We start from the raw sequence: 72,089 nt of genomic DNA, 5'->3' as shown, positions 1-72,089 counted from the left end.
TTTCTCTAGCATTGGCCCGACACTATCCTAGTTTTTTTCATCTTTAACCCTTCTTGATGTCATTTTTGACATTAGGAATTTCTCTTTTAATTAAGTCTCTTTACTCTTTATATTTTATATTATTAATAGAATATGCTACAATGTAAAGGGATTTTTCCAATTCTACTCCAAAACTTTACCTTTGGTAACTCTTTTTGATGATAGAGTCGACATTGAAAATTACTTAGATTTCAAAAATAATACTTTATATTTTTTAAAATATACTTTCTATTTTACATTAATAAATATGGATAGTGGATAGGGATTTTCCCAATCCTAGTCCAAAATTTAAAAACAAACTTACTTTCCAAACTTTTAGATGCATTGTTTTTAAATAAATCTTTACTTGTAATTTTCACAGCTCAAATGGAGAAAAACCAGTTGCAATTTTATCTAGCCTTCGAGTTCATTAAGATTCGAAATTTTTAATTTCGAAAATTTTTAAAGCAATTCACTTATGCAAATTTTAAATAAAAACCTGTTGGACTTCAAGGTCGTCCTTTTTTTCGTTGGTTAGAAAACGGTGGCTCCCCCTCCTTTTTATAAAAAATAATAACTCAAAAAGGACACCATTGATTCGATGTGTAGTTATGTGACTACTTACATGTTCGAAAAAAAACCTACAATATTTCACTTAAAACTAAAGAATTGTGTGTGGAAATAAAGTTGTTTTAACCACAACTCATCTTTCCAAGCACATGCACATAGAGCTGCATTGAAACATAGGGAATGCTAAGCTTTAACATAGAGCTGCACATAGAGCTGCATTGAAACATAGGGAATGCTAAGCTTAACCTGGAATAGGTACATAATAGAGGACACAGAAAGCATACAGGCCATCATAGAGCCTTGCAAGATTACCATTACCATGATCACTATCATAGATTTGAGCTAACCTATCAATTTAATTGCCATCATAGCTGATCTAGCAGGCTATGGATACAAACAAAAAGAGCTTGTGATGCTCCTGGTAGCCATAATTTAGTTGAGGGTAACCCATTGATTTTGATATTGCTGATGATGATACTATTAATCTCCCCTTTGATTTCTTAATGATGGTGTGATGATGATAAACCTAGGCCCTATTGCCATCATTGTTTCAAGGACCACTCTTTTTCCTTTCAGGATGCTATGTGATTGATGATGACAGTCCCACTGCCACCATCTTGGTTCTCATGACAATGATGACAATGACAACGACGATGGCGATGACAATGACAACGACGATGACGATGACAACGACGATGACGATGACGATGACGATGACGATGACGATGACGATGACAATGACAATGACAATGACAATGACAATGACGATGGTGATTACAGTGACAATAACAACACAATGATAACATGATAATGATGCTCCCACTAATGATGATGACGATGGTGGTGATGATGCTAACCCATAGCCATCATGCAGGTTCTCAGGTTTACCTTTTGAACTCCTCCTTGCAAGGCTCTGTTGGCACTGTTAATTGATTTGGTTCAGTTTTTTTAGAGGTAGTGTCAATACCAGCAGCTCTAACTACTGCAGCAATGTGTTCATCCACCACAAAGCTTGTATCTGGGTACCTGTGGATGCAAGAGAGCCATGGATTGCAGCCAGAGCTGTCACATGGCTCCAAGTCCCTCAACACCCTCCACACCCCACTGTTGCACTTGAACCCGGAGCCCAACGCAATCTGCCACACCTTGTTGCCCTTCTTTAGCCTCCCCTTGGCCTCACTATAGGCCAATGCATACCATATCCCACTGCTGGAAGTGTTGCCAAATCTTTTCAAGGCCATCTTCCCAGGCTCTACATCATACTCAGACAAATGCAGGCCCTTCCCAATTGAGTCTATCACTGCTCTGCCACCCGGATGAATGCAAAAATGGTCTATTGCCTTCCTGAAATTTGGCTCATATGTCTTCACATCCATGTTGAAGCCATTCTTCATTATCAGATTCACAACTACTTTTAGCAATTCACTGAAAGGAAGGATGGATAGGGCCAGCTTTGTTATGTTTGCCCGCAACGCGTTGCCGGCAACCTCAAGAAGGCTGACCTGGAGAGAAACCCCAAGCTTGCCCTCATCATCCTCCATGTGCTGTACACATTGATAAGCCTTCTGATCAGCCCCAAGGTTGGTCCGCAAGCAGTGCAAGAGCTGCATTTTGGCACGGCGTCGACTGCCTGGTTTGTTGGTGAGCAAAACAGCTGAGCACCCACATCTGAAAAGACAATTAGAGACCATCATAGACCGGTCGTTGCCAAAGTACATGTTCATGGTGATGTTCTCTGTGCTCACAACAAGGGCATAAGAGTTTCTATGCACTTTAAGAAGGTCCTTCGCAAGATCGATGGCGATGAGCCCTGCAGAGCACCCCATCCCAGCCAAATTGAAGCTCTTCACATTGCTTCTCATGTCCAGTGCGTTCACCAAGTAGGCTGTGAATGAAGGGGAAGGGTTAAACAAGCTTGAATTAACAATAACTATATCAACATCCTTGGGATCTACTCCGGTTTTCTGCAAGAGGCTCTTTGCTGCCCTTGAAATGAGATCCTCGGTCTCTACTCTGGCATCCTCCATGTTGACATCTTCACCCTTCTCTATCAATCTAGGCGGTGCATACGACTCCTCGCCGATGCCGGACCGGAGATAGACCTTGAATTGGAACTGCAAATTACTCTCTTTCACAGACCTCCATGTCTTCAAGAAGTAGCTGAAATTCTCCACGCTTGCAAAGCTGTTGTCCTCGCCCTTGGTGCAGCAGAAATCAATGAGGTAGCAAGGGGAGGGCCTGAACCTGCGATATATGGCTAGGCACATGACAACCAGAGAGAGAGCAGAGATGATGCAGATGGCCAGCTGATAGTGGCGCCTCAAAACAGACACGGTATGGGAGTTGTGGACGATTGAGACGCAGAGGAATGCCATGCCAATTCTCGTGTGAGGAATGAAGGATCTGTAGGACACCCTCTCATGCTCTTTGAACTGTTCTGAGATGAAGAAGGACCACAGATTCCTTACCGAGAGCAGAGAAGCTATGGAGGAAGAAGACTTCTTGGCCATGATTTCAACGGGGCATATGAGAGGAGAATTAGCGAAGGAATTTCAACGATGATTACACTAATGGCTAGATTGCTAAACACAGCACAGGACGTTGTAGCTAGGGGAGCTGCGTGTGTGTGTGTGTAGCTACCCACCCTGCATGCACTACAGGTTTCAATGGCTAGATTGCAAAGCACAGGCGGGTGTGGAGCGTATGGAGTGTGTTTATATAAAGGGGTGTGTGTGTGTGTGTGTAGGCGGGTGTGGAGTGTATTCCGGAGGCGTATGGAGTGTGTTTATATAAAGGGGTGTGGGTGTGTGTGTGTGTGTGAGTGTGTGAGTGTGTGACAGACCAAGCTAGCCACCCTACATTGTTACTACCCCAGGTGGCCATATGTATGCATGCATACGTTAAATTTTGAATTGTTTTGCATCTCTATATTAGAAAAGAAAATAAATGTGTAATTTCTCATTTGTGAGCAGTGCTGGAAAAAAAAACAGGGTTTTAGTGTAATATCACGAACAAATTTCAAAAAAATACCTGCAAATTTATAGCTTGAAGGTGCTTGTAAAATTTGAGGGAATATAGTAAAAATACTTTCAAAAATAAATAGATAATTCTTTATTATAATTTCTTAATTTTATATATGAAGGTTTTCCAATTTTTAAAAAAATAGTTTTTTTCGAGCACTGTTTGTGAGTAAAAGACATTGATTATTTTCTATCCTCCAATTTAGTATAGTCAACAAGTGAGTGTATTATTTGTATTATATACGGTTTAGTGTCAAGTGAATGGTAAAATTTTTAAAAACGACTTTTAAAATTTAAAGTAGAAGATCGTTAGAACTTGCAAATTTTAAGATATTTTAGTTTAAAAAACTTTCAAATTCTTGATTTTGAGAATTGTTAGGAAAAATGTATGTATGTATATATGTTGATATGCAACATAGGTCTGCGATGGGGGAGTTTCGAGATATTTTTCATTATTGTGGTCATTAGGTGAAGAGTAAATATGGGGTGGGGGGGGGGGGGGGGGGGGGGGGGGGGGAGAGACTGGAGTTGAGGGGCACATGGTTTGTGCAGCGTGAAATTATGGAGACTGAAGGGGGTTGACATCTGTTGACCGGAGAAACAAAATGCTTATATATATAAGGAATTATTCCTTTTATATATATAAGGAATTATTCTGAAAAACAAAATGCTGTCTCACGCAAAAAAAAAAAAAATTTGAGTTCAGAAAATCACCCCCCAAAAAAAAAACTTCTTATTGATGAATTTAGCTTTGATGGCAAAAGGTGTGTTATAAAAATATGAATGCCCTACCTTCCTCACCGTCTCCACAGTGCTGACAAGCCTACCGTCAACAATCGCACGGCGCACCACACAGAGATGGTTGGTTGAAATTTTGATTAGCTACCCCACGCTTCACAACGACTTCTTAATTCTTGAGGAATTATTAATCATTTCGCTACTCGTATCTCTATTCAATTTCTGTTCAATCTGCCTCTAAAATTTTCCTAGATTTTTTTAGCCTAGAGCAACTAGAATTCCGGAGCTTCATTATTAGTGATTTTTAATTTAATGCCAATGAAAAGCAAATCGCAATTGAAGGATTTCTTCAGCACATAAGGATGATCAAAAACGCTTGTGGAAGCTAATCCCGGGTGGCAATATAAATCCGGGCGATTAGCTAATAAAAGTGGCTGATTAGTAGCTACTTGTTAATTTGGGTGATAATCAACACAAATTATTATGAGGAATTGCACTGACGAGGGGGATACAGCATATGCGGTATTGAAGGCTGATTTTGATGGATTTACTGTATACGTAACATCGGTGATGTAGATACGTGTGTGTGTATTTAAGGGGGGGTCGGTCTGCAGCTGCAGGAAGGGAAAACGTGATCCAAGCCCGAGAGAGAGAGAGAGAGAGAGAGAGTCACTCCCTTTGAACGCAAAATGCGATTACCTAGAATTCAAATGCGCGTGAACCTCTAGAGCTCTCTCACACATGCAGAATTCAAAACCGCGTAGAATTCAAAAGCGTGTAGACCTCTCTGACTGTCATGCAAAATGTAATTACTCTAGACTATTCAAAGCACTTAGACTCCAAATTTACCAGGTTGAATTTTTTTTCCGAAGGTACAGGAAATTTTAGAAACACACACAGCCAGCCTCCGTGAGGTGGAGGTGGCCTCGCCCTGGGATGAGGGCTGGCGAACCCATCGTACATGCTTATAATCAGCCCGTCAAGGGTAGGCCCACGAGACTTGAACCCAAGACCTTCGGAGTAGAGACCAACGCTCTACCATATGAGCTAGCACTCGTTGGTGCCGGGTTGATTTTTTTTTTCAAAAAACTGGCTGTTTATATTAAGAAGTTAGAAAGAGACAGGTTACAACATATTGAGAACTCTAATGAGACCAGTCACTATGCACATGACATACAGTTCCGCAAGCCCTGAGCTTGCCTTTGACTTAAGTGAGCAGTTTCTCTAGCTGTGAAACCAGTTTTTCTCTCTTTTCGTAAGTGTGACTTTCAAAAGGCATAGAGTGCTTTGATGAGCAACACATCCTTGGAGATGACGGCCTCTCTCATCTTCCACAATTCCTGAATTTGCTGTGTTATCTGATCCACTTGCTTTCCTTTAGCTTTTTCCTGCAGCAGCCGATGAAGCTTGGAGTCCATGTCTTTCAACCTTCTGTGTATGCATCTTTCACCTACATGAATCAAGTTCTCTTTCGGCCTGAAATTGTTAGTATGCATACTATTAAAAATGGAATCAAGTCTATTTAACCATAAGCACCATAACATTTCGGTTCTCAGGACAGCCCATAGTTCCAAGGTGCACCCCCGCCGATGCCTTCTCCAAGTAACAAGTTTTTCCAGCCAAGGGTGTAGCCATTCCATAGCTGAATGCATTTGACCAATGACTCAAAACATTTCTTTGCAATAGGGCAATGCATGAAAATGTGCAGGTCATCCTCCACCTCCTTGCATCTGTGGCACTTCCCATCCCCTATGTTAAGTCTGAAGGCTTTAAGCTGGGTCCAAATAGCTTTGCACATGACCAACCAAGCTAGGCATACTTTTTTTGGTTCCACATACTTATTCCATAGCTTGTCAAACAGAAAATACCATTGCACTCTGTCCAGAAGGATTCCCCATCTCTTGTTTAGTGTGCAATGGATAGGATCCGTCCTCTATTTGGGGGGAATAGGGAGAAGTCCTTTTTGATTCTTCCATTGGAAAGCTTTGTGCGCTGGCATATCTTTAATCGAAAGCAGCCAAGTGTTCGATTGGTGCCATAATCTGATTCTTATCCCAATAAGGTCTAATTCTGCATATGAGACATTATAATCTCTGATCAGATCAGCTCTGGACATCCAAGCATTGATGTCTCTGTCCCAAATATCCCACCAACAGCATATTCCTTTCCTGTGCATTCTCAAAGCCGCTTCAGCTTGGGCATTATCAATTGGGGGGAGGGGAATGCTTGGCCACCAGATAGAGTCTCTCCCGTGTACCCCCCATGTGTAGCTAGGCTTCTCAGACAGGATAAGGTCAGTCTTGATAGCATTCCAGGCGGACCAAAGCGAATGGACCAATTGGTTGCCAACCGGTTTCACCAAGTATCTGCTCGCCATAATTGTGAGCGGGGGGAGCTTCTTCCACTTGGGGAATTGTTTAAGTTGGAATTGTTCCAGCTTCCTAGTGATCAACCAGGCCCAATCTTCAGAGGGGTAGAGAAAGCTTCTCAGCACCCACTTGGCAGCCATTCTATTAGCCAGATTGGACACGTCTTTGATTCCAAGGCCCCTTTGCCTGTATCCAAACAGCACCATTCCCACCTGACTTTAGGGATTTTCCTAATCCAGGGGTCCCCCCCCCATAGATACTTCCTGCAAAGCCTTATGAACTGCAGTAGATCAGAGTTTGGCAGTCTCCAGCAGAGCAGCAGCTAAGAAAGTAGATGATAGAAGGGATAATGAAGTGGTTAATTACCATCTTTCTACCCCTAAGTTTAGATGTATTTTCTGCCATCTGGTAAGTTTCTCTTCCACCTTGTTTAGCACCCACATCCATCTTTGCTTCATGGTGACCTTGAATCCCATGGGAATGCCCAATAATCTGAAAATTACTCCCTCTTCCATGACTTTGCACAGCCAGCTTGAATCAGCCAATCAGGAGGCTTGTCAATAAGGGACCTAATACCTGTTTTTTTATGGTTAATGATGACTGAGCCAGAAGCCCTGCAGTAAATGTCCAAGAACTCCCAAAAGCACTTTATGCTTATCTCAGTATTGGCAGCCATGGCATTAGTATCATCAGCAAACATTTGGGTGCATAGCTGTTTATTGTTGGGCAGAGAGATACCATTCATTTCCCCTTTGTCTATCCTATCTTTAATCAGCCAGTTTAGACCATCTGCAACAATAGCATAGAGGAGGGGTGCTAGAGGGCAGCCTTGTCTGATAGATTTGGTTAGGGAGAACGCATCAGAGAGCACACCATTGACATTCCCCCTAGCCGTGGCATTCCCAAAAAGAGTACTCACCATCTAGATGAAGTGCTGACCTGCACCCATGTGTTTAAGGGATTCTAGAACATGATGCCAATCGAGCCTATCATAGGCTTTGTCAAAGTAAATTTTGAAGAAGATGTAGTCCTGTTCAGATTCTTCTGCATACTCCATACCCTCCCACAAGGTGATAATGGCATCCAGAATGTACCTTCCTTTGATGAATCCCTTCTGCTCCTGTCTGATCCAATTCTTTAGATGACTAGACAGTCTCAGCGGCGCAAGGGCCTTGGCAAATATTTTGTAGGAGCAGTTTAACATGGTAATCGGTCTCCAATTGCTCAAGTCATTCTTCTCCCCTTTCTTATGGCCTGTAGGAGGGGGGCTGGGGTGGTGGGGCCAATCACTTTGTGTTGGCATAGCTAGACGCTGGTGCATGGCGAATGCCACTGAATCGCGATGGACTCCCGACTAGGGCATGGGGCATGGATGATGGCTAGATGTGGAGTCTAGACACCGCGTGGTGTTGGACTTTGGTTGGTACAACTTACAAGTTACATGCCTCAAGGTCATGACTCACCGCCCTCGTACAATTAGCCAGATTTAATAGAAGAAGAAGAAGTAGAGTTGCAGAAGCACGCCCGCCCCCCAACAAAATCATGGAATCCTTTCTTTTCTTAACTCTTTAGTTTTCTCCTTCTACTTACTTACTAGATCCACGCTAGTGGCCTTGAACCTACAGCTTTGTGCGGCCGAGAGACTACCATATTTCTCTCTTTGGACTCTACACTACTCTACTGCTGCCATGCACACACACACCTATCCGTAGCTACACACTTCCAAGACCACTTGTTTTGCTACCCTCTCGCATATTCGTCCATTGCCAACGTACCATGATGATGTATGTTCGTCTATGCCAATGGTTTTTCAATTTTTTCAATACCTAAGGGTTTTCTATTTACTTATGTGTCAATGTCCATATGCAGGCAGTGTCAAGACTCTAAGTCTTAACTCTCTAGTCTTCACAAACCCTCGAAAGTTAGTCAAAACTCAACGGTGGGTGCCCCACACCTTCTCTCCAAATCATGAGTCGTTAAGCCTCTACTCACGAATCATACTTATCAAGTAAGAGTCTAGTTTTTAGGTTTGTTATAGAAACTCAATAGACATAACTCTTAATGACAAATTAGAAGTTTTTAATTAAAATTTATTGTAATGAGTCAAAGTTACTATCTTTTATTCTAAAACTATTTTAGGCGATATTAAAGAAAGCATGCCTCCTACAAAGAAGCTAAAGCAAAACACTATTCGGAACTTGTTCAAGGGCAATGTCCCTCCTCCTAAAGATAAAACCCTAATTCCTCATGCTAATGTTGAGGAAGAAATTGATTTTGACCTTAATGATGATCTCATAGAAGATATGGAATTGAATGGTGGGGACATGGAGGCTAATGTTGGAAGTAGCTCTAAAAACCCTTTAATGAAAGGGCAAAAGCTAGAAAGTATCGTGATGCATGGGAGAGAAAGTTTCCATGGGTTTGTTACATCCTAAAGGATGATAAACAACTAATGAAAAGTATAGAAGGGCCTTGGGGGATTGGAGATGGGTACACTACTATGCAAAATGATGCAAAAGTATAGAATGAAAGGGCCTTGGGGGATTGGAGATGGGTACACTACTATGCAAAATGATGCTATTGTCGGTCATTTACTTAGTGATGTGCATAAGATTGCTGCAGAAAAGTGGTTATATGAAGTGGAAAAATAAGCAAAGCCTATTCCTGTGCATGTTGTTGAGATAGAAGATGCTAACAAAGCTCGTGTAATCACAACAATGAAGCTTATGTATTTCATTACTCAAAGGGATCTTTCTATTGCCACTTACGAAGACCTACGTGCACTTGCTTTGTTACTTAAAGTTCCAAACATGCCCCAAAATAGAGAATACTCTTCATACATAAGCCATTCTTTTGGCTATGGATTTTGTAATACCTTTGCGACAAATTTGCAGAGGTGCAAACAACGTGTTTGAAGGATAGTCCATACTACTCTATCATGCTTGATGAGAGTACGGATCGGGATTGGAGTTACATTTGAATATTTATGCCACTTACTTAACATGTCAAGGAGTAGGTCTTATGCATTATCAATATCTTGGTCTTTTGAAAGTAGAGAATGAAAAAGGGAGGACAATTTACCATGCATTGAAGGAGTTTTTACTTGCAAGAGAAGAAGATGGTGGGTGTGGCTAACCGATGGAGCTTCTGCTATGGCAAGGAGTGAGATAGGTTTTGTCACCTTGTTAAAGAATGACTTACGTAACTTGATTAGAGTGCATTGTATTTCTCATCAAGAAGATTTGGCCATTTCAGATAGCAAAGGTTTTTCCTAAGCTTCTATTTGTAGAGAAGCTTGCAAATAAGGTGTATTATTGGGTGAACAATTTATCCAAGAGAAATAATGAGTTGATGGAGCTCTTGAACCTTATGAAGATTGATGCACATCTTGTTCTTCAAATCCATAGCATTAGATGGTCATCACATGGCCAAGTGATTCAAAGGCTTGTGGAATTAATGCTCGGTATTCTCTCTCTATGGAAACAAGAGAAGTTTACTCAATGGTACAATAATGCAAGGGTTTTTTGTGTGCAATTTTGTTTACATATGCTTGCTACTGATGTTATTGGTGTGTTAAATGATTTGAGCTTGGAAATGCAAAAGGAAAATGTGGACTTAATGCCTATTGGTAGTGATATTAATGTTGCCACATCAATAAGCTAAAGCGGTCTTTCTTAAGGGAGATATGCTTTGGTGAAGGCACAACTTTTCTCCCAAAGTTCTTGGTTTTTCCACAAATTGCTATGTGGAGATCAATGATAAGGATGGTATATCGTCTCATGACTTATGCTTCCAAAGTATTACAAAAGCAAAGGACTCTACATGGCAGAACCTGGTACAGATGTTCCAGACAAACACAAAGGCAAGGAAACTGTAACTAAAACACTACATATTGTGGAGAAGAAAACCATGTCTATTAATGAGTATGCTTTAAAGATCAAGGGCATTGTTGTATCCCTTAGGTATACTAATGTATCTATGGAAGATGATGATTCAGTGAATCGTCTATCTAAATGGAGCTGGCAAAGAGTACAAGCCATTCAAAACCTCCATTGCAATCAAGGAGAATGTTCCCAACTTTTGGGACTTAGTGACATGTTGATCATAGAAGAAAAATCTCTTGGTGAGTACTCTTCTTCATCAAAAAGCAAGAGCACATCAGAATAGGGATTCTTCTCCAATTTAGGTAGAGACAGAGGTTGAGGACAAGGTGGAAACCAAAATTGTGGACAGCAATAGTCCAATGATTCACATCAGCAAAACAACAATCATACCCAGCTGCTCTAGAAGAGACCAATTCAGAGGCAAGGAGAGCCAGAGGGGCGGAGGTGGTTGGCAAATAAATCAGAGTACAAATAGTATAGAGTGCTATTATTATGTGGAAAACCATGGCACATGGGAAAGGACTACTTTAAAAAGCAAAATGACATTAAAAGTAGAAAGTTGGAGCAAGGCAACTATGCATCATCTCACTACAAGACAATGCTGCCATACACGCGTTTCATACACGCGATAAATTACGAACGCGTGTATGGTCGCGCTTGTATTTGAATAGAATCGGGCGCGTGTATTTTAGCATTTAAGTTCGCGTGTATATTTGCATTTATCAACGCGTGTATAAACGCGTTTATATACACGCAGTAATACACGCATCTATACACGATAATATTCACGAGATAATACTCGCTATTATACACGGATAAATACACGCTGCTATACACGGATTAATACACGCATGGCAGAGAAAAACTGAATTCCTTTACAAAATTAAAAACTATTTTCCTTAAACCATCTCATAGTACATTACAGTATACATCATTACACAATCCCACTACATGCATTTACAACAATGAAATATATTCAAAAATAAATCATGCATATGAGATGATAGAAATGTCATCAATTTAGAACATACAGTGATGGATTGGTTAGGGTTCGATCTCATCTTTAATAAGATCCATCCTTGCCAAACGATCAACATCAATATCCATTTGATCAATTGGTAAGGCTACGATTAAATTTATTCCACTATCGATATTCTGTACTCCATTGATAATGGTATCGATGTCCTGATCATCCTCATCAACATCACCATCATCCTCAATGGTAGGGTCATTCTCATGATCATGAGAAATGGCATGCTCATCCTCATTATCATGATCATCTCTTATTTCTTGATCATCGATCACAACATCTTCAATGGCATGTTCGACATCATCTTCATTGCGGCTTGTTACATCCTCCATATGCTCCATATCAGTGAATGTATTATACATCACTTTGGAACGTGGTGCAATAGGGATGACGTACCACCATTTGATGTCATGCACCATTGGTAGATAGATAACCTACTCAAATACACACAGTACAGTAATTAATTAGCATCTCAAAAGTCAAGGGGTACGCGAGCTTAGATATATATGTACATGAAACACATTAGTAAAAAAATGCATACCTGCTCACATTGTTGTGGCAATACGAGCCTATCTTTCTTTGTTTGCCAGAACTTTGTAGAGTCAATAGTTACATATCCACTTGCATGGCGTTTTATCGTTGCATCAGGCCCTTTTTCCACCACGTTCATTTGCCATTTGACATCCAAAACATACACAAAGAAGCGACGAAAGTCAAGCCTAAATATGTCTTGGATTATGCCACAATAATCATCCATTTTTCCATTAGCTCCCTCAAAGCTACTAATGACACCGCAATCTTGTGTATTTCTCTTTTCATCAATTCTTTGTGTTCGAAAATGCTTGCCTTCACACCATATAGCATTGAACATAGTGCACTGGACCAAAATAGAAGCAATATTTGTGTAAGCAATGTGAATAAATATTAAAAGCAAATCACTTACAACTAATGCAAAACATTAGTTCTATGTACCTTTGACATGCATCCTCGTGCATACTCCCATTCTTCCGTTGTGATATGCAGCCCCTCGTCGCTCTCTGCTCTCTCCATTTCCTCATGCAACCAATCAACATGGATATCATTCGGAAGTGTTGCTAGATGCTTAGGGTACGCCTTCCGAGAGCCATGTTGCCTCCGAAAGAGAGCTCTTTCTGCTTGCCTTTTTGTCTTTGCATCCTCATATCTTGTAACCCATCTGCTCATCACATCACTATTAAGGATACAAGTGAAATTGAGATCATCAATCAATGTTCTGTCAATTACTTTACTCTGTCCTTTTCCTTGAGGCACAATAGAGGTCATCCTCAAGTCCTCTTCATTGCTCCATAGTCGTGGCAAAGAGCTGTCCACCTGACCAAGAAATTCTGAAATATATACAAGAGACTCTTGTATCAACCAACCCTCGGCCATGCTTCCTTCAGGCCTTGCACTTTGCCTCACAAAGTCTTTTAAGGTCTTCATGAAGCGCTCTAGGAAGAACATCCAACGTGCATGCACAGTACCACATAAAGCAATTTTGTCCACTAAATGCACAATGAGATGTAGTTGACTTGTGAGAATGGTTCGCGGAAAAGTCTCCTCTACCAAACAAACCACCTCCACTGCCATAACACGCGCATCATCCAACGTGGCTGATCAATTGCTTTGGAACTAACATATCTGAAAAATAAATAAATAGTACGTTATACCTCATGCACGTTCATTTTGCAAGGTATAATGAAGGGTGATCTGAGCATGGGTTTTACATACCTCACAAGCTCGCCCATCTTATAAATACATTTTTTCAAACTCTTATTCGCACAATGGTCGATGCTGGTAGGTAGTATGAACTGCGCAGACATCATCTCGTCGACGCTTTACGTGCTCTCGTCGCGCGTAGGGTACCATGTTAGGGTGTGGTACTGCATCCTGCTTCAATTTATCAAATTATATGTTACAACTCTATTAATTTAATTTGGATACCATGAGTCATTTGAATACCATCAATTTACATCTACTCACCTCTAAACCTGTTTGATTCCATTCTCCATACATGGAGATGTGATTCAAGGTAATTCGACGTGCTCGTACAATGCATCCTTGACATCGATTACACATACATTTGATCCGTTGTCCCAACCACACATCGCGATTACGATGACGCATTGTCTCATCTTCCCCAGAACTGCTTGAAGAGGTTGATGACATCCTGTGTGCAAATCAGAAAACACAAAATCATTATATGTTTTTAATGAAAGCACAAAATCGCGTGTATTGACGCGGCTATCTCCTAAAAATTGCGTGTATTAACGCGGCTACTTCCTAAAAATCGCGTGTATTCACGCGGCTAATTTCTGGAAAACGCGTGTATAAACGCAGCTAAAATCACATACACGCGAATATACCTGCGTTTATAAACGCGAATATAAACGCGGCGGTATGTTTAAACTAAAAATAGCCCGCCTTCCCCAAATATAGATTTTGAACTAAGAAATCAACTGTGCATGCGTTTTCGCCTCTTCCAACAGCAAGGAGGGAGCAGAGAAAGGAGCACACACACGGGAGAAGGAGGGAGCAGAGAAGGAGCAGAGAAGACTCACTTTTTCAGAGGTGAGTCACTTTGTCCTGTGCCTTGTCTCTTTTGTCAGATTTGTTTACTTTGCTCTTTGCTCTTTGGGTTTGTCTTTTTGCACACGATTGGGTTACTGCATCCTGACAGGGGCGACAATGGCTGGTCCTTTTATAAGGACATTCTGTCTTTGTCGGGGGGTCAGTCTTTTCGAGAAAATTTTTTCGCAGGTCGCGTGTACGAACGCGTGTAGAAGCGCGTGTAACCTGTCTGCAGAGTATGTTGACGCGCATATACACGCGTTTTTGGACGGGTGTATACACGCGTTTTTTTACGGGTGTATACATGCGTTTCTGCAGACACAAAACTGCGGCGTTTCAGATTTCATGATTTGCAGGCAACTGACTTGAATGATGATATTTGTGTGAGTCAAGAGACAGCCCATGATGTACATGAAGATGTTTGTTGTTTGCAGGTTCTTTATGGATATTCCAGGTTCTTCATCCGATCCATTTGTGTACAGCAATTGGTTGATGGAGATGATGAATCACTTTGGGCGCCAACCTGGTCCGGTTGAGCTTACAGAGTATATGTATGCCCATCCCCCTCCTTCCCTGCCTGGTGTCTATACCCCTACCGCGAGTATCCAGGGCACTCCAGTGCCGTCTATTCCTCCGAGTCCGACGAGACGGCATGCAGCTTCTCCTCTTCCACGTCCACCGAGGAGACATACCTCGTCCCAGACACACTCACGTACACCCTCACAGCCACCATCACGTGCTCCCTCAGAGCCACCGTCACGTCAGGGCTCACAGCCACCGTCACGTAGACAATCCCCCAGTCGTGACTCCACCCGCAGCAGTAGGAAGAGTGGGAGTGGAGGATGCGGCGGGTGCTTTGGTGGGGGAGGTGGGGGAAGTGGGGGAGGTAGTAGGGCACGCGGTGAGAGAGGAGATAGAGAGAGAAGAGTTAGAGGAGACAGTTCGGAAGAGGAGGAGATGAGAGAGATAGAGAGAGTAGTCTGCTATGATGTGACGGATAGGGGCGGGATAGTGATGGATGCGAGGGGGAGGGAGGTAATGGAGTACATGCGTGGGGTAGTATCAAACTCATATAGAAATTGTTTTATTAAATTTAAAGATCAAAATAGCCGATTAGTTGGGGAGGTGATAGAGGCTGTACATAGTCGGTACCCCAATCCCCCACATGCTACATTCTCGGATGTATGGGGAAGGACGCGAATAAGGGAGATCTTAAGTAATAAAAGATCTCACCTTAAAAAACTCGTGTATGATGACCGTCTAAATGTAGCTGCGGGTGGCTATCCTGCCGAGAAACCTGCCACTGCGCACAAACGCGAGTGGAAGGAGGCAAAGAAACGAGCAGAGGGTGGCGTGAAGAGCAGGCAGCATGTGGAGGCACGACGGATCCAGATGGAGACCATTGGATCTTCGCATTTCGGATCTGGCGGCGTCGAGTCATGGGAGGCAGAGTTCGTAAGTATCCTGCCACTTTATTTGATTGTTTACTTAATTCATTGATTCTATGATTGTTTTAATCTTACAAATTGTGTTGATTATGATACAGCGACGGGTTACGGGGAGGAAGCCCACAACCCACGATACTGCGTATGCTCGCCGGCATAGCAGACGTGACACGTGGGCCATCTTCAGAGCCGAGGGATGTATTATGGACGCGCAGTTTGAGATGGCCATGAGACCATACGGTCGACAGGTACTTGAAAATTCGTAACAAATGGTTTTGGTTTATTGAATTGCATATATATATACTTATATACTATATATTACTTGAACAGGCACAAGCTGCTGATGATCCACCGGCCGCCGCTCTGCAGAGGGTGGACGTGAGCACTACTCCTCGGACATTCCGACCGATGTGAGCTCATCTGAGCATGGGGGGAGCACCGAGTCATCATCTGGGTCTGAGTAGTACTCAGACTTGTAGTATCACATTCCATATTAAGGATGTGATTGTATATATTTTTTTGTAAACTCAAGAGTAATATTGAATTGATTGATCGATAGTATTACATTCATGTCTGTCTTGAATCGTGTAATGACAATGTATGCATTCATGTCGTTCTTGTCTTAATCTCCCTCGTGCATATGTTCTTCGTGGATGGTCTAATGGGATGGTCTAATGCACCAAAAATCCTAAACCAGAGAGTGCTATTGGGTGCTGGAATGCTGGAACAGTATTCAGGCACCAAATAGCACTCTCTGGATTTTTTTTTGCTCTCTGTTCGCGTGTATAAACGCGTCAGAACTGCTAAAACTTGCGTGTATCTGCGCGGATACCCTGGAAATTACGCGTGTATTAATGCGTATAAACTGGCAATCACGCGTGTATAAGCGCATCTAAATTAAAGAAACGCGTGTATAGACGCAGGTATAAACGCGTCTGGGACATTGGGGAACTGAACAGGATGCGGCTATACACCCGTGTATAAGTGCGTCTAATATAAGAAAAAGCGTGTATAGCTGCGTGTATCAACGCGTCTGTGTAAAAAACGCGGCTACACACCCGTGTATACGCGCGTCTGAGTGGTACTATACACGCGGTTTTACACGCATGTCTCTGGCCGCGATGATACACGCGCTGATACATGGGCCCACTACTTTTTTTCACAAGTCATTTTTAGCGGCTAAGAGCGCGGGTATGAGCCCGATCCCTTGTAGTGTCTCTAGTAAATAGGGTGGTGATGACAAAGTGAGCAGCTATTGGTGGTGATACAGCACATGCTCAATTCCACAATAGGAGATGTATCAGGATCTAAAGATATATGGTATGTGGATTCTAGCGGCTCTAACCACATGTTCGGTCATGGTGAATCGTAACCTGCACACAAAATCTAGGTGTGCATCACTCTCATAACCTAGTGGCTGCATCAGGTACACTTCTTCTTGCAAATCACCATGGAAAAGGACATTCTTTACATCCACCTCATGTAAAGGCCAACCCTTTGCTACTGCAACCATAAAAATGACAACTCTCACAGTTGCCATTCTTGAACCGAGCTAAATGTCTCCTCATAGTCAATGCCATAGGTCTGTGCATAGCCCTTGGCAACCAATCTTGCCTTATACCTTCTCAATGAACCATCTGCGTTATGCTTGACCTTATACACCCATTTACATCCAATCGCCTTCTTTTCCTTAGGCAAAGGCACTAATTGCCATGTTACATTTGCATCCAATGTTGCCATCTCCTCACTCATGGCATTTTCTCATTTTTTTAATTTCCAAGTGCCTGCTCTAAACGAGTGGACTTCGACTTCTGTATTGCTTTAACCATGTAAGCATAATGATGGGTTATATATCCATCATATCTTAACCTATAAGCATAATGATGGGTTGTATATCCATCATATATTTAACTATGTAAGCATAATGATGGGTTGTATATCCATCATATCTCAACATGTCAACCTAACCATGATAGACCTGTATACAGCTAGCTCACTCTCAGGTGTCCTCAAAACAACCCAAGTTCTCCTTACACCAAGAGTAACCATAGGCAGAATGCCAAGCTCCTGATCAAGACTTTGTTCACACCCACTAGAGTCACTATCCATATATGAGTGACTTGCTCACAGAGATCAAGCATAAAAGGTTAATCTACCTTTTCCTTCCCTTTTCCTGATACATGTGTACCTACATCTGTCCTCAACCTTCTTGACCATGGACTAACACTAGATCCACTGCTAGAGGACTCTCCAGGTCCACTAACCACCTATGAGATTGCTGCTCTACATGTGGTGCAACATCAATACTTCTTACATTTGCATCTTTTGTTACCTTCACTATTGATGCATACCAGCTACTCTCAGCAAATCAAAGACATCTCTGCTTACACGCATCTCAAGAGTGGTAGGTTATAACATCTATAACATTTTTGCTCCAAAGTATAATCACTGAAGATGCATTTCTTTGCCTTTGGATTCAATTTTGTTCTCACTTCATCAAAAACATGCACATATGTAATACACCCAAGCACTTTCAGGTGAGACACATCTAATTTTATGCATGTAAGCTTCTGTTCGAGCATCATACCACGAACAGCTATAGTGGGGATCACATTCATAATGTACACAGCAATTGCTACTTCTTTTGCCCAAAAATAATATGGCATGTTTGTTTCAGACATCAAGGCACGTGCCACTTCTGCAATGTGCCTATTTTTTCTTTTTACATCACCATTCTGTTTACCTACATGTAAGTTGTCTTTTGATTCCCTACTTTCTCAAGAAATCACTAAATTCATTGGAGAAATACTCTCCCCCACCATCTAATCTCAGGCATTTTATTTCTATGCTATTTTCCTTCTCTATTAAGACTTTAAAACTTTGAAAGTGAGCAAATACCTCACTTTTCTCCTTCATGAAACAAACCCACACTCTCCTAGTGTAATCATCAATGAATGTAACATAATACCTACAACATGAAATTGTTGCATTTTTTATCGTTTCCCATACACTTGAATGTATAACATGCTTTGCACTAACATGTTTTTCATGTGGGAAATCATGTTTGGCCTGCTTACCAAGTTGGTATGCTTTTTCATATTCTTTATGCATACCATCAACCTTAAACTTTGGCAAAATTGCAACAATATTTTGGGCCTACATAGACTTCAATCGTTGTATACTCACATGTCACAATGTGCTTGTGTCATATGTCAATATCTACAATGACACATGTTCCATACACAAACATGCCTGCCTCTTTACCTCAGGCATGTTCACATCCAAAGTAAACATCCCGCCATTTATATTAGCCTTTGCAACCAAGAGACACTGATTTATATTAGCGATTTATATTAGTCTTTGCAACCAAGAGACACTGATTTTTGAAGTCTTTCATAAAACATCCTTGAGAATTAAACCTCACTTTGCAGACCCTATTCAACCATCTCTCCTACAATTATTATGACATTGTTTGATAATCAAATACATTTTTGACATTGTTTGTCAAATACATTTTTGACAAGCAATTTAGCAAAGACATTGCTCGGCAATAGCATGCAATGATGATAATCAATGATTTCAACACATGAAAGAAAAGAAACCACAAGCAAAGTCCCAAGCTCACCTCAACACATAGGTGTAAGATTCCTCCCCCACCCCCTTTTTGATGTCTAGTATCTTCCCTTGTAATCAATCCCTCTTCAGAAATATAAAGACCTTGTTTCTAACTATTTTAACCTAGAGAGAGAAAATATTCTAGAGAGAGAATATTCAGATTTTGAATATTTTTGGATAGAAAAATATCTCTTATAATTAAGATAAATTTCCCTGAAACATAAATTCAAAAAGAATTTTTCAATGTGCAATTGAAATTAATTGGAAATGTGTATAAAGAACCTTAGCCTAAGGGTCTAGATTTTCAGAAATTTTTGGATTATGGTCCAATTAAGGTTCCTATGGGCCAATAGCATCAATCCATGTGTAGGGAGGAGATAAATCCAATTTGTAAAAGAAGATACCCAAAAATGAGTAAATGCTCATTGCTCACATAAGATGAAGAGTTGAAAATGTACAAGGTTTATTAGTAAAAAAATATGAGCAATATTAAAAATATGAGATATTTTGGGTATCTAAAAATGAGTAAATGCTCACATAAGATGAAGAGTTGAAAATGTACAAGGTTTATTAGTAAAAAACTATGAGCAATATTAAAAATATGAGATATTTTGGGTATAATGATTCCATTTTGACACATATGTAAGGAAGGGGAGTTCTTTAAAGGAGGTGCATATTTCACATAAAATGAAGAGTTGAAAATATACAAGGTTTATTAGTTAAAAAAAACTATGACACATATGTAAGGAAGAGGAGTTCTTTAAAGGAGGTGCATATTTCACATAAGATGAAGAGTTGAAAATGTACAAGGTTTATTAGTAAAAAACTATGAGCAATATTAAAAATATGAGATATTTGGGTATAATGATTCCATTTTGACACATATGTAAGGAAGGGGAGTTCTTTAAAGGAGGTGCATATTTCACATGCTTGAATGAGTTTTAAACTCATAAAAATTGAGATATTTCATCTCTCCTCTCTCCTCATTCAAGTCTAGTTCCAAAAAGTTAGCTTAACTGACCTAAAAATGGTCAAAAATTGACCAAACTGATTTGGAAAATTCTAGAATCAGTTTGTTTGGTTAGGAGCTCAATTTTTCCTATAATAGAAGCCTACCCCTTGTTGAAAAATATATAGTGTTTATGCATCGTTACTCTACTCCACCTAAGCCAAGAACTGTGAATTCATTAATAATTCACTAGTTTTTGGAGCTTCCCTCTTTCTTCAATCCCCATTGGTGGCTCCATCAACATACTTAACCAATTGATTGGTTGGGGGCCTCTACCGTGAACAAAGAATCAAGCAATTTGTAAGGTAATTAGTGAATTTTGATCATTTTCTATAATTTCTCAATGTTTCTCTCTTCTCAACCCCTCTCAAGCTTGAGAAGCTTAATTAGAATGGTTTTTGAATGTTATTGAAGTTAATTGATGAATGGTAGTGAAGAGTTACATAATTTGATGAATGCTATTGAAGTTAATTGATTAATGATAGTTAAGAATTACATAAATTTCTATTTATGCTTAATTCAAATGGTTTTTATGAAATTTCTCTCTCTCACTCAAGAAATGGTCATACTCATGACCCATTCTCAATCCAAATGAAGCTTTTCATAAAGCTTTTTCTTAATCCAAGATTAATCTATACTTAAGATCAAATTAATGGCTTTTTTCTATGCTTTTAGTTTATGTATTTCATGAATATTCATGATTCAATCCATTATGGATTATTGATCCAATTAGGGATCATTCTAATTAATTCTTAATGATAAGCTTTATCCCTTAGAAAAAATTGAGATTTATCAGTCTCATAGCAGCGGAGCTATGGCAAAATTTTTATAAAAATTACGCATAAAATAATTTCATTCAAAGTATGAAAAGAGGACTTCCTACCATATTCTAGGAATTATCATCCTAGATTAATTGAAGATATTCATAGAGAAATTGATTTTTATATTATGCATAATTGATTTTCATGCATAGAGGTATGCATAATAGATTATTATTTTAACATAAAAGTGTTACTTTTATCATAATTAGATTTCATGCATAGAGGCATGCATAAAAGATTATTATTTTAATGTAAAAGTGTTACTTTTAGCACAATTGAATTTCATGCATAGAAGTATGCATAAGAGTTGATTATTTTATTATAAAAGTGTTACTTTTATCATATTTGGATTTCATGCATAGATGTATGCATAAAAGATGATTATTTTATTATAAAAGTGTTACTTTTATCATAATTGGATTTCATGCATAGAGGTATGCATAAAAGTTGATTATTTTATTATAAAAGTATGACTTTTATTATATTTGAATTTCATGCATAAAGGTATGCATAAAAGTTGATTATTTTATTTTAAAAGTGTGACTTTTATTATATTTGGATTTCATGCATAGAGGTATGCATAAAAGATATTCTTTTATACTAAAAGTGTGATTTTCATCATAAATGGATTTTATGCATAACTTAGATGCATAAGAGAAATTCTTTTATTCTAAAAGTGTAATTCCTACCAAATTGAATTTATGCATAAGAAGATGCATAAAAGATTGATTTTTACTTCGAAAGTATTAATCTCCTTAAATAGAATTTATGCATAAATAAATGTGTAAAGAAATCTTATATCAAATATAAGAATTCTCTTATATTCTATAAATAGATATGAGATGTGATATGATGTGATAAGAGGTGTATAAGATGTGACAAGAGGTGATAAGATGCTTATGAAATAAGTTATGAGGTGATAAGATGAATTAAGATTTGATAAGATGTGTATGGGATGAGGTAAGAAGTGTATGTGATAGGATAAGATGTATATGGGTTGTGATAGGGCGAGAATGGATGTGATGTAAAAGATTAGATGTGAAGGCATATGGGGTTATATGAATGGGAATGTGAAAATGGATGTATGTATGTGGATGTGTGGATGTGTGGATGTGGAGATGGGAGTGTGGATGTGTGGATGTGGAGATGGGAGTGTGGATGTATGAATGTGGAAAGGGATGTATGCATGAAGATGTATATGCATAGATGTGAATGTGGATGTAGATGTGGCTGTATAGATGTGAATGTGGAATGTGGATGTGGATGTATGTATGTATGTGGATGTAGATGTGGATGTATAGATGTGAATGGGAAGGTGGATGTGGATGTATGTGAATGTGGATGTAGATGTGGATGTATAGATGTGAATGTGGATGTAGATGTGGCTGTATATATGTGAATGTGGAATGTGGATGTGGATGTATGTATGTATGTGGATGTAGATGTGGATGTATAGATGTGAATGGGAATGTGGATGTGGATGTATGTTTGTATGTGGATGTGGATGTATGAATGAGGACGTGATAGTGGATGTATACATGTGGATGTGGATATGGATGTGTATGTATGAATGTGGATATGGGATGTGGATGTATAAATAAGGATGTGAAAATGGAGGTAAGTATGTAGATGTGGATGTATGGATGTGAATGTGGATGTGGATGTGTATGTATGAATGTGGATATGGGATGTGGATGTATAAATGAGGATGTGAAAATGGAGGTAAGCATGTAGATATGGATGTATGGATGTGTGTGGATGTGGATGTGGATGTGGATGTATGGATGTGAATGTGGATGTGGATGTGGATGTATGGATGTGGATATGGATGTATGGATGTGAATGTGGATGTGGATGTGGATGTGGATGTATGGATGTGAATGTGGATGTGGATGTGGATGTATGGATGTGGATATGGATGTGAATATATGATATGTGATGTGAAGGAATCTGAAGTGAAGAGATGGAAAATGATGTGATTGGATGAGTACACATATAACTGGAATGTGGAATAAGTAATGTGGATTAATGAGGGATAATGTGGAAAAATGAGAGTTAATATAGAAATTGTATTTGTAAACTGTTTGTAAATGCTATTTGTAAATGGCTGTTTTATGTCAAGAATGCTGGGGAAGCATTTTGACCGTCTTGTGATTAAGGTCGTGGAGACCTAACTCATAAAGTTGCAACTGCTGACGGAGAGTCAATGGAGGACGTCTCGCGTAGCAAAGTCGACCGAGGTCTTGACCAGCCTCGGTTCGATTAAAATGGTGAGCTTCCGGTACGGTGGATGAGGGACCAAGGAAGCAGCCTATGAGTGAAGCGCTAGGTCACCTGCGAAGGATCCTAGAGGGTGCTGACCATACGGTGCTCGGGCTCTGGGTCGCCTAGGATACCCACGTGTGCGTCGAGAAAGATATTGGAACAAGGAGTAAGAGTTGTTTTCTGAAACCGGGCGTGGATCTGGTTGATTGACCTTGCTGGTCTTCAATGGATGAGTCCATGGCTTTTTTTATGGATCTGTTGGTTGATCTTGCTGATCTTCAACGAGAGTCCATCTTGATTTTTATAAGTGATTATATTGCCGAGTATTATGGGCTAGGAACTATTGAAAAGGCCCCTGAGTGGACAGGTGGTGAGCGTTCTAGTTGTTGTCAATGATGCCATAGATACTCTGATGAAGGAATGATGGGAAATTATGAATCAACCGGATAAATTGGAAGATTGTGATCAGTGGTACTATGGTTTCATTAAAGGATTGTTTTAAAGTTAGCTGATGCTAAGAAAAAGGCAATTTCATATTGGGTGTGTAAGTGGTGTGGCTAGTTTTATGTTTGCATGAACTTCCGGCTAGGGGGCCTTGGAACTCTTTTCCTTGGTACCCGAGACAAAACCTAACCAAATTCCAAATTGGATCCCATCACTACAGTGGTTGGGCGGTTGGCTAACCCATGGGATTGGATGGGGTTAGGCTGCACTGATGGATCCATAAATCGAGACTCAACTTTTGTTATTACGATAGATAAAGTAAATCCCGGACAGTAATTGTTCTATGGATAGGAATCAACGGCTGTGCCTCTTGAATGGGGAAAAAAACGTTGATCCCAATGATTCAAGTGCAAGTTTCTTCCTTGATCCAACCAAATATCTTATAGATGCAATTGGATCAGTTTGATCAGAAATGATCTTGACTACGTTAGAGTAAAAAGTTATCCTGGTGGAATCGCCCGTGCTTTCCGGTAAAGGAAGTTTTTCTGGGTTCGGTTTTGGAACAACCGACGGATTAGTCTCTTATCCAGATATCCGTGGGTGAGGCCCCGATTGTGGGACCCCTGTCTCGTGCGAGAAGTGCTACTTCCGCTGCTAGTACCCCGAATCCGTTGCTCGGTGGGAACAGGGACCTCACAATAGGTGTCGATTGAACTCAAAGAAGTGAGGAGGAAAGTGATGCAAGAGGAAGGCTCGATTGCTACGTTTGAGCACACGATGACCGACGATTACAAAATGACAAAAAAAGGAAAGAATTTTGAATTTATGGCGCAGCTGTCGGACTGGGTGGCTACCTTAATGAAGAATTCCACGTGTCTTCCTACGATTAGTCCAAAAAAAAATAACCGTTTCATGATGTGAAGCACTTTGGACCAGTTCATGGCGTGAACTGTTTTGTACCAATTCACAGCATGAAGCATTTTGGATCAGTTCACGACGTGAACTGTTTTGAACCTTTTTGGACCATGTGTGTGCAATATTGATACCCTATATTTCTCTTCATGCTCACACACGCAACCATGCATTCAAAGAAATGAATGATACCCAATTTTACCTTGTATCCATTTTGTGACTAATGGATACCTTCATCTTTTTATTGCCATATGGAAACCAAGGCGGTATACTTTGGTACTTCTGGGTAGGTGTTGTTGCAGGCGTTTTAACTCCATGTGAGAGTGCTTGATTCTTCCCTCCACCCAACTGAACAATGTTTCTACTGAGTCCTGTGGATTGGGGCTTGTATCAATGTCCATTTGTTGCTCCTTCTTTTTTCTCCTTTCTATGTCCTTGTCCAGCTCCTTAATCGAGGTGGTTACATGTATTGGTTTGGTTATATTTAACCCATCGTGTTGGGTTGGCTTCTTCCTCCTCCACACCAGTGTTTGTGCACTCTTAGCATTGGTTTTAGTTGGGAGTTGGTTCTGAATGCCTTTACTACCCTTTGCTTTGTATTTGGAGGTGTTTGCAAACGGTGGCCACTGGGTGGAGTTTGGTGGGTGGAGTTTGGGCACCCATACTGTTGTATTGCCTTCGTAATAACCTTGTGCCATTAGCAAATCCTTTCTAACCCATTGCTTACGAATGCTTTGTGGAGTGTTATTTTTTTTGGGAGTACCACCAACTTACATGCTGTGAAGACTATTTATGTCCCTTGTCTCCCTTTTGAACCCTTCTTGTTGATTCCTTATTGATGCCCTTCTCATCCTTGTTGTAGAGCAAGTTTCCAAGTTGACCTTTAGGCACCCAATGCTATGTACCCTGTGACTTGGGCTGCTTTTTGCATATGGATTGTAGAATTGATGCCTTTTTTGCTTCATGAGCTGATGTCACCATGCTTGGTGTTTCTATACCCTCAATCATGGCCTACTTCTCCTTGTGTTTATCGGGCTCCATAAGGGTATGGAAATGACATTGTTTCCCTCGTTTCAATAGTGTTGTCCTCTTCTCCCATTGGATATTACAGTTGCTGGTGCAAATCCAAGATCGTCCTAGCATCATTTCCTCGTCCATGGAGCCTGTAGGCATGAAAAACACCTTCCCAACCAAGGAATTATTTCTGATTGAAACATTAACACTAAAAAATTCCTCAATTTTTGTAGTTGTCAAGTGCACACTGCGTACTTGTGCATTGGTGGTTTCAAGGTGTGGTTTATCTAAGGCTACCCATGTCTCATATGAGATCAGGTTATGACTTGATCTCGTATCTATCAATGCAATGCTTGTTGCATGACATTTAGCCGCAGAGAGTCCCACCCTGAGCACTGGCTCAATGTTTAGTTCCTCTTCGTCTAGGAGAGTTAGTGAAGCCATGTTCACGTGCAATATTCTCTTCTGGAGTATCTGTTTGGCTTTGGCCTCCCTCGCCTTAGCCTCTTCTTGAGCTTGCTGGATTTTTTCTTTTTGCGAACTCCTTCCATTGTTTGAAAAGATGTTCTTGCAAGAGCATCTCTTGGGTCAGTGGTCCAAAATATTTTTTAAGTTTGCTCCCATTAACGTAACCCTCCATCTGTACGCCCTCAATTGTCTCAATTCTAACCGACCCCTGAGGTGTGATCTCGGACACTCGGAAGGGTCCTAGGCCTCTATACTTGAGTTTCTTTTTTCTGGTGCTCCCTGCACTATACATGAGGACAAGGTCCCCCGTTTCTAGTTCTTTTTGTTTTAAGTTATTGTTGAACCAATGTTTTCTTCGTAGTTTTTCGACCATAAGTCCATGCGATGCAATTAGTCTGGTCTCATCAAGCTTCTCTAAATCGATTAGCCTTTCAACTAATGCATTTTCCGCCAAACGTACTTGCACTGCAATCCTTAATCTTGGAACTAGGTATTCCATAGGCATTACTTCCTCAACAGCATAAGCTAGACGAAAGGGAGTGTATCATGTCGCTACATTATATGATGTTCGATATGCCCATAAGGCTGCTGTTAGCTTATGCTCCCAGTCCATTCGATTTGCGTCCAATGTTTTCGTCCTCAAGGTAGTACACAAAATCTTGTTTGTACTCTCTACTTGACCATTAGCCTGTGGATAATAAGGTGATGGCTTCTGATGGACTACTAGGAATCTAGCAAGTAAGTGATCAATCACCTCATTAATGAAATGTGAACCACGATCACTTACTAACTCTAATGGGCAACCAAATCTCGAGATAATTTGCTCATATGAGAATTTTGATGTTGTTCATGTGCATAAGCTTCCTTAGAGGCTCTGGCTTCTGCCCATTTTGTGAAATAGTCCGTGGCCATGATTACATATTAGGCTTGTGAGATGGATGCGTTGCTAGTCTAATAGGTCCAACAAAATCAATCCTCCATTTCTCGAAAGGTTGTCTGACAATAACAGGGGTGAGTGGCATCCTGTCCCTGTGTTACGGGATAGCAAATCACTGACATTCCTCGCACTTTTGACAAACTCTATGGCGTCCCCGAACAGCGTAGACCACTATAGTCCTGCTCTTGAAGTACCTTGCAAGCAGTAATCTCTCCAGCAAAATGTCCTCCAGCTATCCCTGAATGTTCTTCATCCAATATCGTGAGACAAACCCATCTTCTCTCACGCATCTTCTTAGGACATTGTCCTTACCTAGCTTATATAGTTCTCCCGCAATTAATTGATAAGGTGCAGCAAGCTTGATAAGCTGCCACATTTAATCTTTGTTCAAGGGTCTTTCTTTGTAGAAAACCGTAAGCTAGATAATGGGATATCTCCTTGCTCCATTCGGGCACCATGTCCAATTTGAACAAACAAACATCAGGGAGGTCATCACATTAACACCAGCTGCCGATTCCCTATTTGGAATTCTTAACATATGATCGGCCAACACATGCTGTGTCCCCTTTCTCACTGTAACTGTAAAGTCAAATTCTAATAGTAATAGTAACCAGCATGTGATTCTTCCCGTGGTACAATGCTTGTTCACCAAATATAATAAGGCTTGATGGTCCACGAGGAACACGAATTTGTTGGCCAATAGTTAATGTCTATACTTCTTGATTGCATAAACCACGGCCAACCCTTCTTGCTCTGTGGTAGTGTAATCCACCTCTGCATCATTCAATTGACGAGTAGCGAAGCAGATTGGATAGTCCAATTTGATCTTACCAGGCTGTGCCAAAACGCATCTAATAATGAAATTTGATGCATCGATATGCACATGAAATATAAGGTCCCAATTAGGTGGTCTTAGAATTAGCGCGCTAGCCAATGCCTACTTCAATCTTTCATATGCTTCCTGGCATTCCTCAGTCCCTTCAAAAACAATGACTAGCTTGTATAATGGCCTAGCGATTTCAGCATAGAAGATTATGAAGCGGCGGTAATACCCAACATGGCCCATAAATCTTTGCACACCTTTGTAGTTAGTGGATGGTGGCATCAACTTGACCTTGCTGCCATCTGTGAATATACCGCTCTTACAAACAATGTGTCCCAATATCACACCGTGCTTGACCCAAAATTGGCACTTTAAAGGGTTTAGGGATATACAATATAATCGATATCGCTCAAATACCTTCCTTAAGCAAGCCAGATGGTCTGTCCATCGAGAGTGTGCACACCGATCATCAATGAATAGCTCCAACCACTTCTGTAAGTAGTCTTTGAAGGCTTTGCACATTAATCGTTGGAATGTTGCTGGGGCATTTGCGAGACCAAAGGGCATGACTTTGTAAGCAAATGCCCCCACATTGTATTGAAAGTTGTCTTATGCTGGTCTTCTGGTGCTATAGACACCTGATTGTAGCCTGAAAATCCGTCCAAGAAGCTGTAAGCTTCTTCAACAACTACTCTCTCCAAAACGTGTTCCATGTAGGGCAATGGTGGATAATGGTCTTTCCTAGTAGCTATGTTGACCTTTTTAAGATCGACACATACCCTAAGTTTCCCATTCTTCTTTGGCACTATTACAATTGGTGACACCCAATCCGTATGTTCTATCTCAAAGATGAAATCCGCAGCAATGAGTTTATCGATTTCCTCCTTTACAATTGTCGCATATTTAGGATTCATCTGGTATGGTTTCTACCTGATTGGTCTTGATCCTTCCATGATCGGGATCATATGTTGTACCACCTCAGGTGGTACACCCTTCATCTGCTTGTAGTTCCAGGCGAAACAATCCTTAAACTCCTTATTTAAGGAGAGTAACGAGCTCATTTTCTTCAACCAAAGTCAAGTCCTTATTAGCGATATAAACAGGTTTGGCTTCCTCCCCTGGTCCTGCAATATCAACTTCCTTGACTTCAGCTGGGCCATCGTATGATGTGGGTACAACCCATCTTCCTTAACTCTTTTTGTCGTTAGTCCGACCACTTTCTATTCGTCAATTGTGTAGGTTTTGAAATGGTATGGTACTGAAAACAAGTCTTGTTTATCCTCATTCTCACTTTTTATTTTAGCCATAACTTTTCTGTCCTCTCGCTCAACTTCTGCCAAAGCTTTGTTTCACTTTAGACGCCCAGCTTTTGTAAGCTTAGGCGTTTCTAGTTCTCGAAGGATGACTGAATCCTCCTTATGTTTCCCTTGAAGTGATATCTTACTCAATTCCTCACCCCAATCCTTAGAAAACTCATTCGTGAACCTTAGTGGTTTCGAGGTATCTCAGCCATTGGGCATCCGTGGGTTTTCTTTGTAGTAGGGCATTTTGTCGAGCAATATATTGTTTTTGCTTTCGCCATCTTCTAAGAAGTTGGGTGCTGGTACAGACTTGTGATCCACTCCCTTCTATGCTAGAGACCTCCTCTTCTGATTTCTCATCAATGGTTTGCCAATTGACCATACAGACAGAGGTAGTGGGAACAGTTCTAGATTCCACATATTGGGCTCCTCCCGGATTGCATCACATCTATGGGAGCTAGCACATGCATCCAGTTTCACTGAAATCCAAACGAGGAAGTGATGCATACATTTTCGTTTCCTCTTCCTCTTTGGAATTTTCCACCGTGGGCTGGCATATTTGTACGGATGTGGTTCGCTCGCTGAATCATTACCAAACAGTTGCCCTTCCATGGAGTGTACTCACGACGTTCTCAAATCTATCTTTAAAATTTGTGAATCCCTATCCCTACGTACATACACATGATCTAATGTCCAATCGTACACCAATTTGGATTCCCTCATGAAGGGTCTCCCCAATATTATGCCATATGAGTCTGGTTGGCGTAGAAAGTCCATTACTAAAAATGTATGATGGTGGCAAAACATAAAGAGTTTGAGTCTCACATTCTCTAAAAGCCCAATGGGCCTTGAGGATGTTCTGTCTGCCATTTTAACGATAAGATCTGCTCTTTTTAGATTGGGTTTTCCCCAATTTTCCCAACACCATTTTGTGATGATGCTAACCCCCACCCCACCATCCAAGATAGCTAGTGCCTGGTACCCATTATGATGAATTGGGATTGTAGCATTAGTGTCGTCACTTTCGTAATAACGCCCCAATTGATTAATTGGTATCTTGATGACGCTGGTTGTTCCTTCCCTTGTGTGTTTTAAGGTTCCTTCTGCCAGAGGTGACAGAACATCCTCTGTAGTGGCGTCTACACATTCCTTTATGTATGTCCATAATGTTGGTGAACTGCATAGCAGTTGTCCCAATGGCAACGAGGCTGCCTATGTCTCTAGGTTATTTGGAAATTGAGGGTTCCTTCCATGTGTGTGTCTTGTATCCATCCCTAGGGAATGAATGGATGGACTCATCATGCGCATCTTCCCCAAACATTCTTGACATCATGTTTCCTTGAGATCCCTCTTCCGTCTCTTCTGGAATTGAAGTATTCTCTTTCCCTTGTTGGTTCGTTTCTTGGATACATTGTATCCCTGACCTGGTTAGCCCTTAACTTGGCTTCGTGAAGTCGTTTTGTCACTCCTCTACTAGGGCCTTGGCTTCTTCGAGCTTCCTTATCTCCTCTTTGCCATTTGGGTATTCACCGACTCCTTTAGGGGTTGATGGTCTTTCCCCTTGCATCCCTAGGTCAGGCTCTTTTTGGTTGACCGCTTGATCCCCTTCTTCTCTTGATTGGGTGTGGATCCGGCTGGTGTCGATCATATCTTCTTCGGATCCATCTTGGATTGTGACCTTGATGTCACCCTTACCCACTTTTTTCACTCTCCTTCTCCGGCTAGTTCTGGAAGTGGTTGCATCTGCTGGGTTCTTCCCCTTGTCCCCCAATTGGGCCTGGCCTCATGTCAGGACATTGAGTGGCGTGATATTTCCAGGTTGCACACTAATGGTCCGGATGGTGGCTTGGTTAGAAGTAGATGTCAAACCACTTGCACAGTATGGACAATCCTTGATCAAATGATCAATCCCACATTTAGTACAAGTAAGTACTGGCATGTCATTGGGTGGAGCAGTTAATTGTTGGGGTTGGTGTGTATGACCCACATTCTTGTTTGGACACTCAGCGATTCGATGCGGCCCACCACAACCAAAACATTATAGTGGTCCTCATGTTTGGGTTTATGTCCTTACCCTTCCACTATACCATGGTTTAAAACACAAGTACTAGCATGTTATTCTGTAGGACATAGAATTATGGTGCAATCTCCGCAGCTTCCTCATAGTACTCTCCATTGAGTTCTACTTCACGCACCATATCCATATCTTCTGATGGCTCTTCAATCAAGACTTGGTTAATTTTAGCCTGTGGCGGTTGTGGTGGTAGAGCAGGTGGAGGCATAGGTGAAGTGTCTTGTACCCAAAACATCCCCCTAGGTAAATAGGAAGAGTTTGGCTATCCTGCAGATGCAGTGATTTGCAGAGGTGGTGTTGGTAAGACTAATGGAGCTCTAGGTGTGCCGACAGCTATGCAACTATTTAGAACCTTGGATATCTGCACATGGAGGTGTCGTGATTCCCTAATTTTACATGCTGTGCACAATAGAGTAGTGGCCTTGCCCTTAACTGTGGGCATTCGGTGGTAGTATGATTCAATATGCACATAGAGCACCAAACCAATTCTCTACGGGGGTAAAGATGGGTTGCCCATGCCCAGATGTTTCTCATCCCTCCTTTACCTTCAGTTTTTCCAGTATTGTATTACTGAGTACATCCACAGTCATGTTTTCGACTTGCTTGCTCCGAGTTCCAATCTCTTTGTTGGTGGTGACTCGAAACACGCTCAATCTCTCTCTCAAGACGACACAAACAATAGCTCTCAATAGCACAAAGGGGGATTGTGTCCATTCATTTTATGAGAAAATGCCTTATATACAATTGGCCCTTATTCACACTTGGGTGCCCAAAACTTACTTAACTAAGGGCCTTGGGTGGCCAAAATCTCATAATCTACATCTTTTATAGTGCCTTTGCATGACATTTATTAATGTCCTTAAATGGAGGAGCATACTTGTTAATCCAAAATGGGATTAACAAGGGAATATAGAGGCTACATTGACCTAAGAAGATATGCCCTAGATTATTGACGCGATACTATTAGAAGCCAAGCTTAATGCATGTGGCAAAATATGAAAGAGGGAATAAATCATAATAGTAAACAGGGAATACCTATAAAGACAACAAATATAGGTAAAGGGAATATAGAGGTTATATTGACCAAAGACGATATGCCCTAGATTATTGACAATGCCAGAACAAGAAGCATAGAGCAAGTCAACATAGAGAAGGCCAAGCTCATAAAAGTAGCTAGAGAGAGAATGTAAAGACATGGGTGTGGGGGCCACTCAACCAATTCTATATTATTTACATATGGCATCGGCCAAAAGAGAAAGAATTAGAAGATTAGTCACTAACATATGAGCCTAAAATGATAATGCTTTGTTATTTACATATGGCATCAACCAAGAAGAGAAAGAAATGAGCCTAAAAACTCTAAATATTGTAATACCACTACTACAATATGATAATGCTTTGTTATGGAAAAATCTTCAGAAAAAACTAAACTATAAAAAGTAGCTTTTTGCTTAAGAACCAATCACCAAATCTCCTAACTCCACCAATTCTATAGGCCCTAAGTTTATTCAAAAGTGTGGAGTCTTTTGAAGAGTTTACCAAATTGGAACCCATGTACAAGAGGCCAATTATGTTGGTGGCTCAAGGATGATCAAATAGGATCCATTAGGCTCAAGTATTATCAAATAGGATCCATTTAATAGGATCCGTTAGATCTTCAAGTATGGAAAAGAATAGGTCATCCCTTGAAAGGGGTTTATCTTCATATTCCTTCAAGGAGACCTAATCCGTCTCAACTAACTATTGAGCCTATAAATCACATTGCTTGGATGTAGTAGTCTAGGCTAAATATTGTTTTTTAAACTTAACTTAGAACCCTTCAGAAATACTTATGGTCAAAGAAGATATAGAGCATTTCCTGGTCAACTATGCTAATTAGTATTAAAAATTCGGCCTTGCTATTGCTACTGATATGCTATACGGTGCGTTCATGTGTGGTGGGGGTGGGTGTTGATAATCGTGGTGGTGTTTTCAACTGGCTTTGAATAATTCATGCTGGTAGATCGAGACCTGTGGTGGGTGTCAACTATTGTTGTTTGTTGTTGCTGGCCTTTCCCGGCCGTCAAGGTTTGGGGGAGTCAGAGCCACATCAGAAAGGTGTAATCGTCAGAGGGAAATCGTGATAGTGACGGTCAGGGCTCAGATGTGAATGGTGGTGACAGGGCCTAGAATATGATGCGACCACTTCAGCAAGGTGAACTCACATTTTGATGCAACCACATCAGCTCAGGGCTGAGAGATTGATGCAACCACTTCACCAAGGTGAATGATGTGACAGGGCGCACATTTTGATGCAGCCACATCAGCTCAAGCTGGAAATTCTGAAAAATAAGGCTGGTTGATTGAACGGCCCTGATCCCCCCTCTAACGACCCCCGTCCTTGATGGTTCATCTCTATCTCTATATTATCTTAAGGAAGAGTTTCACAAAGCTGCCACGTGGCAAGAATTGGGAGGTTCGGGAAGGAGAGGAGGAGGTTTGGGTAGAATTTGATTTTGGAAGCCTCAAAGGAAGTGCGAAGCACGGGTTCCCAACTAGTAAAATAAAAGAACACAATCCTAATAGTGTACCAACATTCACGAGTCTAAAGAGGGCAACGTCAACCAATCTGGTTAAAAGCATGGGTAAGAACCACTGCTATCATTAAGATGAGAACCATACATTCCTTTTGAGATGCCTGGTCCTTTTTAGGAAAAAAAAAACTACCTGGCCTGTTGCCTTGTTCTGGAGAGTAACAAAATGGCTGGCACTCTAGTTTGCTACCCAATCTGGAGTAACATGGCTTTTTTACAGAAGAGAGAAATGTGGGGGAAGAGGATGCCATTAATTCATCGCTTTTACAGTAAAAAACTGCACGTCTCCCAGGAGCCAGATAGAGGATTGATTAATAATAGCATTCATTGAGAGGTTTTTGCACGTGCTTGCAGATTTCCCCCGACTTTGCGACGTGGAGATACAAGTTTGTTCTTGAGAGCAACGTCTACTTGTTGCTGGCAGCAGAGGCTTGGTAACCACTGCTGCTCAACTACTACCACTACACACCACTTCATCACCACAAAGCTGAAGATAGAAAAGGTGAAGCTCATACAAATAGCTGTACAGACTTAAAGAAGACATGGGAATGGGAGCCACTTCCAGCACATGGCTATGAGCCCTTAACATTACAAAGCAGAAGCAAGATATTTAGACGGAGCAGAAATAGACAATACAAAATTGCAAGGACCAGAACCAAAAAGGTAATCCTCTGCACCAGTTTTTTTAATAAGTTTGTTGCAATCATGTCTTACCATTTGTGGCATTAACTAAGTTCATGTAACTATCATTCCTGACCATCTGCACCTAGGTACACTTACATGTAAACCCTGGGGAGCCACCCAGTTTTTAGACAGCATCCATGGATCCTAGGTTGATGTTTGAGAGATGAAACACCAAACACAATATGTTTGCGTTTAAAAAACCCAAAAATGCTACAAAAAGATAAGCACCAGCTGCGAAAGAGCAGGTATACGCCATTATCTAGGCAATTCCAGCCCCATCAGAGCACGCTGCCGCGTGCACGGCCACTGCTCCATCTGCCTTTATATTAAAAGATAATAAATCTTGCCAAGACAAAGCTGTCTTGATGTCGTCTTCTTTCATGACTTTGGCATACTCGTCTTTGTCAAACCTCCAAGCACTCCTCCCTCCGAAAGCTGATTCTAGCTGATCCAAGTCAAAAAGACTGTCCATAACCTTCTCACTTTCTTCGTCTTTGGCAAAGACAAACTTCACCTTCTTTTGTGTTTTGGGGTCAAGGAAGGGTTTCACAACCTGTAAAAAAGTGTGAAAAGTATGACCCAACTAGCAAGCAATGTTCATATTAAGCACCAAACGCAATGCAAGAAAACAAACATTCAGCCCCATAGTGTAGCATGGATATGAGTCAGAAGGACCACCCAAAAATACACTTACATTCCAGAATGTTTCAAAGATTTTTGGAGGATTGTAAAGAATGGCATATGCAAGTCTCTCGGGATAATGATCTTGAAGAACATGTGCTGTTTCACGGGCTGTCATCACAGGTATCATCGACATGTTCCAGCCTTCAAAATCCGCAAGCCACACCATTTGCTCCTGGTCAGGAGGTAAGTTCATTATGGCATTCTCCATGCAATACACCAGGTATTTTATCTGACCCTCCAGCTGATTCGTGTTCTGCCATTATTTAAAGCATATATATATTATATATATGTCAACCACTCGATGAAATTTGCATCACATGCTAGATGACTAAGGCTCTTTAGGGAGAGAACTGATGGGTGGGGAGTTTCAATGATGGATGGGCAATACTGCCCATTCAAGCTCACCATATCCCACCCATCATCACTTCTCTGACAAAAATGCACCGACTGGGGTGCAGTTACCACCTAAAATACCTGAGCTCCTGGACGCATTACAAGAACAGTCCTTCCTTCCCTATCACAAAAGTTTGCTCTGTAAATCTTTCCTGTCTCTGCTTCTTTGGCAACTTCATCCTGCAGCACATATTTACAGATACGAGAATTAGGGAATTCCAAGATAACTAAACTTGGTACTTCTGTTTAAGCAAAGAAGTGCTGCTTAACTTCACAACAATTTGGTATAAAAAAGAAAGAAATTAAATTTGAGGTTAAGTTCAACAAGACAAGGTAAATGGAAGTGGTGAAAAAGGGGATGGGGGGGAGAAAGATAGCTAACCTCAAGCTCAAGCCAAAACCTTAAGAGTTAAATACATACCCATTTGATTTCCTCCGGTTTATATTGTTGTCTCCACTTGATTGTTTCCTTCAACATCTTTCGAGACTTCTTCTGACTCCAGTTATTGGCTCTTAAATACCGATAGAGGCATGCATCAGTACAGAAAAGAGCCGTATGCCCATTTAATGGGCCTAAAGAGCTACGAAGCTCATTTAACTGCAGTCGCGTAGCAAACAAGGAGGAGTTATTCACATGTGGGGAAGCCAGAAGGATCGAGAGAAGCCAGTAACATACAATTTCTTACCTTAGCTTCCTCCTCTTCCGGAGAAAGAGGTCCGTGACGGCTTTTGCTTCCATTCTTCTTCAATGGCATTTTTGCTTTCTACAGTTCCAAAAAAAAAGGGTGGTGTTACTTTCAAAGAGCCAACACCCAAACTTCACTGATGGCATTTCAAATAATCATTTGGGGATTGCAAAACGAGTTTCACTGAGCACATTCAGTGAGTTTGTCACATGCATAAGCCCTCAGATGTCGTGTCATGCCTACTTCAGCAGTATACTTAGTAGTCTGGGTGGAAAAAAAGGCCATTTGTGAGCCCTACTTGCTGAAGGGACGAGCATAAAAAAATAGGGATGCAATAGGAGAGTAGTGCACATGTAATTTGGGAGATTTCAGTACCCTGAGGTAAAGAACTATGAGAATGACACCCTGAGAACAGATGGAACAGGCAGGCCTTTGTGTGCAGGTTTGGGCCTGTTTTAGGGAAAGTTTACAGCCTTTGGCAGCCTTCCCAGGAGCACAAGGTCCATACAGGGGCTGGGCATGTGAAAAAGGGAAAAGGGCCATCATTTAGAAGTTTTTATACAAACAATTCCCAGGCCTGTAGCCCCTTGATCGCAACAAACACACCAACTGTAGAGACGGGGCTGGAAAAGCAAGTATGGGATGGTGCAAATGCTAGGTTCACTTCTGCTGATCCAACACTGCCCAAATTACGGCCATGAGGGAAAGGGCTCGTTTTCAAGGTCCTGGATCCCTACTCCTCATGCGCTCTCAAGCACTCACTGGCTGCTCACCTGAAAGCTTCTCATGCCTCAGCACCCTTCTTTCCACTGGCTTCTCATCAAATGCACTTCCTGAGTGACTGGGTTCTATACTGCAATCCCTCACCCTGTCCCACTAAAGTGCAACCCACAAATGCGGTGAAAGCTCCACATCACAAAAAGTGACAAAGGAAGTAATTTTGCAATCGCATTGATGTTGGAGTAGAAAGTATAAGATGTGTTTGGTTTCTGTATACTTACAATCTATGCAAGTCAGAAGATAGCAATCCAAACACAAAATGAGAGGGTCTCTCGCTGATCGGCAGTTTTCAATAGCATTTATTGGATGGAGCAGCACCAAAAAGATTCAGGAACGAATCAAGATTGGCCGGGCAAAGATAAACATGACAAATCCAGCATAGGCAACATTTAGTGGGCCCCTAGGAAAATACCCTAAATAAAAGGGCAAGGAAAATGGGGATGTGGCCTAAAGTTAGTCTGAAGGTATTTACATGCACGACACAAAAGAATGGTAATCTAAGGTACACCCACAAATTCATCTCTTCATGTGTCATTGTTTGGCCAAGACTCAACACTTCACTGGCATCACCTAGCCAAGCTATCCAACTGTGCCCAATGCCATAAGACGGTAGAACAAACCATCACTGGCTGCATTCACAAGGGACCTTCTGGAAGTTAATCCACACAAGCTGGAGTACAGACAGTCATCCGGAAAGCCTATTACTAGCAGCAATGCACATACAGACTTAGCTAAGTGAGCTTAACAGCACTTCTTGCACACAACATGCAACATACACCATAATAGACTGTTGCATTCCAAGCATTACATATATGGCCCAAAACAGGAGTAGCATGAATACATGGAGCAATTCTCTGGTGCAAATCTTACAATGGCCATTCTCTATGATGCATCAGTTTCCGGTGAGAATAGTGAACTGTGGGGCCTGTTCACCTGCCAATGCTTGGCATGCCGGCAACTAGGTTCCCCATGGGCTGCCAACAGCAGGCTGAAGGCGCCCTGTTGGCTGCCGACAGGGTTCCCAACCCCTTTGTCAATGATGACTATGTTGATAATCGTGTTGATGAGGATGATGTTGCTTCTGATGCTGACTTAAATGCTGACTAATCAAGGATTAAGACTATTCATGTTCAAGATTAGCCATGGCACGGGCGTGCACGTGACATTCCCTTCTACTAAACTTGATGACGGGGTGGAGACTCTGTCATCCTTCCTCCCTGAACTTCTACTGACCTTGAACTGCTACTACTTGACTTTGACTGCTACTAACTTTGACTTTAACAGACTGATATTTTTGTCTGAACACCTCAACTCCTGATCTCCACTTCCAAGTCTTGATGAAGAATTGAACATCTGTTCACAGCTCTCCCCATGCCTGCTTTCCCTTAACCTTGACACAGCGTCGGGTCACCTACCGTAACTGATCATGCCTGTTTGCTAGGCCTTTCGAAATGATCTGAGAGCTTGATGAGGTACTGGGTATGCGTACCTGCCCTCAGGGAATGCTTCCTCTAGCTTAAGCTGTTGCAAACCAGCACCCTTTGTGCTGGAACTCTGCACTTTCCTTGGGACATAGCTTAGTGGGCTGAGCCTGAATGCTCTGATACCAATGTTGCATGCGCGGAAGCCTTGCTGTACTGATCCATATCCCTAAGCTTGATTAAGAACATTGATGCTAATTAAGAATGATTAAGACAGAGGAGAGAGAAGAAGAGAGTATTTAGTGTCAAGGTTTTTCTTGTATTAATATGGTACAAGAGGGTAGCTGAATGCTTGTACATGATGTAGGGCTATGGTCAGCCCCATAGGGGTGACCTTGGCCCCTTCAACATGATGTATGCTACACACATCAGGCTGAATCTTCCAATCTCAGCTAAGATCTCTGAGGAGATGGACGCAGTAGGGATGGCATTCTTTGATTCAGAGATGGAAAACTAAGGCCAGGGAAAGAAGGCAAGGGAACAAAGTGGATCAAATGCACATATCTCTACATCAGATTTGGAGTTGATTCAGATACGTGAGGCAAGGTTTTTATTGAAAAGGTTGCCAGGAAGGGAAGGATGACAGGTATGGGAGACCCTATGTGGAGGCAGGTGATGATGACAGTCATCCAAGGTCAAAAGTTGGACTCCCGTCATCAAGTTTAGCATAAGGGGATGTCATGTGCATGCACATGGACACACTAAATCCCTGGTTTGCATAAGATAAAGATAGATTAGGATTTTGGGGTTGCTAAGGCAGCCAACAACTTGTACCCTTTTTGTACATCTATGAATATACTGAATATACAGCCATCTCTATTCTCCTCTCTCTATTCTCTGTCTATGCTGAATGTTCTTGCATCATGTGTTCCTATGCAGTGCTTTGGGCTGAAAGAAGACTACCCGGATCTTTCGCGTGTTACAATGGCACTTGCTCCTGTGGTCTTTGCGTGTGAGAAGGAGAGGACGCAGAAGGTGGTAGACTCATGGTTGAACAATTGGAATGTGCACTCCATCCTTTTCCAGATGCCCAGTGTGTTTTATCTAATGTTAATTGTGGTTGAATACGGTTAAGTTAGATGCTTGGGTGACACGGGCTTTAGAAAGAATCAAAGCAGATTTCGCTGATATTTTCCTTGTTGAATTGCATCATGGTCTTCCGCCCAATCGATCCATAGATCATAGGATTAATTTGCTTCCAAGGTCTCAGTCTATGAGTAAAGCACCTTACAAGGTGAGCTTGAAGAGGATGAGATTGCCCCGTAGTTGTCGGAATATCTCAAGATGGGACAGATTCGCAAAAGTAAATCTTCCTAGGGAGCTCCAGTGCTTTTGAAGTACAAGGACGGGAGGTGGCGAATGTGCATGACTTGTAAAAAGTTGAATAGTTAGAATAAAAAATAGGTATCCCCTTCTTAGCGCGGATGATTTGATAGATAGTTTGCTACAATGCTGAATAGAGATAGTCAATGGTAGCACTACTCCTAAGTTGTTAACGACTCAATGATGATCAATGAATGAATATATATATATACCTAGATGAATCCAAGAACATGCCCAAATTCACCTTTCAGGAACATGCATGTTATATACTCATGGTAGTCAACCCACAAGACTATACAACTATCAACTCCATTATGCATAGTATGGACTAGATACTACGACATCCCCACTAACATCATCAGTGCCCAATAGTGAGTGTAGAACTCTGTATCAAGATATGCTCTCACAGTGCACACACGCACTCCACCGACCCTAATAATAATGTCCAACTAGGTGTGTTCACACAATAACCCAATAACCCTGTCCACATTGGGCTGCTCATTGGGCACCTAGACAATATTACAAGGATTTGACACAATAGCCCTTACAAATACATAAATCTGGCCACATACTCGACCAGCCAATGGATAGAAGCAAGTCCACCTCACATTTGGGAGAGTGTGCACGTGACAGTTTTAGACGAGGACTAAGAGGTCATACCACCTATTATCAGTGCTTGATTCGAAACGGGATGTTGTTTCAGGAGGGATGATAGAGGTTGCATAATGGATTGTGCTAAGATTAGGAGGAGGATCCTATTTGAATGTCATGCTTGTACGGTAGGTCAACTAACTTATGATTTGGTCAAACCAATGTTTTACTAACCTAAAATGAAGGCGTTATGTGGTGAAAAGTCATCAGTGTGAAGTGAACAAGGCTGAATACCTTACAACTGCGGAGTTATTACATCCTCTAGAGATTCCTTTTAACAAGTGATCCATGGATTTTATTATCAGATTGCTACGAACCAACAGAGAGCATGATGCTATCCGGATGCTGTTAGACAAGCTAACTAATATGGCAAGATTTTTACCCACAAGAATGACTGCGAATGACTGAATTGGCACGGTTTGTTAAGTAGCTTTTCTAGTTTTATGGTCTACCTGGTGACCTAGTGACTACCAGGGATTCAGTTTTCTGGTTCTAACAGCTAGTTTTCCAAAATTGGAGACTACAATGAGTATGAGTTGTAACATGCAGCGGAAGTATTCGTAATAAAGGATCCTGTCATACAAGTCTCACACCACCTTCTGTATCCTTAGTTTCGTGAGTTTAGCAATCCAATTTTATGACTTCAAACTTTAAGAGATTTAGAGAGAGAGAGAGAGAGAGAGATAAACTATACACCGTATGGTGTCCCAAATTACCCACTGAAGGGCCCCCTATCCCGTTACCGGAATAGTATTTGCTTTATTACTTTGAAGAGACTGACTTTGGACTGACGATAAGCCAAACACAAGATCTCGGAGAACCAAAAGTCCGGCTGAATTGTAAACGGCTGTAGAAGCACCAATGATGACCAATCTTGAGCCTATGCACTCTTCCCAATGGAATGAGGGAAGGCTGCAAATCTGAGGCTAAGGTAGGGGCTGATTGGGACTGTTTCTAGGCTGTGAATGAATGCTGAATTGAATATGAATGCTGAGTTTTACCTTCACCAAAGTGAAGTAGCAAAACGATGAAGATAGGTATGTAGAAAACGCAAGGAATTCTGAAGGCTGAATGCTGTATGCTGATGCGTTTTGATGATGGATGTTGATTGCACATGCATTGATGCTCCTAGATGTTGAAGGATGAAATGCTGAGGGTTGAGGTGAAGAATGCTTCAATCGCTTATGCTCCTTTGTGCTGAAGGCTCCAACGTTGATGGCTGATTTATGATATGATTGAATGAATGGTGCAATGTTGAACTATTTATATGCACAACATGAGCAAGTCGGCTAGCTGAAACTGGCCGACTGCTTCATGTTCTGCCAATAAATGCATAAAGGTGATAACAATATAAAAAAATGCTGAATAAATACTAAAAAATGTGAAAAAAATACCAGATAAGCTGATGCTTCTGCAATGGTCTAGATGGCCTACTTGCATATGGGATGAATGCTATGCATAAATGCACACATGTCCTGATGCAAACTCTAAGGCTTCTATGACAATGGGTTAAGGGACTTGACTGACTCACTCACTCACTATGGCTGAGGAATGACCTATGTAGCTCGTGCATAACATATCCTGGACTAAGGATTACAATGGGGTCACGATGTACGACAATTATCATCCTAAAGGGTACTAATACTGTATAATGTTGCATTGATGATGATGATGAGCCATCTTGTCACCATGCACCACAGTGCAAAGTGTATGTGGCATTCCCTCCTGCTTAGCTTGGCGGCAGCCTGCAGGTTCATGGCTTCCAAGTAGTCCGCCAATAACTGGGGGTACTCTTGAAAGAACTCCTCGTCTAGCCAAATGGCTTTGTGGGTACCTCGATCTCGGAACTTCGTATAGAACTGACGTATTCGTCGACCGAAACCATGATTCCAACGATGAAGAAAGATCTGCTCAGACTCAATGACTTCTGCTTTGTCTACCACGTCTGGTTGCTGTTCATCTGAAACATCAAACACTTCTAGTCCAACATATGGTTTTAGCCAAGAAACATGGAAAACATCATGCATCATGGAAGAGCTGACTCCGTCTGGCTTACCAATCACTCCTTTGGGCACTTGGCATGGTTTGAAGACACTTAAGTGCTTGGTGGTCTGTTTTGACTGTGAAAACCTGTCCATAAAGGGAAGAATTCCAATGTTTGAGCGTTGTGATCACACCGAAAAGCTCTTTGTCATAAACTGAATAATTCTTTTCGGCAACGTCCAACTTTTGATTGTGGTAGGCCACGGGTCTATTTTCCTACTCGAGAACTGCACCTATGGCTACATTGCTTGCATCGGTAATGATCTCAAAAGGTTCATCCCAAGATGCTAACTTCAAAACAAGCGCTTCTAAGGCAGCTTTTTAGAGTGCACAGAATGCATAAGCACCTTGCCTATGACTGTGACTTTTTGTTTACGAGTCTTCACCCACTTAAGCAAGTCGGTAAGAGATACTGCCAAGTTGGAAAACTAGTGAACATGGGTGCTGTAGACTTGGCAAAGACCTACGAAAGAACGGATCTCTTGGGCAGTCTGAGGAATGTCCCAATCCAAGATCTCTTGAACTTTTGAGGGGTCCAATCGAATCCCATCGGAACCAACGATATAGCCCAAGTATTGAACCTCTTTAACGCCGAAGATAGACTTTTTGGCGTTTAGGTAGAGCCCATTATCTCGCAAAAGTTGCAAGACTTTCTCCACATCTTTCTCATGCTGCTCCACAATGGCTGAGAATACAAGTATGTCATCAAGAAAGATGAAGACACACTTACCAATGAGGACTGTGAAAATCTTGGACATCATTTTATTGAAGGTTGCGGGTGCATTTGTAAGCCCAAAAGACATGACTATGAACTCGTAGTAACCACGCTCTATCCAGAAAGCTGTTTTTGGAATGTCAGCTTCGAAAATGCGGACCTTATGGTAACCACTCTTGAGGTTGATCTTAGTGAAAAAATTTGCACCATCTAAACGCTCCAAAATGTACTCAATCCTTGGCATAGGAAACTTATTCTTAATGGTGAGTTTATTCAATGCCCTGTAGTCTACACAAAGGCGTGCAGACTTGTCCTTCTTTTGGAAGGATAGAATGGGTACAGCAAATGGTGAGAAAGAAGACCGAACGAATCCGGCTCAGAGGAGATCAGATAACTGTCTTTCTAGCTCGCCCTCTAAAGTCTTGGAAAGACGATAGGGGAACCTACTAGGAGATTCTGATCCAGGGACCAAATTGATATGATGGTCCTCAGGACGTGATGGGGGAAGACTGGGCGGGAGATCGTCCCTAAGCATAATGTCCTCATGTCTAGACAGGAGGTCTGCTAACTATGGGACTAAAGATGAGATAGCTGCTACCGATGAGGTGGAGGCTGTCTGAGCACGAACATAAAGTAGTGCCCCTTCCGCTCCCTTGCGGATAGCTCGTTGGGCATGGAGGTGCAAAATCAATGGGATGCCAAGAATGCTTCTATCCCCACGAATCATAACGGGCTCAGGAAAACCTTTACAGATAGTAAAAGTGTCATGTCCCCAATCGGGAATAGGCTTATATTGACGAAACCACTGGATTCCTAAGATTGTCACACCCCAAAAGAGCCAAGATAATGAAATCTCATTGGAATGAGGTCTTTTGAACTTCAAAGGCAAACTGCTGTGCCTTCTGAGATATGTGGGTGCGGAGACCAGGTGTGAACCCGTCCACATCCAAATGATATAGCACTAATGTGTAGCTCATCTTGTTAGCCAATTGGGGAGAGATGGCATCCTCAAAACTGCCCATGTCAAATAGGACTACAAACTGTCGGCCCTGGACAGAGCCATAAGCTCGGATGAGGCTTTTCTGTGCAGCATCGCTCTCACCCTCTTGCTTAGCATCAAATACCACGAATGGCATAGGATGCATAGAAGGTAGAAGCTGAACTGCATTTGTGGTAGTAGGCGGGGCTGGAGGAGCTGGAGCTGCTGTGGCAACTATGGCCGAAGGAGCTTTGGAGGCTTGCTCCGCTTGCCATTTGTGGCAATCCTTCTTACCATGCCTGATGGTATGACAGAAAAAGCTTATGTTTTCTGACTGGTATTTCCTTTGCTCCTCTGGAGGAAGATAACCTCCAGTGATGCCTACTTTAGCCTTTTTCTCAGGGGTTTTCTCAGGCTTAGATTCCTTATCCTTCTTACCCCCTGAACTATAGCTATTACTGTCCTTCTTAGCATCTTTAGAAGATGCATTACGTTTCCTTGGCTACCCAGCAGATTACTGTTGCTAGGATTTGGTACTGGACTGCAATGACTGCTTAGTCTTGCCTCCGTTCATCTTCATTTCTTCATTTTGAGCCAAAGTCAAAGCCCGGTCGTAGGTACTGGGTTCAAAGTTATGAACTGTGAACCGGATATTAGGATCTAATCTACGAATGAATTGATCCATCTTGGGCTCCTCAGCTAACCCTAATTGTTGTGCTAAAGTGATAACCTTTCCGGAAAACTCAAGCACGAGTAACCCGTTCTGTCTGAGTCCATAGAACTCATCTGCCAAGCTGGTCATATACTGGGAAGGGAGAAATCTGGTCTTTAGGTCATGGACAAATGTATCCCAGCTAAAAGTTAACACCTGTGGTCTGGTCTGTATGAAGACTAGCCCAATGCTGCCACCAAGTGACCGCCTCACTCGTAAGGTGGGGAGCCGCTACGTGGACTCTTATCCTGCAGATCTGTAATCCTAGCTAAAGGAAAATGAGCAGTAAATTGATGAATGAATTGATTAATTGCTAAATGATTACACTTACAATCATACTTACTAAAATTTGGTTGAATCCAAATGACGGTAGTCAATGTCACGAGTTGCTGGCTGGTGGCACCTAAGGCTGGAAAACTGAAGAGAGGTGCTGATATCTAAGATGCATGGCCTCCTTTTCCCTTTGGTGCTCGAGTAACATACGTTCTCGATTGAGCTCTCGTTGGTGCTCCCAAGCGGCGAGTTCAACCTAACGCCGGTCTTCTTTAATCCTGCGTCGGGCTCCCTCATAGTCCCGTCTATCTGCTTTTCTTGTTGTTTTCTTGCTTCAACTTCAGTTTTTTCTTCTCTCCGTCGAACCGTCTTCTCTTCTTTGTTGTTCCATCTGAAGAAGAGGGAGATGTAGTCGGGGGTTGCTGGAGGAGGAGGAGGTCATGCTGTTGTTGCCTCCAAGAGTTGGAGACGCTCCATAAGCAGCTGGTTCTGAGCTCTAAGTAGAGCTATGGTGTCTACGCGGTAGTCAGAAGAGCAAGGTCTCCTTCGAGGGAAACGTCTTCCGGCTGATGTGTACTCTCCTCTATAGACATGATGCTGAAATCAGAACTCGTGCCCGAATGCAATCTGACCATCCAAGGATGCCCTCACACTACGATGCGGTGTGTGTGGACAAGCGGAATCTGATACCAATGTAACATGCAACGGAAGTATCCGTAATTAAGGATCCTGTCACACAAGTCTCACACCGCCTTTTGTATCCTTAGTTTCGTGAGTTTAGCAATCCACTTTTATGACTTCAAACTTTAAGAGATTTAGAGAGAGAGAGAGAGAGAGAGAACTATACACCGTATGGGGTCCCAAATTACCCACTGAAGGGCCCCCTTTCCCGTTACCGGAATAGTATTTGCTTTATTACTTTGAAGAGACTGACTTTGGACTGACGATAAGCCAAACACAAGATCTCGGAGGACCAAAAGTTGGGCTGAGCTGTACACGGCTGTAGAAGCACCAATGATGACCAATCTCGAGCCTATGCACTCTTCCCAATGGAATGAGTGAAGGCTGCAAATCTGAGGCTGAGGTAACGGCTGATTGGGACTGTTTCTAGGCTGTGAATGAATGCTGAAATGAATATGAATGCTGAGTTTTACCTTCAACAAAGTGCTGTAGCAAAACAATGAAGATAGGTTATCAAAATACGCAAGGAATTCTCAAGGCTGAATGCTGTATGCTGATGCATTTTGATGATGGATGTTGATTGCACATGCATTGATGCTCCTAGATGCTGAAGGATGAAACGTTGAGGGCTGAGGTGATGAATGCTTCAATCGCTTATGTTCCTTGTGCTGAAGGCTCCGACGTTGATGGCTGATTTATGATATGATTAAATGAATTGTGCAATGCTGAACTATTTATATGCACAACATGAGCAAGTCAGCTGGCTGAAACTGGCCGACTGCTTCATGTCCTGCCAATAAATGCATAAAGGTGATAATAATAACATGGAAAAATGCTAAATAAATACTAAAAAATGTGAAAAAAATACCAGATAAAGTTTTGATGCTTCTGCAATGGTCTAGATGGCCTACATGCATATGGGATGAATGCTATGCATAAATGCACACATGTCCTGATGCAAACTCTAAGGCTTCTATGACATCTATATGCATGAATTAATCTCTCCAAGTGGTTTAAGGGACTTGATTGACTGACTGACTCACTAAGGCTGAGGAATGACCTACGTAGCTCGTGCCTGACATATCCTGGACTGAGGATTACAATGGGGTCACGGCGTACAACAATTATCATCCTAAAGGGTACTAATACTGTATAATGTTGCACTGATGATGATGAGCCATCTTGTCACCATGCACTACAATGCACAGTGCATGTGACATGAGTTCCTTTGGTCATCCTCAATCTGATGGGAAAAGAGAGAGAGAGAGAGAGAGAGAGAGAGAATCAAGTTTTGAAGGATATGCTTCGTGCATACGTCTCCACGTGACCATGTGATTGGGAGAGGAACATACCTATGATTGGGTTGCCTACAAAAGTACTAAAAGCATTATGCTACTAGTTACACTCTGATTATGTTGATGTACAGATATCAACCTAGATCTCCGATAACTATGGGACTTAAGGGCATTAAGATTGATGTGGCTAGAGATTACTTAGTGGATATGCAAGAGATGCTAGTGAATGCACGGGAATCTATCATAAGTGTTCACGATAAAGCATAGTGCTGATGGGAAGCGTTCACTGAGGGAGTTATCCAAGGGAATGCTAGTATATCTCAAAGCATCCATGTCAAGTTTCCATGCAAGAAGCTCTTGATCTCTTATTCAAGCCTCATGTAAAAAATGTGAGAGAGAAGAAGAAGAACTCAAGAATAGCAAAAATAACCCTAGCTTGGCATACCATGTTTAACCACCCAACCATTATATATACCAGTGACCTCGAATGTCTAGTCTGTACCTTACCAGCCACACACCATACTCACACGCCCCTTGTGTCCCCGTTGGTACCCCCATGCTACAAATCATTGGGTCTTTGGCCTACAACCGTCACCCATAAACGTTACCCGTTCACAGTTATTATTATAAGCGGTGATGTGCAATAGTATGCTGCCATTGGTTTTCCCACGCAACGTACGCGTGTTCCACGCATTACTGGCATGTAAATCCCACGTATTAGTGTGTACACATCCCACGTGTTGCCACGTGGGATGTGTCGTAACATTCTTTCCCCCTTTTAGAAATCATAGAGTCGTAACATTCTTTCCCCCTTTTAGAAATCATCGTCCTTGATGACAAACTGAGAATAACGCTTACGAAATTGAAACTCCGTTTCCCAAGTTGCATCTATCAAGGGATTTCCTTTCCATTTTACAAGGAACTCTCGAAGAATACAATTTCACAATCGTCTTTCTCTTCGTTCCAGGATCTATTCTCGTCCATGATCTTCTTGATCATATTCCTGCAAAGCAATCATACCATCAACTAAATTATCACCATCGTGAAGATAATGCTTCAATTGACTCACATGAAATACTGGGGTGGACACGACAGTCATGTGGTAAGTCTAACTTATAAGCCACATCTCCGACTCGTTTCAAAATTGTCCATGGCCCACAATATCTAGGTGACAACTCAGTAGATTTACCCGCACCAAGCGTCTTGCTTCTCTGAGGAACAAGTAGAAACACTTTCTCCCTCTTTAAAAGAACGAGCTATCCTCTTTGGATTAGCATACTCAACCGCTCGATCCGTAGCCCAACAGATATAATCTCGATCTCTAGCTAAATTTAACTACATATGAGTCAAAAATTCAGCTACACTAGGTGTTTTTTGAGGTAATCCAATTGTACCTGGCATCAATGGATTATACCCATAATTCAATTCAAACGGAGAAAAGCTTGTAGAGGAATGCTTGCACGAATTATACACAAACTCCAATAAAGGTGGATACTTTTTCTGTCGTTCCCCAACATAAGCTCTCAACATATCCTCCAAGACTTGGAGGACTCTCTTGGTCTGACCATTAATCTATGGATGATCACCGCTACTCATACAGAGTTGTGTGCCAAGTTTACTTAAAACATTCTGCCAAAAATTACCTCTAAACCACGGATCTCTATCCGACACAATGGATTCTGACAAGCCATGTAATTTAAACACATTGACAAAAAATAATTCCGCTACTTGCAGAGCTTCAACTTTGTTCGTAGTAAGAACAAAATGTGCCATCTTAGAGAACCTATCCACAATAACAAAGATAGCATTACAACCTTTCCTTGTGGGTAAACCCATAATGAAATCCATGTAAATACTTTGCCATTTCCTCTCTAGAATAGGCAACGGATGTAATAATATGGGTGACTTCACACACTCGAATTTAGTCACCTGATGCTGTAAACAAAGTGTCACATAATGAATAACATGTTTCTTCAACTCTGGCCACCTGTAGAAACGTTTAATGAGCTCAATGGTTTTCTTAATTCCCGCGTGTCCATCACACGGACTATCGTGACATTCTCGTGTCACTAATGCCCTCAAATTATTTGAGTCCGAAAAGCATATCCTGTGAGTGCAAAAGGACGAAAGGACCAAATGTGCGAGAGGTCAGAGAAAATCAACACAGCATGAAATGAATGAATGAGTGTATGTATAATGGTGGATGAAATCCTGTACAAGAGACCCTCTAATGTGAGGTGACTCTGAGTAGAAGACCGGCGAAGAAGCAAAAACGAGGTCGGAGCTAAAGCACGGTCGGTGACAAAGGCTCGCGTCGATGTGAGGCAAAAACACTCCATGAGGTGGTCAGTGTTGAATGAGCAGAGAGGAGTGTCGTCCCGATGTCAAATGATAATGATAATGAGCAGAGAGGGCGTGTGCTAATGATGAGCACAGAGGGCTGTTGTCCCAATGATGTGATGATGATGAAGCAAAGATTTGGGCTGCTGTCCCGAGGTGAACTGCAAGAGAAAAAATGCAGAAGTGATGGAGCAGAGACTGCCCTATTGTCCCAATATGTGCTGCAGCAAAAAACGCTAATATGGTGAAGACCCGGGCTTTTGCAGAAGTAGGCCGACAGCAGCAACAGAGAATCTCAAGTATGATGTTAAATGTGATGTGGTGATGATGAACGATGCTGCTGATGTTGCAGAGGTAGCGCCGATAGTAGAGTCGATTGATTATCTGTTGTCTTATGGCGGAATTAGGAGGCTTTGTATATATATGCTGTTGGGCTGCTGGTCGGCCCAAGGGTGACTTTCGGCCAGTAGCAAGACACAGAAAAAACATAATAAATCTTTTTTTGGGCTCGATAAAATACCAGATTTGGGTATATTTTCACACACCCCCTCTTAGGCCAAAAATGGTACCACGTGACAAGATGAGAAGGATGGTAAGTGAAGGAGGCCAATGAGGTGATAGCTCAAGTGGTGAAGGTGTTTGCCTAGGACCAAGAGGTCCTGGGTTCGAAACCCCCCTTGGTGCTTCCTTGGCAGCATTGCCTTCGGGTGGATAAATAAGCACCTACGCCGCCTACAGACAGTGAAAAATTAGTAACTATGGGAGGATCTTGGGCCAAAGACCAATTGGGAAAAAAAAGAAAAAAAGAAAAAAAAAGATAAGGATGGTAATTGGGTGAAGAGGAACATGAAGAAGTATTTAGCTTTGGGTAAGGTTGGTTGTCGTGGGTGTAGATCATGTGCTCTTCGTCTTTTGTAGAGTCTTTTGAGTTTGGGCTGTCCAGAGAGAGGATGAGTGTGACTTGACAAGCACCACCCAAAGATGCTTAGCCACCACCTTGGTGTGGTGGCAATAGCCGGCAGATATCACAACCAACGGCAATGCGGTTGCAACAACGAAAACAATCAGACGACAACTAGCACGACAACGGAAATCCGACAGCGATCAATGGAAACTCACTGTCTACATAAAAACGAACATCTGCAGTGATGATCTTTTCTCCACGTCTTTGCAAGCTCAAGCTTGCTGCAAGCCTTCCTCCATAGCCAAGAACAAAACCCTAAGATGTCAGGCTTCCATGCAAGAAGTTCTAGATCTCTGATTCAAGCCTCATGTAAAAAACGTGGGAGAGAAGAAGAACTCAAGAATAGCAAAAATACACTTAGCTTGGCATATCATGTTTAACCACCCAACCATTATATGTCCAGTGTGTACCTTACCGGCCACACACCATACTCACACGCCCCTTGTGTCCCCGTTGATAACCCCCATGCTACACATCACTAGGTCTTTGGTCTACAACCGTCACTCACGAACATTACCCGTTCACACTTATTATTATAAACGGTGAAGTGCAATAGTATGCTGCCATTGGTTTTCCCGCGCGACGTCCGCATGTCCCACATATTACTAGCGTTTAAATCCCACGTATCAATGTGTACGCATCCCGCATGTTGCCACGTGTAAGGGTCGTAACAATCCAAGAGTTCTCAGACATTCTAGACGGTCTCCTAGGATATTGTGGACCTTACCGTATTCTTAAAAAAAATTGGTGAGGTGACCTATAAACTAGAATTGCCTCCTAATGTGCAAGTTTATTCACTTTTTCATGTGCGAAGACTCAAGGAGAAAGTGGAAGTTGAGGATAATGTTGTTACGCCTCAAGAACTTGTAGAGGTTGAGGACTTGTCATTTGTTCCACATGAGCCGAAGATCATTATTGACTTCAAGGAAAGGCATCTTGGAAATAAGGTGATCCCTGAATTTACGATTACGTGGAAAGATAGGATAGAGGAGTCAACTTGGGACCTCATTCAGGAGTGCACATATGAGGAGGGGAACTTCATTACATCCTAATACTAATTCTCAGGATTAGGACCTAATCTGGCAAGACTAGGGAAGCCCTGACATTAGGGAAAGCAGGCTGATACACGTCGCTAGGATTCATTCTTAATAAATCCATGGATACTAGCTCTTTATGACAAGATGGTTATTAATAGCAATAGTAGTCACTATATAAGTGACTTATGGGTTATTATCACTATGGATTGACAATTGGTCTATGACTCAACCAAGAGTTGTCATACTCTTGTCATGGACATGGCAGATCACAAATTGTCACGACCACAAGCTGGTTGTATGGGACACCGGGGTTGCCAAATATGGATTTGTGAGACTGATCATTAACCCCTGGCTCGGGGGAGTTTTTTGGACACGGACCATGGTTGGGTGGTGAGCTTGCCTGCACCCTCCTATGTTGTTTGTACTAATCCTTGTGTTTAGCCTGTGTTTTAGGAATGACCCTATTAGAAGTCATCTCCTGTCTATTTTTATACACCAGGGCCTTTGTTGTGGGTGTGCCCGCCCTTATGAGGTGTTTTCTCATCTTTCCCCACTCTCCGCATTTTCCCCTATTTTTCCCATTTTTTCTGTGGCTTGGGAGGCAGCCCTGAGGAGGCAGGAGGACCCAGTAGCTGGCCGACTGATGGCACTGGTCCACGACTCCATTTCTGAGATGGCCGACTGCTGGCACCTGGCCGACTGGCTGTTTTTTGCTGGTCGTGGAGATTCAGGACCAGTCGGTTGCCTGTAGCACAGGCCGACTGGCATATGGGGCCATATAAATAGGCCCCCAGCCCCCCATTCCATTTTGTATCATACTACGGGATCTTCTTGTGTATATAGAGCAGAGTTACACGCCTCTATGTCTCTCTCTTGTGCTGTATTTTTTTCTGCATGCGTTTTTGCTCTTGTGTTCCCAGATCTGGTCATCATCTCCGCTGCGTATTCTGACATGGTATCAGAGCCTAGGCTCTAGATAGTTCTTGGGATTTGTGTGAGCAAGAGGGGGACTGTTGTGTTGCTGATTGGACTTTACGGGACTGTTCGGGAAGAGGAGAAGCAAGAGGACGGCGGGCTGATTTGCTGGACAGCCACTTGCAGGTGTTAGTTCTTCTTTGTTCCCACCCACCCACCCTTTTCAGAGTACATCCCCGCAATGGCAGATCTGTTTGAGATGGCCGAGAGGCATGTGAAGATCTTGACACTCCCCACGTTCCCGGTGGATCGTCAGTTGGACGGGAGTAACTACGGCATATGGAAGGTTATGATGGAATCTGTTCTGGAGTCTTACGACCTCGCTGATTTCGTCGTTGTTGGGGTTCCACGGCCGGAAGTAGAGGAAGGGGAGTTACCGTCGATCCGAAAGGACCGGGAGGCTCAGACACAGATGTGGGATCGTGTCAACGCCAGGGTCCGTTCGTTTATCTTTCTCAACTGCACACCGCAGGTAATCAATCATGTAAAGCATGTGACGCTGGCCAGAGGTATATGGCAGCATTTGGCCTCTCTTTACAACAGGGTATCGCCCATGAAGAGGATTTCCTTGGAAGTACAGATGCGGTTTATGAGCCCTGCAAAGTCGTCGACGATGCGGGAGCATATTAACAAGCTGCAGGCTCTTCAGCAGGAAGTTCTTCGGGCTGGGAAGGAGATATCGTCAGAGGACATGGCCATAACGTTGCTATCACACGTGCCCTCTCAGTACTCAGCATTTTACTCGTCTGTGATTACCAGTGGCAGGCTCAGCACCATCACGTGGGAGGAGCTTGTGCCCATGGTCCTGGACCAGGAGGAACGATTCACGAACCCTCCTCAGGGTGGAGGTTCGGAGGCCTTAACTGGCCAATGGTCGAAAGGCCGTAACACGGGCAAAGGGACCGCGAGAAACTAAAGGCAGAGAGGACCTGTAATGATTGTGGCGAGAAAGGCTACTATTGGAGGCAGTGTCCCAAGCGGAAGACCAAGAAGGGTGAAGATTCCTCAGCAGCAATCATGAAGACTTCAGCTTTTGTGCACCTGGAGGTGGTGGACACCGATGTTTCATTTTCTTCAGGCAAGGAGGAGACTGGAGGACTCTCCGCAACGGATGCTCGGGAGTGGATTCTAGATAGTGGTGCTTCCAGACACATGACTCCTTCCCGTTCCGGTTTACAAGATCTCTGCAGGCTTTCTGGTCAAATTCTTACTGGCTTTCTGGTCAAATTCTTACTGGGGATACATCCACTATCCCAGTTCACAGTGAGGGCAGGATGGAGATAGTTCCCGATGGCAGAGGGGGGAAGCATTCCTCCCAAGTGTTGTATGTTCCGTCACTTGGTTTTCATCTGTTGTCAGTGCATCAGGTTTGCAAGACTGGCGTACGGGTGGAGTTTGATGAGCATTTTGTTGCTCTCCGGGACAAAGCAACAGGCCAAGTGGTTTGAGAAGGCGGAGTGGAGAATGGAGTTTACAAGCTTTCAGCACTCTCTCTCCGGGACAAAGCAACAGGCCAAGTGGTTTGAGAAGGCGGAGTGGAGAATGGAGTTTACAAGCTTTCAGCACTCTCTCTCCCAGGTCCTCAGGTTTGTGATGAGTGGCAGTCTGGTAATGGCCACTTAAGTGTGGATACGCTGCAGGTGCAGGCTTTCCAGGACCAGATGGTGGATAGCTTACCAATAGATGGCAGCAATTGACAGGAACTTTCCAGTACTGATGTTGGTAGTTCTTGTGTTCGTCAGTCAGAGGAAACTGAACAGGTAACCCATGCTTTGATGTCTTGTAGTATTCGGGACAAAAAACCTCCTGTAGATGAGGATGTTCTTTCCACAGGGACCTTTCGGAAAGTCAGGCAGGTGGCAGTTGATTACTTGCAAAAGGAGGTGCATGCCCCAGGCTTTGTGGTTCCGGATTCAGAGGGGGTGGTTGACAGGTTTCAGAAGGCCTGGCATGGTCTTCATCAGGTTTCCAGGACTTGTTTTTGCACCATAACAAGTGTTGATCCTTGTGAGCAGTGTGATGCCTCTTTGACTCAGAAGCAGAATGGTTCATTGATCTGGTTGATGGACACCAGATTGGACGGGAGCTTCCTGATGAGGTAGTTGAGCTCATGGTTGCGGATGACTCTTTGGGAGGCAGCATTTTGTATCATACTACGGGATCTTCTTGTGTATATAGAGCAGAGTTACACGCCTCTATCTCTCTCTCTTGTGCTGTATTTTTTTCTGCATGCGTTTTTGCTCTTGTGTTCCCAGATCTGGTCATCATCTCCGCTGCGTATTCTGACAGACCCTCACGGAATCTTACACATGCATCATGAAACAAAGTGATCCAAGCAACACCAATCAAATGAGGTGAACTAGCTACGACAAGAAGAGAAGAAATCAAAAAGTCATAATCTACAAAGCCTAGGAAGATAGGGTTGCAATCCGCAAGCAATCAGATGCCAATATACATATATTACATGTGATTTTGGGGTCAAGAGCTTAAGTAATTGAGACGTCACAGACCCAGGACTAGACTAGATAACACAAGGCAGTACCAAGACCTTAGTTTTACCCAGGGAAGCAGAGGCTTAAGGATTACATTTAGCCCTTCCAAACATGCATGCTTGTGCATCTGATTGTGTACCAGATTCAAAAACGTTCATCGCAGAGATGTGCCTAATTCTAACATGCATACACTTGACTACGAGACACAGCAAAGATACTTGGAGGTACTCCTAGCTGCATGCACACCTTTATTGTCTGTATCAGTTACATGCTTAGCCTCAGCCTTTTGTCTCGATTTCCTACAGAGCTTCCACTTGTATTTCGCTCGACTTTTGTTAATTTTGGTTACATGCAGTTACGCTAATGATGTATTATCATGGTCTCATAAACCCTTGGAGATTTGACCAGGAGAGAGAGTTGATTCTGAAACATAACAGACACAATGAACCTGAAAAGCTACCTGGAGTGTGGCTGAAGGCGAGTGCGATCCAAATATCTGCCTTTTCAGAATTGTAGCTACGGCCAAAACTTGATTTAGCAAAATGACAACTTGAGAACTTCCAAAATTGATCAGATCAATAACAAAATCCGCCTGCTCCGCTGCAGATCGGCAGGGGGTGAGCCTCTAAGACCACCGCACAGAAAGCTTGAGGTCTGGTAGCATGGATGCACAATTTTGAAGCTATGGCAGAAATGCCAGATCCAAAATGCTGCACAGGAGAATTCTTGAGCCTATGCAGCAGCTTAGTGGATATTTTAGCTATGGAAGGATCTACACTGGTGAAAATATGGCTTTCCAGTATTAAAACGCTCAACTGCAAGCTCCCGACTTGAATTGTGCAAACAACTACTGCGCAGAAAACTGAGCGGGTCTGACCTGTCTTTCTAATGTGCAGAGATATAACTATGACAGAGCAATCTCTTCTCCAGACTCACCAAAGTCGATGTTGCTCCGTAAAGCAGGTAAAATCCAGAAACCCGAGCTCAAGCGATGGCGAAGCTTCACTAGGGGCGAAACCTTCGCGCAAGAGCTATGGCGATATGGCTATAGCAACCTACGAGCTATGGCAATGGCGGAGTAGCCGCAGTTCGAAGGGAAGGGGTCGAGCTATGGCTATGGCGAGCGAAGAGAACGACATCGTTGTGTGTGTTAGGAGGCCTACCTAGACTACCTGTTTGCCTTGTGTTTCAACGCGCAGACCACTTCGGGAGATCGTGGGGGGGTCGAGCGGTTTTCGCCTGAAAATGGGCTTCTAAACGCGTGCCTGCGCTGGGCACAAAAATGAAAAAGAGGGGAGAATCGAGATTTTTCCTTGTCTCTGGCTCGTTGTCGGGTGCCTGCAGAGGAGAATTTTTCCCCTTCTCTGGCTCGTCCTAGCTTTGGGATTGCACTCGTTGCTAAGTTCTACACTATTATCTAGGATTATATCTGACGACTACCACGTGGCTGAGCGTGACTGACGGCCACGTCGCATCTGGCATTTTTGTACAATATTATGGTTTTGATTGAAGGGAAAGATGACGTGGAACAGCACCATGCACCTTTACGGTTGAAAACAAGGTTTCTAATATATGGTCCCTAAATTTTGATTCGCATTAATTAATTAAATCGATAGCAGGAACCTTAGTGGGGTGGTTTTTAAACCTTAATGTAAATTTTTTTTTTCAACATAAGATTTAGCTGTGAATCACGAGAAGCTTCGACTCTCCAGCCCGTGCCACCGGCCATCGTCAGCCCGCCTCCACGCTCCAGCCTGCCTCCAGGTTCCAACCCGTGCCACTGGCCATCGTAGCTCCAGCCCGCCTCTGGAGTCTGCTTAACTCTACTGTTGCCTCGGCCATCGTAGCTCCAAGAGCCTCCAACCCACCTCTGCTTAACTCTGCGAGTCTGCATGCAGTTCCTCCCTGAGCCCTCAACTTTCGCAAGGTAACTGTTTCAACTTTCAAGGCTCATAGCTACGTTGCTCCAGCGGTCAACCTCCAGCCCGAAAACCTGTTGCCTGTTGTCGAAAACGGCCTGCACCACCATCTCCTTCCTGGTGAGGAATTCATTAAGGTGACAGGTCTCTCTGTGGGATCTGATGGATGCATGCTTGTAAGAGAGAGAGAGAGAGAGAGAGAGAGAGAGAGAGAGAGAGGTACAATTTAGTGATGTTGTTAACTTGTTCTTTGTGTGTCTGAGCAGTGAAGTCCCTGCATTTGGGTTGCTCGGACCAGTGAGCATGCAAAAGAAAAGAAAGACTAGTAAGAGGCAAGGAAACCTTCTTCAATGGGTTCAAGGTAATCCTAAAGCTCCATGTAAAAAAGAAAAAATTACTTTCGCAAGTATGTCATCTCATATTGCAGAAAAAGTAGACCTCTCTACTCTATCTCCTGAGGAAAGGGTAGAGGAGGAAAGAAGACAAGGTCGACGAGATCTTTTCCAAGCAGAGTGGTTGGAAGACTTCAAGTGGCTTGAGTACAATAAGGAGGAGGCAAGGTTGTATTGTAAGTTTTGTAAAAAGTATCCACATCATCACAGTGCATATTCATTGAGTGGATCAATCAACTTCAAGGTAAGTAATCTCAAAGCTCATTGCACTACTGATTGCCATAGGCTTGCTATGCAAGCATGTTTTATGGAGGGAAAGGAAAGCATACAAAGTAGCATTAAAAAAGTGAAAGACTTGAAAGATGAAGCTTTGTTGACACTATTTAAATCTGCATATTTCATAGCTAAGAGAAATGAATCATTTGCACTTTTTCCACATTTGATATCTCACATGCAAGATTGTGGTGTCCCATACACTACAAGCTTGTATAATGATGATAAAGCTTGTGCAGAAATGGTCTATTGTATTGCTAATTATTTGATGCATGATACTTTAAAGAAAGTTGCAAAGAGTCCATGGTTTGGGGTGCTTTTTGATGAATCCACCGATATTACCACTCATGGCCATATGGTTATCTACTTTTCTTACATAGAATCTGAGTGCATACCAAAAGTCTCTTTCTATGGGATTGTGCGCGTGAGTGATGGAACTTCAAAAAGTTTGTTTGACACTTTGATTGCTGAACTCAAGAAGTGCAAGTTGGACCTATCCAAACTAATTGCTTTTGGATCTGATGGATGCTCCACCATGACAGGTAAGGAAAATGGACTTTCAACTCTTCTAAAGAAAAATGTCAATCCTTTTCTTACATCAATACATTGTGTAGCTCATAGAACTGCACTTGCTGTCTCTAATGTAGCTAAGAGTAATGACACTTGTAAAAGGATAGATAAACTTGTCAATAGTTTAGCTACTTTTTACAATGCGAGCTCTAAGCGCAAAGAAGCACTACGTGATTTGCAAGAGGATTTGGCTTTGAAATCTGTTTGTAGATCATTTGATGCTATCTTGGCTGAGGTAAGAGAGAAAAACTCTCATCTCTACAATGACATTGCGGAGTTTGAGTTTATTTATTGCTTATTTTTCTTGGTGGATATACTCAAAGGTTTGGCTTCCTTAAGTAAAATGTTTCAAAAAGATCATGTTGATGTAACCACAATCAATGGTCTAGTTGACAACGAGATTGATCGCATCAAACAATATTACATGGAAGAACCACAACCCGACTGCAATGCTTTTACACATGGAGTAGGAGGCTTCGAAATTTTGCCAGAATATGGATCCGAAAAAGGTCACCTCTTTTCTCTTCGTGAATCACTTCATGGTAATGTTTTCTTTGATGAGTCAATAAAACGCGATATTTTTGGTGAAGATTTAAAGAGAGCTTTAGAATTTCAAACCTCTTTTTCTTCTTCTATTGAAGATAATTCTATACTTAGCAACATGAAGATCCTTGTTCCTGCACAACATCCACTCTTGGAGCGACCATTGAAAGCATATGGCATCGACGAAGTTAGGAAGTTAGTGTCATTTTATGGTAAGGATCATGTACTAGGAATGTTTGAATTTAAAGCATTGGTTGATGGTAATGAGTTAAAAAAAGAGTTTAGAACTTTCAAAAATCAAGCTCCAAAAGACTTTGTCCGATATAGCCTAGTAGAAGTCGCTTCTTCAATAGCCAGCAATGCTTCATGGAGAGCGATATATCCCAATTTACTAACGCCATGTCAAGTTGCATTAGTTCAATGTTGTAGCATTGCAGTGTGCGAAAGAGGCTTTAGTGCGAGAACCATGATCAAGTCTCGCCTTCGAAATAGGCTTGAGACTAAAAGTCTTGATGCTCTTATGAAGATTGCTATTGAAGGGCCAGAAAAATTGTGTGAGGAAGAGCTTCTAGAATGCATTGAGATTTGGAGTGCAAAGGCTCATCGACATCTTTTTAGTTCAGAAGGTATTTGTTCACTTATTGTTCATCAATAGTGATTTCTTTTATTGTTTTTTGAAACAATTATTATCCATGACTAACACTTTTATGAAGAGGGAAAAAGAGGAGTAGATAGACTACTCCTCTTTTTCCCAAGGGAGCATGGTGTAGCCATGTAAAATGGCGAAGGGGTTCAAATCCCCTACTCTCTCTTAGGTTGGAAATAGCGAAATTTCTTTGTTTACGAGACATGCTTTTGGAGGTGATTACCTTGCATGCTACTTTTTAACTTTGCTCATTTGATATGAAATTATCATGAATAGATATCTATTTGCTTGTTTATTACAGATATTTCGTGCAATTATAGAAGCATTCGATGTTCAAGATTTTAGAGGATTGGGTGGATGCTTTAAACTTATGTTGATTCCAAATGTGACTCAAGTTTAAAGGTATGATTCTTAAAACATTTACACCACTTAAAGTTATTTTTTTAAAGTTTCATGTTTTGGGTATGTTATTGCTCTCAAGAGAAGCATTTTCCATCTACTAGTCTCCAATTAGTTTGGTTAGCAAAACTGGCTACTTGTTTTCTAGCAAAGTATAAATTTGTAGTAATATGTAAAACTTGTTCAAATTTACCCAAGAAGGTCTTTGGCCGGCTCGTGTAGATATGAAGAGGATATGAATTGCTCATTTTTTCCGAAACCGGTTCACTCATTAGAGAGGAGGATTTCAACATAGCTCAATTTATAAAATTTCCCGAACACTGGCTTCCGGTAGCACCGTTACATGCACCACCTCAGAAGCTCTCTCTCTTTGTTCAAGGACCACGCCCCGGGGCTTGCTCGACTATGCGTTGCTCACCCTCCTTTGCTAAGCCTCTCTCCCCTACGCCACGAGAGAGAGAGAGAGAGGCAGAGAGAGTGACGATCTGGAGTGCTAATCTATATATGCGCTCGCCCAGGACAGAGAGACACGATTTACTTGCGCCCGCATCGTGAGAGAGAGAGAGAGAGAGAGGGGTAATCTATATATGCACTTGTCCACGACTGATTTACTTCTGCCGGCACCGAGAGAGAGAGAGAGAGAGAGAGAGAGAGAGAGAGAGAGAGAGAGGGAGAGACGATCTCGGGTGCTGTTTTTTTTTCTGATCTGTATATGTGTCGATAGATACCATCTCGAGTCTATGCACGACAGACGTCCAAAAAAATCTTTTTAATAAAAAATGTTAACCAGTTTGTAAGATAGCCTGAATAATAATATCCAAAGGTCCAGGCATTAGCGTAGACATAAGGTGTTAATTAATTAATCAAGCCCGATAGGGCTTGATTAATTAATTAATGTCTAGACCGAATATGTAAGTTAAATAATATCTAGTAGGTGCTATGTTTTAATATGTAAGTTAAATAATATCTAGTAGGTGCTATGTTTTGATTTCAACAAAATTTTCATTAATTAAACAACAAACTATTCTTAGGTTATTCAGGTGTACTATTCATTTACTTATTCAGTGTGGCCGTTATTCAATGCCTACTTCTCGCTTTACCAATGCGTCTCTTCGACCCGTCGACCTGCCCTCTTACACCCACCATGTTGTCCCACCTCATGCAAGAGAGAGAGAGAGATATATATATATGTTCCCCACACACACACATGGAGAGACTTATGACAATGTATGAACATAAAGGTGTCATCTTCTCTACATCGAGAGAGAGAGAGAGAGAGAGAGAGAGAGAGAGAGAGAGAGAGAGAGAGAGATTATTTTTGTGCAAGAAATTAAAGGGTAAAATATTTAAATTGGAACAAAATGAACATTTATGTGCTCGATTCAAAGGAAACTCATACCATTTTAAAAGACTAATAGCCCAAATTTTCTTAAAAGAACAAATGATGCATGCTCTCTATTTTTTATTTAGTAGAGAAGCTCTCTTCATCATCATCTCAACCAATGATCCCTATGACTCTCTCTCTCTCTCTCTCTCTCTCTCTCTCTCTCTCTCTCTCTCTCTCTCATGTGCTTAATTGTAGCATGTACTCATTATAAAAGCGGCCTTCCCCTATGCTCTAAGTAGCTATAGTTCATATTGCTATGAGAGCAACGACTCACAACAATGATCTCTGCACTCCTTAATAGTTCCCTTTAATCTTTTGAATAATGCCATGCTTTAATATAATTTGGAAATCTCTCTCCACATGAAATATTTCCATATTTTTTTAAATCACACAATTGCTCCACTCAATGTATTCCGCCAAACACTATGAGAGAGAGGTTTTTTTAAAGGAATAAGATCTAGTAAAATAGTAATAAAACTAGATCCAATAGAATACTAGAGTAGTATATTAACTTGGGGCCGACAACATGTTATCTCAAAAATGTTATGGAAGCCCATGTTTTAATAAACTATATAACTAGTGAGAGCAACCCGTGCTTCGCACATCTTTTGAGACCTCCATATTAAAATTCTACCAAAACCTCCTCTTCCCCTTCCCAAACCTCCAAATTCTTGCCACGTGTCAACTTGGTGAAAGTCTTCCTTTATATAACTTAGGGCCGACAACATGTTATCTCAAAAATATTATGGAAGCCCATGTTTTAATAAACTATATAACTAGTGAGCAACCCGGGCTTCGCACATCTTTTGAGACCTCCAATCTTAAAAATGTTATGGAATCCCATGTTTTAATAAACTATATAACTAGTGAGCAACCCGTGCTTCGCACATCTTTTGAGAACTCCATATTCAAATTCTACCAAAACCTCCTCTTCCCCTTCCCAAACCTCCAAATTCTTGCCACGTGTCAGCTTGGTGAATGTCTTCCTTTATATAATATAGAGAATAGAGATATAGAAATATAGAGATGAACTACATGCATGTAATGCCACTCAATTTAAGATGTAGGAGGAGCAAGGATTGGCAATGCATGTGGGAATAGATGAGAGGATGGGTAGACATTGAAGTGGATGGAGACGGTGGTGGAGGAGCATTTACGTATACATGACCAAGGCTTATTGTAGCACGATAATGCTTGGTATGACTTTCACCTTTAATATTGAAATGTACCCTTTATTTCCACCTTTTAGTGTAGGGTCCATTCTTATAATACCATGAAATTTTGTGTCCTAATGGAAATATGCATTTTGCCTCACCACCCAATCATAAATCACACACATAAATCTATGTTTCGCTAACATTTCAAAATAATCTCACACCAAACAAAAGTTTAAAAGTAAGGATTTAATAGTGTTTTAACAACAAAAAATGGAACTAAAATCTAGGTTATATAATATTTACTATTTTTGGTTCCTAACAACCACGAGAGGAGGGGGGGTCATCCCTAACATCCACGAGGGGGAGGGTGAGAGGTGTCCTTGTTTATAAAAAATTAAACAAGGACATTCATTAGGGGCATTCTAGTAAGCTAATGTGCCACATTACAAAAAATGTGGAATCCCTAGTTAGATTTATAGTCACTGCACCTTCCCCCCCTTAAGAAAGATAGATGTCTTTAAGTTACACTATTTACTATTTGTTTGGATAGGCTCTTTGTTTTTTCCTTAACATTATCTCACCATTCACCTCATTAAGGTGCTCCTATTAAGAAGCACTCGTGATCCAAATAGCATTTCATATGCTCCTACATGTACATTCTTCTCCTCAAATGAAGAACATGATTCTAAGGCATCCCAAGCTTGGGCACTTCCAAGCCTAACGAGGCACCCATCTAAGTAGAAACAAAGCCATACCTAGAGCAATCATCTAAGTAATGAAGTTATCCCTAGGCAATCATCAAACATGAACAAGGCTGATTAGTCCTCCAATTTGTCCCTATTTGTATACCTTTCTATTCTTTACAAGCTACCCTTATGTACTCCCTTGCACCAAGAATCACATTCACATGTGTCTTTTCTTCTCTTACTTTGAGTACATATGCACATTTAGCACAATATAGTACAAGCATATTTTATAGCCATATGTGATGTCATATATACCATTTAAGATAGTATGCATTGGTAGGTGAAAATGTGTGAGCATGCTTTGGAGAGCTATAACTACTATTGTATTGAAGTAGTTCTTTTTTAATTTCAAAATAAAAAAAGTAAATGAGTTTCAAAGGGAAGAAACAAAAGCATTAAGATATGAGTGCAGAAACAAAAGCATTAAGCTATATGTGATAGAATGATCAACTAAAAACCTCATTGGTTATGGAATATTGAAGGTGGATCTAAGGATAAGACTCAAACATCATTCACAAGTCTTAAAGGATTAAGGCCAAAGTTTCAGAATCATACAAATAAACATCTTTATAATCTCAACTATTCTACATAGCTACTATCCCACACCTACACTAACACTACAAACTTCCAAGTAACAATGCTTGCAAAACATAACTTGATGAAGTCTTTGTAACAACTTGCATCCTCATAAACTCAATACATATGTAAGAATCTTGTAAATTTTGGATCATATATTAACATTATACTTGCTCCAAAACCTTCCTTGACCAATTGCCAATTCTGCTTGAGGTTGGTATCATGTCCTTACATCATGCCACTCTAATACACTTGCCTTGTAAAATAATGGCAATGATTATGCCCAAATGATAATTCTTAACAAAATCCACAACATTCCTTGATCCAATTGAAAAAAAAAGGAAGATGTTGACACTATAATCTTGGTAATATTTTGTTGCATCATAGGAGTCGTGGTGCTATCCCCAACTATGGAGTTGATGCACGCTCAAAGTGAACCAAAGTGTGAGGGTCATGCTTGTAAATGAAATTGGTTGAATTAGCATCCAAATGGAGTTGTTGGTAGGGGGATTTTCACTACAATGTCTACCCTTGATAATAACTAATTCCAATAAGTTGCCAACCACAAGTTGCATTAATGTTTAACCTACTGCATGGACCCACTTGCGTATATGTGTATATGCATAAATAATACAATGCTTAGGACCAAAGGGCACTTTGCGTGCACATGAACCATTAAACTTGGGCTTTGCAAATGCACCCAAAGCCTCTATATCATACGTATCACATACATTTCATATCGGCCCCTTGTATGAGACTAAAATAAACTCTCATATACATTTCCATTGCTTAGCAAAAGCATGCCAAACATTACCTCAATTAGTACCAAGAGCAATGTCAAACCTCTATCACATATGGCTAATTTCACTATGGATAGCTCTATTATTAGGGCAAGAATCAAGCTACCTATTTTACAAACTGATATGTGAAAGATAGTCTTTCCAGTTGTGTTGCAACCCTTGTGTGTGCCTTTACTTTATAAAAATCTTTGCATGAGTGGAGCCCCATGATTTCCTACTTAATATGAATCCTCATCATACACACAAGTCCTAAAAAAAAGGTAATATGTGCATGACCTTATGTTTCTTGTACCACACACAAGAACCTTTGATCTTAGAAAAGATAAAAAAATTGTGCAAATCCTACTCCGGCGGCCAAACTCCATGCGAATCTAGTGGAATTTGAATTTCCCAACAATGACACAATTGTGCACATGCCCATGACAACTTAATGAGGTGGGGAATCCATACACTCATTATTTGCCAAAAACTTAACAAAAAATGTCGTAAAACAATGGATCAACACCACAGCAACAAAGTCATCCAAAATTGTTTTAATGGTGTGTTAGATCCATGCTTTCTTTCTAAGAGAAATCATCCAACACCAAAAGGCAAAAAGGCCACAATTCATTTCGTTTTTTTCCAATTCACTCATGGCACACTAACAATAATATTTCCCACGTTCTAGTCCAACTTTCCATTTTTCTAGACTTGACTCAAGATGAGCCAAACAACTTGGTTCTTGCTTATTTTAAATTAACAATTGCAAACATTGTGGTTGAAGGAAGAACACTACTGGATCTACAACCAATTAAGCTCCAAGTATTGAAAGTGAAGGGTAATCCTCCAATGCAAATCAAGGTATTGCAAGTGAAGCAATAAAGACTCTTACAAGTGAGCTCACTAGGATGGGTGTCGACTCGATTTTGAAGAAGTGGAGTTCACATGGTAGTGAAGAAGCGAAGACTCGTATGAGTGAGGTAAATAGGATAGGCATGGAATCTATTAAAAGAAGTGGAGTCCCATCAAGCTTTAATCTATGCAAAAAAGAAAACTTGAATTATAGGCCTATCTTTACAGGTATAATGGGGCTACACTTATAAAACTTGCATACACAACAAACTATCTTGGTTCTAATCATTGGGTTTTGTTGGATGAGGTGCTACCCTTGGGTGTTCGTCTAGCTACTTTTTATAATATTTGTACCAGTTAATAATCTTATATCACACAATTTGTATCATATAATGAGATTGATCTCATACTATGATGAGATTGATCTCATACTATGCCATGTATTGATTAGCCTTTGTTCATCTTTACACACACACACACACACACACACACTCATGTTATGTGCTATGTTTGGTGGGTGTTAAGTGAAGTTTACTTTTTTACACGTTTTAACGCTTTTTCATTCTTTACATTGTATGGATGCATAATACACACACATATACATGATACCTAAGGTATATGAAGTTTACTTTTTACCCTTTTGCATACTTGACATTGTATGGATGCATAAGCATGATACCTAAGATAGTGAATGTAGTGTTGATGAAGGTATTCAATGAGTAGGTCAATGATTAGGTGTGGATATTTCCTCACTACCTTGAAATAAAAAAATAGAGAATGCACTTAAATGGAATTTATATGTATTTATCTCTAATGGCCAAGATATTTGACCTCCATCTTTATAATATTCAAGGGCTTGACATTAAATGGAATTTATATGTATTTATCTTTAATGGCCAAGATATTTGACCTCCATCTTTATAATATTCAAGGGCTTGACATTAAAAATCCCTATTTAAACCATCACTTTTATCTCTAATGGCCAAGATATTTGACCTCCATCTTTATAATATTCAAGGGCTTGACATTAAAAATCCCTATTTAAACCATCACTTTTACCTTAGCATGGTTATATGTGATACCACCTTCCTAATTCTAGTTAGTGTGAATTTAATACACTCTTTGGAGTTGCTTCTTTACCAATTTGCATGGGAGAAGTTTCCTTCATTAGTGACTCTCTTAAGGGTATCCTTGCTTTTCCTCACCTGATTATATTCATGTTGTTTGCTTTTTTATGCTCATAACATTCTTCCCACCTAGCTGTTTACATGATCCCATCTTTTAGACTAATCAAGGGCTTTAATTAATCACTAATCACTAATTAATTCACACCATTGAGCACATCATTGGATAGAGTATGGAATTGCTAAGCTATGTGCGCATCAACTAATATGTAGATTAATCTATAATTAAAGATTAATTAAAATCTTAATTCTAATCTCTTCTCTTTATGCAAAATGCAAAATTAAGCAAAAGAGACCTAATTCCTTCAATTGATGAAGAAATTGATGCATTTAGGTGTTACCAAAACACCCAAAAACACTAATTTTGACTCTTATATGATCAAATTTGACCCCAAAAAACATATTATCTAATCTTTTTGCCTCTTGAATTGGATTAATCACCCCTTAATGATAAAAATAGTCAATTAAGAAAGATTAATCGATTTCAAGAAATTTTTATGTTTTTGAGAATTTTTTCCAATGATTAAGATACTCCTAATGCTTGCTAACACTCCTAATGCTTGTTAACACTCTAATGCATACAAATCAAACATTAGGGGACATTTGAATATGTTTTGGGCCTTTTGCTAATGAAAATAATTAGCAACGGACTAATAGGAATAGAGGATTGTGCACATTTGGTCTCCTTTGAATATAGGGAGGGAGACTAGGCTGTAGGGAGGGGGACTAGGCTTTCAGTACTAATAATTACACTTGCCTCTTTCAAAAAGTAGGGGGTTAGGGTAGGTATGGTCCTACCATTTTCGTGGTTCAAAAAATCCTTAAAATTTTAAAAATTTTGAGATTCCCCCAAAAATCACTTTTCCCCCCAAAAACCCATCTCAAATTTCATTGTAGTTAAAAATTTTATTTTCAAGTCCGCTTTCCCTCTTGAACGTTCAAATTAAACTTTCGTTAGCCTTCCTCTCTTCCTCTTCCATCTCTTTAATATCCATCAAGCCCAAAACCCTAATCTGCATGGCATCTTCGCATTTTCTTTCTCTATCTCATTCGCCCAACCCTAATCTCACTACTATAGCTTCACAATTGATATGGCTGCACCATGAAGAAGACCAAAAGATGAGATTGAGGAGATCTCATTGTACAACAAGAGGGATGATGATGGTGCTTGGGTTTTCTTGCAACCTATTGCTTTTGGTCCCACACTGAGTTTGAAAATGACGAGATGTGATGGAGCTTCATTGGAAGGGTCATTTAGAGGGTTTTCTTGCAACCTACTGCTTTTTGGTCCCACACTGAGTTTGAAAATGATGAGATGTGATGGAGCTTCATTGGAAGGGTCATTTAGAGGGATTCAAAAAATTGAGCAATGGAGACCTGGTGGCCATTGTACAACATGTGTACACGGCACGAGACATACATCATAAACAAACTCGATTCCCATGTTACTGTAAGTATCATAGGGAAGGAAGGAGGCATGTGATATTACGATAGCTACATCTTTCATGTTTAATGATCTTATTTTTGGGTTGCAAATATTTTTCCTTCCAACTTGGTAGAGAAGCAACTATTACGAAGCCTTACCGAAACATTTCAAGCACTCCATGCAAACATTGGTGAGGTATTGTTTTCTTGTAAAACCACTGCAGACCTTCTTAAGAAAAAGATCTTCTTTTACCGGTACTGCTCATGTGCAATGCCCAAGTATATGCACTAAACCCAACTAAATGCTACCAGGTATGTTATGAGGGCTAGGAGTAGAGATAGAATCATAGATATCTCCATGAATAGAGGATCTAAAAGAGTACCCTGACTCATCTACTAGCACTAGAAACTCAGGTCTATGCTCCTCATGCACTATCGTATGCTCATCAACATGTGAAGTACCATCATCCCAAATCTCACACATTGCAATGGATGCATCACTAGTCAAGAGCTGATCCCCATGATAGTCTAATGTATCACTATCTCCTAATGCATCACTATGATCCACTTGGAAGGTAGGTAGACATAGGCATATTATCACAATCAACTCAAAACCATTACAAACTCGTGTTTCTACCTTGAAAAATTAAGTACGAATGTGTTTTGAGTAAAAAACATCATAAAATGAGGAGAATTTCTCAATATTTACAAAAAAGATTATAAAATTAATTTTTTTTTACAAATATTTACAATGATAAATGGGGAGGATAATGAAGCTTTCTATTTTGTCTCCATCTCCTCTGGTTTGTCTCCATGTCCCCCTTTGTCTTCTCTGGTTTTGTGGCCTCCTTTGTCTCCATGTCCATATCCTTTAATTGTTTTTGGTTATTCTTACTAACAAACTTGAGTTCCTTCTTAGCTTTCTTGCCAATGCCCTTCTTGGCACCAACTTGAGGACCACTTTTCTTTGAGGTACTTCCTAATTTATTACCCTTGGTTTCTTTATGTGTGCCTTGTTGATGAGCACCCTTGGTTTCTTTATGTAGAGTTCCTTGCTTAAACATAAAATGCTTTAGTGGTGAATGTACAAGCATTTTCTTATTCTTATTAGAGGCTTGCCATGGGGGTGGTGGAGAATCTAGATCATTCGAAGTAATTGAATTATTCAAAATAATATTGATGGCTCTTGCACGAACACTCCACATCCAAAACTCATGAGATCCAAGAGTCTGTCAAATTAAGAAAATTTCTCAGATTTAAGAACCAAGAACTATAGAAAATAAGCTGAAAATTTAGGTAAAGATTTACTGCAAAAATAGTGGTTTTTTAACTTAACCTACACTATTATCAATCTCTGTATATTTAGAGAAAAGATATTTCCACACATTGGCAATAACATGCCATCCACATGAGGTAGAATCTTTTTGTAAAGCCACTGGCTAATTCAGAAACTTATACTCTGCCTCGTTTTTCAAATTTGGATATTCATCTCAATAGACGCAATAGCTCTCTTACATGCCCTATTAAAAATTAAATTTGAATATAAGGAAAAATAAAGTATGAAGCTTAGAAGGAAGATCAATATTCAAGTTATTAAGGAGAACTACTTAGAATTTAATCTGCCCATGCATGCCAGTTAGGCTATTCATAAAAATAACACTCCTTCTCAGAAGATTAATAACAAGCACTCCAGTGTCACTGGAAAAAAGTAAAAGAAATATTTAAGAAAGTGAATATCGTATGTCAAATATTTAAACACATAGGGATCATCAGTTAGAGATGAACCTCTCTACATATGGCAAAACAACAAAATAAATGTTCTTATTTTTCATTGGCTTGAAATAGGATGCTAGCTTGGAAGTCTTCTTCTTCATATCAATCAATGCAGGTGACACTAAGGGATCACAAATGAATATTTTGTTGACTTGATTTGGAAGAAATTCCTTTATAAGTGCCCTGAAAGAGTTTATAAAGGAAGAATAAACAAATTAGAAAATATTCTTCATATCAATCAATGCAGGTGACACTAAGGGATCACAAATGAATATTTTGTTGACTTGATTTGGAAGAAATTCCTTCATAAGTGCCCTGAAAGAGTTTATAAAGGAAAAATAAACAAATTAGAAAATATTCTTACATTATTAACATATGAGAAAATAAACATATGTGAAAAATGTAGTCATACCTTAAACACATGAGAACAACATTGTCATTGATCTCCCTATCCTTCTCTACAAGCATGTAAATGTCCCAGGTGCAATATAGAGAAAGTCTTCCTCCACTGTGTCAACATTGCAGATTAGCTGCCCTGGTACTTGGGCAAGCCTCTAAGAATTGGCCTTCTCCAAGTGCACAAGGGTCTCTAAGAGTTATCACATGCACATGTGAGACCTTTTCCTTTACTTCCTCCTCCTTTTCCTTCACCTCCTCCTCCTCTACAGAACTCTTATCATCTGGCTTAGATTTCCTAACTAACTTTCTTTTTTCTTGGGAGGGGAAGTAACTTCTTCAGCTTTTATATTATCTGCCTTTGATTTCCTTTTCAATGTTAGGGGAATTGCGAGGATGTCAAAGCTTTTCTTATTCTTCATTGGCAAAGGATGAAGAAATTTGTCAAACCTATACCTCACCCTGCTAACAAGTGTCATGTCCATCAAAGTGACTCTTCTTGCATGGGCAACACATATGAAGCTATCATTCATGAAGTCTATAAGAAAGTCTTTACAAGCTTCTTGAAGACATGCCACTACTGCTCTGCCATCTATAATGTCCTTGCCCTATGATACTGTCACTTACTCTTCTTACAATTCTCAGGAATGGTGCCCTAGGGATGAGAAGATGTGTAGACTCTTGTGCTTGCCTTACCTCAGCAAACAATTTCTTTTGTCTCTGGAGGAAAATTCTTGCCTTAGGTAAATTGGTTCTACCCTTTACTGGTTTCTTCTCTAATGGTTGCTTAGAAATTGTTGCCTCTGGCTCTTGCTCTGGCTCTGAATCTTGTTGTTTTAGGAAGGGAGGGATCTGGGTAAACCATCCTCACAGTTTGCTTTGTACGAGCCATAATTCCAAGAAGCGATGAAGCAAGAATCCATTCAAGGAGTGATGAAGCAAATCCAACCCTTCGAGAAGAGCTGGATTCGTATCGTGGATGGAATCGAGCGACAAGGCAAGGGATGCGTTGTCCCACGAAGCGACGATAAGGAAATTTTATTCCTGACGGGAAGACTACACTCGCACGTGGAAGGAATCGGGCGAGAAGGTGGTGACGAGCCGACGCTATCCATGGAGTGATAAGGAGGATCAGAGCCTGACGAAAGTGTGCACTCACGCCGCCGGGAAGACTACACTCGCACGTGGAAGGAATTGAAGGTGGTGACGAGCCGACGCTGTCCATGGAGCAATAAGGAGGATCAGAGCTTGTGACAAAAGTGTGCACTCATGCCACCCGGGAGGAATCGGGCACGAGAAGGCAGCGACGATGAGCATGCGTTGTCCATAGAGCAATAAGGAGGATCGGAGCCTGATGGAAGTGTGCACTCACGTCGGAGAGGGAGGAGGGCCAATGCTGCAAAAAAGTTCAGAAATAATGACGTAAAAAGTTCTCGCGCCATCAATGAATATTTTCTTATTTTTATAAAATGCGATGTCATCATTTTGCGACGATGATGTAAGCCCTACACGTGGCTCTCCGATGATCATGTAAGCCCTACACGTGGCTCTCCGATGATCATGTAAGCCCTACATGTGGCTAGAGGGTGATGATTTTAGCCTTACACGTGGCACAACGGCACACTTTGGTGATGTCGGCCCTTCACTTCCGTCATACATGGATGATGTCAGTCCTAAAAATATCTATATATAGTCGTGCCTTGTTTAAAATTTATTTTTTTAATTTCAGTCCCCCTTCCTCGCATTGTAGATTGTTTTTAGTCGTCCACTCGCGCTTTCAGTATGATAAGAAAATTTGTTTCTAGTCAATTCTTCATCCTCGCACCGTGGCTTGGCTTCTATCCCCCTTCACTCGCGCCTTCAGTTCACCGTGCGATTGGCAATTTTGCTTCTTGTTAGTTGTTCGTCCTTGCGCCGTGGCCAATAATTCGAGCATGGAGCAGGCGGTTCACTGCTTTGATCCTT

General features: G+C 41.3%; 1 protein-coding gene, 1 long non-coding RNA gene and 1 pseudogene across 4 annotated transcripts; 1 reads left to right on the top strand and 2 right to left on the bottom strand.

The window, feature by feature from the left end:
• Positions 1–622: 622 nt before the first annotated feature.
• Positions 623–3,348, bottom strand: LOC147634589 (3-ketoacyl-CoA synthase 17 pseudogene; annotated as a pseudogene). The gene has a single exon (XR_015266767.1). The product of XR_015266767.1 is annotated as a 3-ketoacyl-CoA synthase 17 pseudogene (transcript).
• Positions 3,349–34,507: 31,159 nt separating this feature from the next.
• LOC147634588 (uncharacterized) lies at positions 34,508–56,449 on the bottom strand. Of its 2 annotated transcripts, none has more exons than XM_086803701.1 (6): positions 55,568–56,449; positions 36,367–36,444; positions 36,102–36,278; positions 35,762–35,860; positions 35,298–35,540; positions 34,508–35,156 (listed from the first exon to the last, which is right to left on the bottom strand). In XM_086803701.1, exons 2-6 carry the CDS (start codon positions 36,433–36,435, stop codon positions 34,863–34,865), a joined length of 882 nt encoding a protein of 293 aa, XP_086659827.1. In that variant the 5' UTR covers positions 36,436–36,444; positions 55,568–56,449; the 3' UTR covers positions 34,508–34,862. The 2 variants fall into 2 exon arrangements, with proteins under 2 accessions (XP_086659827.1, XP_086659829.1); XM_086803703.1 differs by having other exon boundaries at positions 56,044–56,066.
• Positions 56,450–59,084: 2,635 nt separating this feature from the next.
• On the top strand, positions 59,085–60,164 carry LOC147634587 (uncharacterized). The gene is made up of 3 exons (XR_015266728.1): positions 59,085–59,430; positions 59,752–59,852; positions 60,072–60,164. It is a non-coding gene; the product is annotated as an uncharacterized LOC147634587 (long non-coding RNA).
• The last annotated feature ends 11,925 nt before the right edge of the window (positions 60,165–72,089 follow it).

Source organism: Cibotium barometz, chromosome 10, assembly GCF_041138505.1.
Source record: "Cibotium barometz isolate CiBa-2024 chromosome 10, ASM4113850v1, whole genome shotgun sequence".
Taxonomy (NCBI): Eukaryota; Viridiplantae; Streptophyta; class Polypodiopsida; order Cyatheales; family Cibotiaceae; genus Cibotium; species Cibotium barometz.
This window is presented reverse-complemented; position numbering and strand designations above follow the sequence as displayed.

What these genes read in the sequence shown, in the direction of transcription:
- LOC147634588 (XM_086803701.1), bottom strand. Translation starts at nt 36,435, where the DNA reads ATGCCATTGAAGAAGAATGGAAGCAAAAGCCGTCACGGACCTCTTTCT. An exon ending in TAATGCGTCCAGGAGCTCAG is followed by an intron (nt 35,541 to 35,761) that starts GTATTTTAGGTG and finishes AAATAATGGCAG; the next exon opens with AACACGAATCAGCTGGAGGG. An exon ending in TCTTTGAAACATTCTGGAAT is followed by an intron (nt 35,157 to 35,297) that starts GTAAGTGTATTT and finishes ACTTTTTTACAG; the next exon opens with GTTGTGAAACCCTTCCTTGA.